Source organism: Vulpes vulpes, chromosome 10, assembly GCF_048418805.1.
Source record: "Vulpes vulpes isolate BD-2025 chromosome 10, VulVul3, whole genome shotgun sequence".
Classification (NCBI taxonomy): Eukaryota; Metazoa; Chordata; class Mammalia; order Carnivora; family Canidae; genus Vulpes; species Vulpes vulpes.
In genome coordinates, this window is record NC_132789.1 from 4214603 (window position 1) to 4286691 (window position 72089).

A 72089-nucleotide genomic window follows, 5' to 3' on the forward strand; every position below is an offset into this window, starting at 1 on the left:
GCAGCTGTGTCTCCACTGGGCCTCAGCATGCTGCGTCCCTAAGATCAGGGCTGTAGCATTGCCAGCGGAGGCCATGGCCCTGTGCTTGCCCACCGGCTGGAGGGCTGTGCTCCGGGCTGCTGCTCACTCACCTTGCTGACAGAGAGGCACCTTCCTCTGCCATCATCCTGTCTACCTGGTAGAGGGGGAGGCTGTCTTTCCTCACTCCCTGATAGAGGAGGAAGGTTCTGCCCCAGAGAAAATGAGGCTGTGGGGACTCCCGGCTTCCACTCGTGGACTCTGCTACATGGCTGTGTGGCCCCAGATGCAAGAAGACATTTCCATGAGCAGGCACTGAACATGACCAACTTCACCCCATCTCCTGGCACTGAACTCCCTCCTCCTCTAACATTCCGTCCCATCAGCACTGGCTTTCTTTTTTTTAATATTTTTTTATTTTATTTTTTTATTTATTTATGATAGTCACAGAGAGAGGGAGAGGCAGAGACATAGGCAGAGGGAGAAGCAGGCTCCATGCACCGGGAGCCCGACGTGGGATTCGATCCCGGGTCTCCAGGATCGCGCCCTGGGCCAAAGGCAGGCGCTAAACTGCTGCGCCACCCAGGGTTCCCTAGCACTGGCTTTCTTATGAAATCAGGCTCACCAAAGTTTGATGGAGGCCAAAATCATGCAATTATTTTACCCAACAGGCCAATTTTTTATTTAATGGTGCAATGTCAATATAAGATTATAGAAACTAAGGGGTATTTCAAAGGCTTACATTCTCTGAATTAATGCTTGAAGCACATGACAGTAATTTGTATGCGCTTGTGCTAGCTACATGTAATTATGCCACTTAGAAGTTGATGCACAGCCCACCGTGGAGGTCCTCGCCTGGCACTGTGCAGTGTGAAAAACACCGTTGAATTTACTGTTCATGCCCCACCGCTGAAAGTTCCAGTACAACAGTCTTAAAAACCCATCTAAGAAATGAAAAATGTAGCCACACATCCAGATGGCTGCTCCCAATGTGCCACCCCAGGGTGAGGATACTTGCAAATACCCAGATGTTTGTGCACCACCCGTGCACAGCCATGGTGCGGGTCGCTGCCCGCACACTGTCCCCAAGTCCTCCAGAGCTGCGGCAACTAATCTCCGCATGGGATTTCATCAGCAGAGTCGTTGGTTTTTTGCCTGTGTTTCTTTCTTTTCCTGTCTTTCTTTTTTTTTTTTCTGGAAACAAGATAGCAATCACTGTAGAATTAAGATAAAAATTGAGTTTCTAAGAAAGTATAAAGGACAACTTTGGGAAAATAAAAGTGAGGTCATAGCTTTAGAAAAAGGATAAAGTCGATGGAGTAAAACAATAGGAGACTTCAGAAAGCACAAATAGTGGATGTAAAATTAAGGACGGCTGGCTTGTCTTTCATGGCGGGATAGGGGGGGCGGATGGGGGTTAGCCATAGGTCAAGTGCAATGTCTCTTATTCTTTTCTTCTTCTCTTTCTCATAGACTGAACTCTGGAACAAAGTGGGCAGGGAGGGTCAGAAGGAGGGAGGAAGGAATTGAGGATGGAGGGAGAGAGGAGAGAAGGAAGGAGGAAGGGGAGGAAGAAGGAAGAGGAAATCTTCCTTCTAATGTCTGTTTTCCAATAACTTTCTAACTCATTTATTGTAAAACACATAAAAAAGCCACCATTTTGCAGACACATCATCTACCATGAGGTGAGGACTGAGTATGCACTTAAAACAGTTACTAAGAGGAAGGCAAAGGGATCATCTGAATTGTGGAGGTGACAGGATCCATGGGTTTGCCCACCAAGGCTCCTTCTGTTAGGCTGATTCTGCTTAGGAAAATGAAAATGTTTCTTAACTTTCCCTGAATAATTAATCAGCATGTGGTATGATATGCTTAGACCTCAAGATGAATTATCATTATTTGACACAAAAAATCCATCCAATGACCGTATCATTTAGAGGGAAATGCATGTTACAAGGGATCCTTTGCCCAAGTGCCACTCCACTGCAGGAGCCAGGCTGTGTGCTCCCTGATTGACATTAATTTTTATTTTTTCCAGAGTGATGGTCACAAGGCAACTCCATCTAGTAAGTCAGAGAAAAATTATATATGCATACATATATATCATATATATATAAGTATGTATAATATGTACATATATAAAATCTTTGCTTTAATGCTTGCTCTTTTTTCTTCTTTTTTCTTAGAAACCCTGGCTTGCATTCATCTCTGATCAACTTGAAAACATTAAACAAAGAACAAATGGTATTTATGTCTTTTGGTTTTCCTGATTGAAAGACACTGAAAGTTGAGAATGGGACATCATGAAATAATCGAAATGGACAACTCTTGTAAGGGGCTGAAAATGACTTTGGACTGAATTCATTCATAGGAGAAGTTTGAAATTTACCCTGCTATTAAATGCTCTTGACGCCAAGTTCCTTCGTTCAGACGGAATCTTTACGGAATCGGCCAACAGTCTGTGGAAAAGGTGGAAGGTTGACGCAGAGGGTTCCTTTCATTTCCTTCCAAATGGTTGCGGCAATCACCGTGAATCGATTTTACCTTTAAGACATAAATCACCACGGACAAAGGGAGAGAGGAGGCACAGAAACAAAAATTTTGAAAGGTAAGCTAAATCAGGCTCCAACAGGGAAAAGCTGAGCAGCAACCCAGTTTATTCCAAAGAAGCCCCCACAAGGTTCAGGAATCCACAGCACCAGGTGCCTCTAGGAGCAGCTGCAAAGGCAGAGTCCACGACAAAGCTCTGCACTAGACGTTGGGAACTGTTTAGCTCCTGCAACTGGAATGTGCCGTACCCGTTATGTGGGCAGGACCTGTGATTTCTCCCTGCAGACATCGAAACAGAAGAGGCTCAGGTACACCTGAAGGCATGACTCACACTCAGCACCAGCAGGGGCATTTCAGATCCTAATGAGACCAGGCTCACCTCCCCCGCTGGGTTCCAGAGTCAGGGGAACCAGACCAGGTCTTCCTGGCAGGTGCTCATGGGCTCCACCTCTGAGGAATTTGACAAGCCAAGGGGGAAAGGCACAAAGGTACTGACATGAGGGTTCTTCAGTGAAATAGCCCAGCCAGATCACTCCAGCCCAGGTTGCCATGAACAGTCTCCACAGTGCACTCTGTATTATCACTGTCCCTTCATCCTGGGGGGAGTGAACTGGAATCATACAGAAGGAAATCTTCCAGGCAAAAGATAGACACCAGCAAATAAGAGAAGGCAACTTAAAGAAATTAGAGGCTACGCAGGGTGAAGGAAATATCCAAAAGAAAAAGTCAAGCTCAAAACATAGGGATACAACCAAAATATATCAAGATATAGAAATTATTTTAAAACAAGGAAAACCTGAGAACTAGATAAATCCCCATAGAAAAGCACTATGCCCTCAATTTTGATTTTGTTGTTTTGTGTTGTTTTGTTTCGTTTTGTTGAAGTAGGCTCCATGCCCAGTATTGAGCCCAATCCTCGGCTCAAACTCATGAGATCAAGACCTGAGCTGAGATCAAGAGTCAGACCCTTAACTGAATGACCCACCCAGGTGCCCCATCCTCAATTTTGAATTAAAACTTCAACCCCTAAAATGTCCAGGCACCTTTAAAATAATAACCTCCCCACCCCAATTACAGTTAGTATGGGTTAAACACTATTGGCGTTCACTCTTTACCCCAACACATACCAAGCATTTATGGAGACGTCAATGTTATGCAATATGAATCACCCAATAAACTAGTTTCCAGATGCAATAGAATAAAATATTGAATGCTGTCCATCAACCAAAACCCTTATAAAACCTTATAAAAGCTCTGTCAAGAAAATGCATCAAACTCATTTTATGACCTGCTCTATTAGGTATCAAAATGTTTGCATATTTAAAGGCTTTCGTGGTAGAGGAAATTATTTCTTTTTCTTTATGGGTCATTTACTTTTCTGCATGTTAAGTTAACAGGAGAAAAAAGAAGCTGACATTTACTCTGTTACTTGATATAAATATGTATGAGTCTCAAATACATTCCTCCCAGGAATGCAGGGTATGTGAACTCAGAATGTTTGTTCCCTATAGGCACCAGGAAAGGTTATTGTAATATCTTCATAACTGACCCTTTCCCAAAAGGTCAACCCAAAAGCCCCTGCAGACACAATTTCTAGTCCAACTGTTCTCTTTCAGGTTAGCCAGGTCCTAATCTCCTACCACATTTTAGGAACCAAAGGAATATCTTAAATGGTTGAAAAAAAAAAAAGTTGAAAGGCCACACGTGTAACTGTTAATGTCATTTTCTAAGACTGGGATCCTTTACAACCCAGAACACCACTGGTTCTACTCTCCCATAATGTGTACTTGGGCTGGAAAGGGAAGTGATGGCATTTTGAACTTCTTCTATGTGATTCTAGTCGGCCTTAAGACAGGTTCATGATTAAGATCTTGGATTCTGGGGATCCCTGGGTGGCGCAGCGGTTTGGCGCCTGCCTTTGGCCCGGGGCGCGATCCTGGAGACCCGGGATCAAATCCCACGTCGGGCTCCCAGTGCATGGAGCCTGTTTCTCCCTCTGCCTGTCTCTGCCTCTCTCTCTCTCTCTCTCTGTGACTATCATGAATAAATAAATAAAATCTTAAAAAAAAAAAAAAAAAAAGATCTTGGATTCTGGGTTTGGAAAGTTGGGTGTAAATCTTGGCCTCACCACTAACTTGCTCCGTAGCTCAGGGGGACATGCACATACATATATCCCCACACTGTCTTCAGACCAAGGGTCCGACGGCCCTCCAGTCCTATGAGATACCAGGTCTTTCAAGCATTACCTGAGCATAGACTTGAGGGTACAAGCATTGTGGTGGACACAAGCATAGGTTGAGGTCAATGTTGGAAGTTCCCTGCTCTTTCTGCTTTCCTCGGCTTACCATGAACCAAATAGAGTGTAATCTTGGGATAAGTACCTAAATAAACTATTGAAATGTCTTTTAATCCGAGAACAAATTAAAAACGGCAGCCATGAGCCTTAGGGAGGGTTTGGCCAAACGCGTGTTTTTGTTCTCTCGAAGCCCCAATGTCCAGAACTTGGGAAAAAATGTAGTTTTAGAGGCTGATGTCTGTATTGCATAGAATTTGTTGATAAGCACTCAACAGGAAAATAAAATTAGAATTGTCCAAAGGATTAAATCCACATTGTGCTAATGAGCCCTGTTTATTGTGTAGTCAGCATGCACTATTCTCCATCCTCGCGGTGTGAAAAACTTTGCAGCTCCCGACCACAGCACTCCTCACTGGCCGGCACGTGGTTTAGAAAGTCAGCCCCTCCTACCCCCTGAAAGGAGCCTCCGCACCCTTCTCACGCAATGACCTCATCTCCCAGTCACAGATGCGTGGTCCAGGAGTAAACATCTGACCTCGGCCAGGCCAATCAGATTCTTTCTCCTTGGAATTCCACCCGTTAGTTTCCCGGGCTTAATTTGTACCAAGGGACCCCAAAGCAGAGAAACCTAACAGAGTAAGGAGAGTGACAGCATGGAAAAGTTGGAGAACAGTAATAGTAATGGTACAGACTCTTTAAACATATACCACATCCCAGACCCTGTGCCAAGCGCTGGTCTTCTCAACGAGCGGCGAAGTAGGTATTATGATAACCATTTTACACATGAGGGAACTGAGGCGTGGTTTAGAAAGGAAAAATCAGAGAAGGAACAAATAACAGGATGTCATTTGGCCCCAGAGAACGATTGATCAGCTGCTAACGATCCAAGGCCTCGGTAGGATGAAATCGATAAAATCGTGCTTGGCATCCAGACAGTGCTCCGTGTGGTTTGCAGGCAGCTCCTCACCCTGCCACGCAGGCTGTGCATCTAACGCACAAATGACAGGCCTCATTGCACCGGGGATGTCTCCCTTTGAGCCTTCCATGCACATTCTGTATATCTCACTAGCGTGTTAGCACCACCACCTCGCTTCCTGGAAACAGACATAATGCCATCCAGACAAAATGTCAGGAAGTTGTCACTTGAATTAACTGTGATCCCAGAGCTCTAAAGGTTGAGCAGTCTTGCTGCTGGAGGCATTTTCTTCTTCTAACAGCTCCATAAAGTGGACAGCAGGATGAATATCTGGTTGTAAAATGGTCACCTAGCGGTTGCTGGATGCAGCAAAATGATCCCTGATGGTACCCTGGGATCTTACACCATGAGGAAGGAGGCATTTCTGGAGGACCAAGTGGCTCCCCCAAAGCCCATCTTGCTGAAGAAGTATCTCTTGGCCAAAGCCCAGAGAGGGGTGCATTTTTGAGGGTGGTAGGGGCAACCCTGACCAAATCTGTCCACCAGCTGTTTACTGAGTATCCCCTCTGCACATGGCGCTGGTCTGAACACCCAGATGTAGCAGGGAGCAAAGCAGACAGACAATCCTGTCTCCATGGAGCTTACATTTGAGAGAAGACAAAAAAGTTTATAAAATAAAATATATTGTAATATATATATTGCAGTAAAATATATTGTACATCATATGAACACAAATATAGACAAATAAAGCCAGAAGGGGGATAGGGATTTTTGTGGGTGGGGATTGAAATTTTAAATGAGGTAGCTAAGAAATGCTTCCCTGAGGTGATCTTTGAACAACGTGGGGACAGAAACACAGAAAGGCCAAGTAATAAATATGATAATGAAAAAAATAATAAATATGGTAATAAAAATAGCAATAATACCAATGAACATCTATATAGTGCTTACTATGCACCAGGTACTGTCCTCACAGCTTATGTCACAGATTCTTCTTTTACAGGTGAATAAACTGAGGGGCAGAGAGTTAAACTCGTCCAAGGTCATTAGGCCAAGTCCCCGTACAGACGGGTGTTGCCCCAGCCAGTCTGGCTCTGGCGTCCGGGCTCCCAGTGCAACGGCCGGTAATCTTCCAGTCCACCTGTGGTGGTGTGGCTGGCCACATGTGACAGGGCTTCTGAGTCCTGCCCCTGCTGCCCATCGTAGCAGTGACTGGGAAAGTCATTTCCTTCTTGCCCTGCCGCGGTGATAGTGATAGGAACAGGCCCTGCTTCTCAGGGCTGGGCGAGGAGTGGTGACTACAGGTGGCAGATACAAAGCTCTTGAAGGAGTTCCTGGCACTGGCACGTGCTAACTGCTTGATTAAGAACATCGGTGTCACCATGGTCGTTATCTTGAAAGTCATGGGCAGGATGGTGGGGGGCATGGGAGAAGGAATCAAAGTCATTGCTGGTGGAGAAGAGTTCAGGAAACATGTCACATCTGGGACGGCTTCACAGGGATTTCCCACGTTTCTCGTTTTCAGCTGAAGATGTGACCAGAGACTCTGACCCTTCTGTTGCCAATCACAAGGAGGGACTGATGGGAATGTGCAAGAGGGAGGGAAAGTAAAAGAGCATGAAGTCGTGGAGCCACCCTGTGGGTCCCCTGAGAGAAGCACACTTGCTTCAGAGCATCATCCCATGGGCAGGAGAAGATGGGGTCCTGGTATTTAATACTAAGGACAGCAGTCATGTTCTTTAGCTCTCTCTGCCAGAGAGGACTCCACCTTCCTCCTCTGGCTTTAAAGTCTAGCAGGACTAATAATTTGGTAAATACCCACAGAAAGAAAATGTTTGCCTAAAACGGGGCCGTTGGGCTCAAAGAGGGGAAGCTGGTGAGACTCACCTTCCATTTGAGCCTTACAGGACCACGAGGACATCTATTACATTCCCCTGGAAAAGGCACTTTATTCCACTTTTCTTTTTTTGTCTTAAAGAGTTTATTTATTCATGAGAGATACGCTGAGAAAGGCAGAGACAGGCAGAGGGAGAAGAGGGCTCCCTGCGGGGATCCCGATGAAGGACTCAATCCCAGGACTCCAAGATCACTAACTGAGCCAAAGGCAGATGCTCAACCACTGAGCCACCCAGGTGCCCCTATTCCATCTTTCTATATGTACTTTTGAGTATCCCTGATCTCCCTAACAGCGGTATGAAAAAACAGCACACTTTATTGGCTGAGAAACCCAGGCTCCAACCACTGACAGGCCCAGTGGAAGGAAGGAGAAGCATCTGAAATGTGGAGGGGCTGGTGTGGCTGAGTGATGCCCAAGAAGCAGACTCTCTGCAATGCCTAGGTGGGGTTTCTATGAACTGCTACCTGGTTTTCTCTAATTTACACCGTCCAATTTCCATTTTTTGTGACTTCTGGAAACAGAAGATGTTATGTGAGCCAATTACCTATGTGCATTTTCCTCTTTATCTCTCTCTTGGGCAACATTCTCATTTCATTGCAACCCATAGGCCAGTTGGGTCCATCCCATCTGATTGCACGTGCTTACACAGATGTAAGGAGCTTCCTCTCAGATGCCTCCTCTGTGTGCTATTGTGGATGTGGAGAGAAACAAGATCAGTTGTAGGTTTACTGTTCAGCAAATGGCCTGCAAACGGTCCCCAGGCACACATATGGATTCAAGAACTGGCATTCCACCTTACAGCCTGCCTGAGGTTCTAACTCGGGGCCTTTGGAACCGGCCCACTGTACCTCCGTGAGCTATCTGTGCATGTGGATCCACCAGCATCCACGCATAAATCTGAGACAAGTAGGACACACAGATCCAGGGCTTCGAGACATCTGGTTTACCGGCCGCATTCCCACTGGCTCTGCTGTGACTCCCACTCCCGTTCTCTCTTGGCAGCTGTGGTTTTATTCCCACAGATGGGATGTCTCACTGTCGGAGTTAAAACACATTTGACTCCATCAATACCGTTATTGCTCTGGGGCCAAGGTTTCTCTGTCTCATAACACTGCTTTCATCTTCCGTATTAGATGTGGGGGATATTACTTTGTGGCCCTGCCCTGGGCAAATCCTCCTAGCACCGTAGGAAGTTGGAAGGAAGCAAGGACAGCCTCCTCTGAGCACTCCCCCGATGTACCTTTCCATCTCACCAGACTGACCACCACGGCCCAACACCTATTACAGGCTTCTGAGAAGTTCTACAGCAAATCCAATAAAGGGCAGGAGCCTCCCACCCTCAACCACTCTCACCTAGGATGTATCTTCTCTGATAGGCTTTTCCCCTCAGTTGGTTTCACTGTGAATCCAGTAACGTAAAAACCTTTAAGAATCAGAAATTCATTGGGAGCCATCCTTCATTTGCGGCCTAGAAATTGCTGGCTCTGGTGGTTTCCACTCTGTCAGTTTGATCTGGACATAAATACAGGTATTTGCTGCAGCAACCACTACATTTAAAACTGTAAAACTGTCCAAACAAACTTGGAAACCCTGTGCGTGGAGTGTGCTCACTGCCCTTGGTCAGCACACTCGTGCCCTGGGGCCCAGCGCCGAAGGGGCCGTGAGGCCGTCACTGCCTCTCTCCTGAAAGTTGTGGGGCAAGCCGCCCCTGCCCCAGTCTACACTGGCCCAAACCCGGGCTGACAGGCCTGTGCTCCTGGCCAGTAACAATCCGATCACAAGACCCCGGGAGGTCTTCACACGCTGCTCGCTGGCAGGGAGAACAGACCCCTGAAATAAAGGGAAATTTTCAGAAATGATCCCAGGCTGCAGAGCTGATCACTGGTCCTCCATCAGCACTGAAGGGGCGGTAGCCACCTGGCACCTGCCAGCCACCTGGCACCTCCAGTCCCCTGAGCAAGGCACCCAGGGATCTGGGAAGAAGCAGAAGCCTGTGCTCCAGGGGAGGAGGAAAAGGCTGTACGGGGAGCCAATGGGGAATGAGAAGGTGTGACTGCTGCTTTCTTTTCTTTTCTCTTCTTTTTGAAGTTTTTAGCTCCATCCCTTTCCAATATCCCACTTAGCCCCAGGCTGGGCAAGTTCTGCACGTCAACCGGGTAAAGCAGGCTTTCCAGGCAGCGCATGACGGTCAGAAGATGGTGCTCATGCTTCTGCAGAAGGCAAAAGCGAGGGGCGCCGGTGGCTCAGTTGGTGAAGCACCTGCCCTCGGCTCAAGTCACCATCCCAGGGGCCTGGGATCGAGCTCCAGGTTGGGCTCCCTGTCCAGCTTCCCCTCTCCCTCTGCCTCTCCCCCAACTCATGCTCTCCCTTTCTCACTCAAAAAGAAATAAAGCCTTTAAAAGAGAAGAAGGAGGAGGAGGGGGAGAAGAAGATGAAGGAGGAGGAGGAGAAGAAGAAGAAGAAGAAGAAGAAGAAGAAGAAGAAGAAGAAGAAGAGGAGAAGGAGGAGCAGGAGGAGGAGGAGGAGGAAAAGGTGCTCTCAAGTTTGCAGCAAGAATACAGAGACACAGCAGAAGGAAGGGCTTGTGCCGTTACAGCCCAGGACGGGACACGGACGGTTGCAAAGCAGGTGCTCACGAAATATTTTATGAATGAGCGAATAAGTAAATGAATACATGAAGTGTAGTTCCACATTTATTTTTATTGCTTCCATACCTACCTGTCTGTGCTACTTTTCCTGCTGGCAGCTCAGCCCCGCCACCATCCTCTTCCTGGCCGGGGCCCTGCTTTCCTGCATCCACTCCCGTCCAAGGCTACCACCTGGGGTGTGAAGTCAGGGGGATCCGAGAGATATGTGGTCAGCAGAAGTGGAACAGGGGCCTTTGTCACCGACAGGCCGTGCCAGGCAGATGTGGTTCCACAGTCCTCTCCAGGAGCTGTCACCTTGTGCTCACAGCACTGTGCTGGATTTCCTGAGGCTGACTTCCCCGTACCTTCAGGAGAAGCCGTGAGAGTCCCGGGGTGCTCCACTGCGTCCTCCACAAGCTTCCCTACCCCAGTTCAACCCAACCCGTGCTTGTCTAAGATCTGTTCCCCACTGTAAATTTCTTGCTCCTATAAAGCTTGTGGTTGATTCTATTTCCTCCACAAATCCAAATCCCAACTAGTGCAACAAGCTAGATCATATCTATAACATGGATATTTATCAATATTCACATTGACACAATTTATATACTTATATATATAATATAGAAGTACTAATATGTGTTTATAGTATTATATATTGTATATAAATACATATTACATATAAATCTATATGTTTTTATATAATTAAATATGTAAAACAATTTATAAATATATAAATTCTTTTAACATATATTTATAGATATAACCTTAACATTTACATATTTTTTAAAAGATTTTTATTTATTTATTTGAAAGAGGGAGAGAGAGCACAGTGGGGAGGAGCAGAGGGAGAGGCAGGCTCCCCACTGAACAGGGAGCCCAATGCAGGGCTAGATCCCAGGATCCCAGCCGGGATCATGACCTGAGCAGAAGGCAGACACTCAACCGATTGAGCACCCCTAACATTTATATTGTAATTTTTATATTTATCATTATATTTATGTATTTAAAATATAGATATGTAAAATAAATATAATCATTTTTACCAGAGTCACCTTTCCCAAAATTCTAACCCATAGAATTCTTCCCTAGATTCTGATGCTTAGAGTTAAATCTTGACCAGTTTCTAGAAGGAGAGTTGGAATTTGTATTGATTAAGGGAAGAAACACATGCTCATGATATGCACCGCAGGATGATCACTGGGGATATCCATGACTAAGAGGCTAAATGTGTTTAGCTGCAAGGAAGCAACCAAGCATTCAGCAAACAGGTCCTTTAGCTGTAGCGATATTAGGTAGTTTTTCAATAAGATGTCTGGAGGTGAACTCAGTGTTGGTTCAGCATCCTGGAGGTGCCAGCAAAGCTCTTTCTGTACTCCAGTTTTCCATCATGGGCATATGACTTACTCAGAAGATATGGACCTCATAGGGACAGTATGGCTGCCACAGCCCCAGGCATCAAGTTCCATAGCTCAGTCTTAGGCATCCAGTTCTACAGTGCATAGTGCACCCTGGGAAAAGAGGGACGCCCTCCCCTCCAAATAAGGATCTTCTTATATTACAGAGTAGGAAGAGTATTTCTCAGAAGACCTTTCGGAACAGGAATCCATGCTCCATCTTAGACCACAGAAGCAGGTCATGTGATTGTTTGAAAACAATGACAACAGACCCACTGCAGGCATCCCGCAGTATCAGAAACAAAGTGTATTGGGATGTGCATACTTTTGGGGTCTCACACGATGAGCTAGATGGTTTTCGCTGTGATAACCCCAAAGCTTAAATGACTTTTAATGGCATGGTAACAACATAGTTCCCTTCTGGTACTCGCCGGGTCATTCTAGTCACATCAGAGTCTCCATCTGCTGCTCCTGCATCTCTAACATCAGTCTGATATGTATTACCCTCCCTCACCAACTGAGCAGAAGCAGGACTCAGATCCCAAGTCTTAAGCAGACATTCGCTTTGTAAATATGACCATTTGCCTGTGTTCTATTTCATGTATAACTGTCTGCTACTTAAGCAAATGATAATGTTTCCCATTTGTAACACAGATCTCATTTCCTTTGGAAGTATAAGTATTTAAGTTAAAAAAAATGTTCTAGGATTGTGTTAAGTAACACTATTATATGTTGAGTTTGGCAAATATTTTATTACAATAAATAAAGCAAAATTCATCAGTGCAACATGAAATGTCGAACAATCAGGAAATGCCATTGTGAAGAAGAATGTGAGAAGAAGAATGGGAGCAGCAGGAGCCTCTGGAGTGAGAAGTCTAAAAACAAGGGACATCTGGCAGTGTAACTTCTCAGAGAAAATCAGTGGGAATCTGTATTTTTGTCAGGGCTGTGTTTCCCCCCCACAGTACTGTGTGAACTCAAAAAAAACATCCACAACAAAATCTCCTGTTGCGATGAGTGTGCTCATTAACTAACATTTATTATTTCATTATGCTCTAATGCCATGCTGGCATTTCTCGCTGATTGTGGTTGATTGTTGCCACAATTAGTTCTGTTTCTGAAAACAGGCTGATGATCAACAATACATTGACTCCTTGACTTGAACTTTGGTACTAAAACACCAGAAGAATCCACAAGCCTGTGCATGTACATGCACGTGCATTCTTCATAATTACTAAAATGGAAACCTACCAAAGTCACGATGGGTAAAGCAATAGTTCATGCCCTCTGAAACTTTGCTTTGACCTAAATATACCATATGCCCTTGGTATTACAAAAAAATATTAATTCTGCTCACTATACATTACAATAGTGTTTCCTAGTGTGGAGACTCCCCATGGGCAGTGTGCTGTGTGATCTTAGGTGGTCCCCACGCAGAACATTAGAACTTAGAATCACGTAGTGAGAATTTTATTTCCTTTTCAATTCTCTTTCAATCCTTTCCATTATAATAAGGGAAAAAACTTCATTTTGAGGTCAGAAATCTTTCACAACTTGAACGTTTGCTAATACCCATTTTAACCTGGAGAGACCTGGCCTTGAGCCCAGAGCCTTTGCAGGAATCGGAATCTAACCAGAAAAGTGTGTGCTTACAGCAGTTACATTTTGTTTTATTATAGCTGTCTGAGTCCCAACCGACAGTGCCATAATAAGAGAGATTTTTAATTCCTCATGTGAGGAAGAGGGACTAGACTCCGGGCTTTTTCAGCAGCTAGAAAATGTCAGAGATCTTGAGCTGGGTGTCTCTGCATTTCTATTGGCCTTCCCTGAGTGATGCGTAATGAGTGACTTTAAGCATGAAATCCTCTGACATTAGCCTTGGGAACATGAGTCAGGTGGGAAGGGTCACCCCTGGAAAGACATGTATCTGGGAGCTCTTCTCCCTGGTCTGAGCCCCTCTGACTCAGGGTCAGGGACTGTATCTCATGCTGACCTTCGTCCAATCAGAGACAAAGCGGGGAGTGGGGTCAGTGTGGCTCAGAGCAACCATGATCCTCTACCATCTGTGATCCCAGCAGGGTCAAGGCTTAGTCCCTCACGACCGCTGGGGCCAACAGAGACGTGTTTATCTTGTCCATTGTCCTATTCCCATCAAAAACAAACTCAGTCCACCCCAGAGAGCAGAGACCCTCTTCTGTCCCCGGAGCCCTACCGGGCACCACACACTAGGCCCGTCATCATCTTTGGAATGGGAAGTGCAGCAAAAATTAAGGCATTTCCCAGGACAGAATGCAGAGCTCTCTCCTCTATCAAGATAGATGATTTCTCAGTGTCCTTTTACTGCTCATGAGCCTAACATTCCTGTAAAAGAGAGTATTCCTGAAGAACTGAGCAGTGCCAGGGTGTGAGTATGAGTGAGTTCCAAGTCTCCTTCTCAAAGAGTAAGGATTCTCAAGTCCAGCTAAAACTCTTCAGTACTAACTAATTTAGGGGAATTTAGGACTGTTAAAGTTTGAATCATGAAATCTGAAAAATAAATATGATTTTACTGTCTAAGCTATTAGACAGTTATTATTACTGAATAAGCTATTAAAAAATAAATATGATTTTACTATCACTGTAGCTAAGATCACTCAAATGGGGCTGAATAACATTGAAAAACAACTCTTAAAAGATTAGGTAATCATAGTGAATCCTCATTATCTTTTGGGGTCAGAAGAATTGGGGGCTTGTTTTCATGTTTATTTTCCCTTCAGATGTTGTAATATTCCCACCTTTTGCTCTGCTGATACTGTTAATCTGGATTTGCTTCCCAAGGCATTTTAGTGAATTATAGCATGACTCTGTGAATGCTCATGAATATAATATTGGAAGCATCTTAACTGATAAGTTGATGACATCCTGAGCAACAGAGAGGCAATTATATTTTAAAAAATGTAGCCGGCTTGCAGGCTGCTATTAGAGAGCACCAACCATGCCCTGAGCTTTATGCTGAAACTTGGTCACCACAGCAACCATAGGAGGGGAACTACTATGACTCCACCTCACAGTTGAGACCTGAATGGACACTGACAGGGGCTTCTGTAAAGCTGCTCTTCCCTTAAAGATAAAAAAAAAAAAAAAATAGAAAAGGAAACAAAAAGAAAAAGAAAAAAGGGCATAAAACTATCTTCCAGCCTTTGAATGTAAACAAGTAAGGGTGGATTGATATGAGGCACTCTGGCAGCTACCTTGTGACCACGAGGAGAGGAGACAAAGGATTAATCTATGTGTAGTGTGTGCAGTAGAGAGATCCGAGTGAGCCCGGGTCCTTGGTGAACACAGAGAACAGCTGAACTAAACTTAAAACTTTCCATCATTAAACTTTTGGGGGTTTTAAACCTTTTTTGTTTGGCTAAATAATCCATTATTATTAGAAGGCACCATCAGAGGACTCACAAAGGAGCTGAACTTCTAAGTGTGAAATTCCAAAATCTTTGATTTATAAGAGGAAGATAGTCAAGGGTTGGATGCAACCTTTCTTAAGACCCCAACAAATGCAAAATGTAGAACATTGTGTAGTGGAAGCATGCAACTGGCCCAGTACGATAGTATTATCTTTCCCAGAACAATTTCCAAGTGCTGTCTCATCCCTGTGTGAGTCTTTGCGAATGCTGGTGTGTGTCCCCATGACACACTCATGAGAGTGAAAGAACAACTTGGATGCTTTGCTCACATTTCAGAACTCTGACCTGGATCTGTAGGGTGGGCCATTTCAGTGAAGAAAGGCTGCCAGAGGCAGACAAAACCAGAAGTGTGAGGAACTAAATGGAAGCAGAAAGCTGGCCAACTTCTCTCCATCCCATCTGGCAGGTACAATCACCCTATACTACCAACTGTTGGAACTTCATATAGAAAATAGGCACATGGGCACAAACAAATAGAAAAATATCCCATAGTCATAGGTGGAGTTCACAGAAGAGTTCATATTGTTAAAATGCCCACATTACCCAAAATCATCTATAGATTCAATGCAATCTCTGTCAAAATTCCAATGACATTTTCCACAAAAATAGTAAAAACAATCCTATGATTTGTATGGGACCACAGAAAGCCCTGAATGGCCAAATTACTCTTGAGAAAGAACAAAGCTGGAGGCATAATACTCTCCCCTGATTTTCAAACTATATTACAAAACTATAGTAATCAAAACAGTATGCTACTGACATAAAACCCCACATATAGAGCAATAGAATCATGAGCCCCAGAAATAAACCCATGCATATATGGTCAACTAATACTTGATGAGGGAGCCAAGAATACTCAATGGCTAAAAGTCTTCAATAAATGGTGTAGGGAAACTGGAAATTCATATACAAAAGAATGAAACTGGAATCCTTACCCACTCACAAAACTTATTTCAAAATGGATTAAAGACTTAAATGTAAAACTTGAAACCATAAAAGTCCTAGAAGCCAGCATAGGAATAAAGCTTCTGGATTTTGGATATGACACACAAAAAGGACAAGCAATAGAAGCAAAAATTAACAGGTCAGGCTATTCAAACTAAAAGCTTCTGAACAGCAAAAGAAATAATCAACAAGAAGAAAAGGCAACCTAAGAAATGGGAGAATATATTAGCAGACCACGATTATGAGTAAGGGATTGATATCCAATATATATAAGGAACTCATACAACTCAATTGCAAAATAATAATAACAATAATAATAATCCAATTTAAAAATGGCCAAAGGAGGGCACATGGGTAGCTCAGCAGCTGAGCATCTGCCTTTGGCTCAGGTCATGATCCAGGGGGCCTGGGATCGAGTTCTGCATCAAGCTACCTGCAGGGAGCCTGCTTCTCCCTCTGCCTATGTCTCTGCCTCTCTCTGTGTGTGTCTCTCATGAATAAATAAATAAAATCTTTAAAAATAAATAAAAATAAAAGTAAATAAAAATGGCCAAAGGACCTGAGTAGACGTTTTTTCAAAGAAAACACACAAATGGCCAAGTGCATGAAAAGATGCTCAACATCACTCATCGCCAGGGAAATGTGAATCAAAAGCACATGAGCTATTATCCACACCTACTGGAATGACTCTTATCAAAAAGACAAGCAGTAACAAAAACTGGCGAGGAAGTGGAGAAAGGGGATAACTTGTGCCCTTTTGGTGGGAATATAAATTGTTACAGCCACTCTAGAAAACAGTGTGGAGGTTCCTCAAAGAATTAAAAACAGTAATATCTATGACCCAGCAATTCTACTTCTGACTATGAAATCACCATCAAAGAGATATCTGCTCTCTCATGTTCACTTCAGCATCACTCACAATAGTCAAGACATGGAAGCAACCTATGTGTCTACCGACAGGTGAATGGATAAAGAAATACGGCACGTACATCCGATGGCGTATTAGTCAATGATCAAAAGAAAGAAATCTTGCCATTCGAATAGCATGAATGGAGTTTGAAGGCGTTATGCTAAGTGAGACAAGTCACGCGGAAGACAAATACTGCACGATCTCACTTATATCTGAAATCTTTTTTTTTTCTTATTTATTTATGACAGTCACACACAGAGAGAGAGAGAGAGAGGCAGAGACACCGGCAGAAGGAGAAGCAGGCTCCATGCACCGGGAGCCCGATGTGGGATTCGATCCCGGGTCTCCAGGATCGCGCCCTGGGCCAAAGGCAGGCGCCAAACCGCTGCGCCACCCAGAAATTTAAAAAAAAAAAAAAAAAAAAAAAAAACACTCATAGGAACAAAGAGTAGACTGGTGGTGGCCGGGGGCGGGGGGGGACTTGAGGGGCTGGTGGTCAAAGGGTGCAAACCTCCAGTGAAAGTTCTGGGAATCTCATGCACAGCATGGTGACAATGATTAACAATTCTGCATTTTACACTTGAAAGGTGCTCAGAGAGTAGATCTTAAACGTTCTTACCATAACAACAACAACAAAATAATCATTATGGGGTGTGAAGGACGCGCCCATGAACTCCATCACGGTAATCATTCCACAATACATGCACGTGTCAACTAATTCCATCGTACACCTGTAACTCACACGATGCCACGTGTCAGTTCACTCTCAGTAAAGCAGAGGCGAAGAAAGGACACGTAGATAGGAAACTTCTTTTGGTCACCTGCTAAATGAAAAGAAAAATGCAAGCTCCCTTACGTAACTGTAAATACAAGTAGATTTTCTTCTGGTTCAGAGACACCCATCCTTCCCGGACAAGCCCAGGAGGCTTCTGAGCTAGAGCCCCCTCGGGAGCTGAGCCCCCCAACCCCCCCAGCCCGGTGGGCTGATGCCCCATCCGAGTGCCATCCCCTTGGTCCCTCTGCCCAGTGTAAGCAGAGATTGCATTAAACGGGCGCTCGGGCCCGACTGTGGGGCTGTAAGGCCGGGGCCGGGGTGCCCGATGCCCGCGGTGTGCCCGGATGACCCGCAGCGCGACGGTCGGGGAGTGATGCTCGGACCCCAGGCCACCGGGCCGGGCGCTGGGAGTCGCCCCGCAGCGCTTCAGCCTCGCATCCCCATCCGGGCACGAGAGCTGAAGGCGACTCACTTCCCCCCGCGAGTGAGGACCCCCCGGGCATTCCGCAGCAGGGAGCCTCCTTGCTGCTCTGGGGAAGCGCAGCTATAAAATAAATGGGCTGCGCGCCTTGTTCAGATGAGATGCTCAGCAATTCAGGACGGTCCCCGAGGTCCCCGAGCCCTCCCGGAGAGGGGGAGCCAGCTCTGGGGCCTCCTTCCCCGGCTCGGGAGGCGCACCCAAGGGTGCCGAGGGATGAGCGTCCATCTGAGCCGTAGCTGTGGTGGGACCCTGGGCTTCAGGCCCGCGGGGTACAGCGGCCTCCCTCCTCCCACCCCAGGGCGCCTTCCTCCTCCTCCCTGCGGGGGCGGACCCCGGGCCCTGCACGGGCTTGGGCTGCGGCAGTCTCAACTCTGGGGAGCTTGAGGTTTTCCCTGGTTTGCACCCTTGCAGGCAGCCCAGCCTTCCTCCAGCCAAAGCACCTCAGGGTGGCACAGGGGTGGCACCTGCACCCTCCGCCCTCGGTGGCGCAGCGGTGCTGCCTCGCTCCCCATTTGGTGTCATGTTGGGGTCAGGAATGATCAGTAATGACCCAGGAGTCTGAGGATTTCAGTTCTGACCATGGATCTTCCATCAGCGCTCAGAAAGGTTGGGCGGGTTACAGGGGCTTGGTCTCCCCACCCCCAATGTATATACCAACCCTAATCCGACCTTCCCCTTGGGCCCTGGAAAGGTCACTGATGTGAAGCACTTTTAAAAGGCTGAGTAGCTGTAAGATATTTGGACTGACACAGCCTGTGGCCCTGGGATTGGGAGGTCACACAGGCCGGTCTCAGCAGCGCTGTGGCCTCCTAGGGCCGGCCCGCCTGGGACAGCATGGAGCAGAGAAGAAAGTGCAGCTCATGATTTTGACATCATTATGCTATTCATAATATATATCTCTTCACATTTCCTCCCAATTCCATGAGCATCTGACGTAATGAACGTAAATGTGCAGCATGAGACAAAACACAACTTCTGCCCTGGCTCCTTTGACGTGGGTAATTTCCTCCTGGTCCCACATGAAGAGTCTGACAGACCTCACGGACTTTATGTTCACTTTTACAGAGGAGATCAAACTTTAAGTTTAAGTTAACTTAAACTTAAAGTTTGATAAGTTAACTTATCAAAAATTTAAGTTAGATCCTGATCATTATTTCCATCCATAGCAAAGATGTCAGGGGGAAGAAGGAGTAATTCCATTGCAGCTCAGCGCCCATAGATCCCACTGAACACAGGATGGAATACAAAAGCAAAACAAACCAAATACCAGAGACCTCTGGAGAGTGGCTCATGTGCTTCAGGTCACTCTGGGGCCCAATCAGCCCCTCGCCTGGGAATCTGAGCCCGCTCCTGGATGGCATCTCAGAAACACCTGTGGTTGCTGGGCCCTCCTGCTCCTCCAATGCCTCCCTGCAGTGACCTGGGCTCTGCACCCCACGCAGATAGTGAGACCAGAAGGGAGCTCCATCCAAGGGAAAACAGGACATGGGAAGAACCTGAAGGATAAATTCCCCTCCTGCCTCTCACCCATGGGGCCCTTGGAGCCATGGTGGCTCCTGGCAGCCTCCCCAGGAAGCCCCGCATGCTGAGGGATCACAGCAGAGCAGCCCGCTTGCCTCTCACTGCTGGTGGGGCACTGTGTGGGTATTAAGAAGCAGGATGGTGTGTGTTGCACACAAAACACGGTACCTGGCACTCAGGCCAGGACCAGGGTGAGGAGCATGAAGCAAGGTGCAAAATATAAGGGGAATAAAAAAAAAAACACCACACTTCAGCAATCTAGATAAATAATATCTTAAGGCAACATTTTTTAAAATAATCAAAATTAGTCCAAATATATCTATGAAGGACAAAGTATCAAAATGTAAATAAAGGCAGAAAGAAACCCTGTCCTTGCCCTGTCCTGCCCCACTCACTTCACCCTCCCCCAGGCCATATTTCCCTCCCCACACAAGCCCTAACACACACAGCTGGGGCTGAGCTGGCGTCCGTAGGACACACACAGACACACACACACACACACACAGCATGCAAACACATCCATGAGTCAGATTCGGCTCATGAAAAGGAATGTGAACTTTCCATTAGAGCAAATAATGGGTTTGTACAGTTAATCAGCCTGAATATTATTCCATTATCCATTCATAATTAGACCTGGCTATTGATCTAATTATCCAGGTCTCTGGTTCTCACACCGAGCTCTGGAAGCCATTGGGCCGTTCCCAGCCTGCTGGGACATTCTTCCTGGCAGAAACTGGGAAGCCCTAGAACCGGAAGACCTAAATCAGCCTAAAAGACATGAGCAGGCTCTCCAGGTAACAGGGGAAATGTCTCTTTCTATCAAACCCTAAATAACTGCAGTATGTTGTCACATGCTGAACATTAGCCAGGCAAAATGAAATAGTGAGTTGATTCCCTGAACAAAGGAAAAGCCTATTTGTCATTTAAATATTGAGTTATTTACAATATTAAATTCATCATCTTTTTGAATCCTGCAGTTACAAATCTGATGTATCATTCAAAATAATTCGGATGTAAAATGGGTACATCAGCATCGCTGCGGTGTGGCCAAGGTGACCACCAATTTGTTTTCTGGTCATGAGCATCAAGAGACCACGTGGCAGGGTGGATGAAGTAAGGTGTCTCTGCCCAATGCCTGGGCTGTAACAAACAAGGGAACAGACGGGGACAGCAAAGAGTGGGAATGTTTATAGCACCATAGGTGGTGCATTTTCTAAATTTATATTCAGTGACATTTACCCTGGTGTATAGTTCTATGAGGGGTGACAATTACATAGTCTTAGATGACCACTACCCACAATCAGGAATGAAAGCACCTGTCCACCTGAGCATTGATGCACAACTGTTAACATAATATCCCCAAGTGGGAACAATCCAAAACATGTGAATGAGAAAAACTGTGGTATATTCATGCAATAGATGACTACAGAATAATTAATAGGAGTACACTGCTGATATACACATGTATGAATCTCAGATTCATTATGCAGGATGAGAACATAGGAAATTTTAAAAATATTTTATGCTACTCTGAAGTGTATATAAAATTTGAGAAAATTCAAAGTCATCTATAGTGAGAGAAAGCATATCAATGTTTGCCTGGGGATGGGGTATGGAAAGGATTGGGATGGATGATGAAACTTTTGAGGGTGTTGGGATAGAGATGTTAATTGTACTGAAGGTTTTCTGGATGTGTGTATATATACATATATATACATCAAAACATCAGATTTTACATTTTAAAATATGCAATTTATTGTGTAGCAATTATATCTCAGTGAAGCAGATAGAAGTAAGAGAACAAAGGAAGAAACCATAACAACAAACAATACAGAGACACAACCAAAAAACAGTTCTAGAATAGTCCACCCAACAGCAGCAGAAAATAAATTTATTTTCAAGGCTACATGGAACATTTATTAATTTACATCATAATCTAGGCCAAATAATAAATGTACACAAATTATTATTTCATTGAAGTCACATAAAGTGTGTTTTCTGACTATAGGAGAATTAACTAATATCAACAACAGAATATTTGGATAATCCTCAAATACAGAAATTAAACAATAAACTTCTAATTGGCCAATAGATTAAAGAATAAGTCATAAAAAAATTATAAAATGTTTTTTCTAATATTTTTAGTTGAATCTGCCCTTGTAAGGCAATCTGACAATCTCTGGGTTTCATCTGGGGAGTTCACACTATCTACATTAACAATGACTAATGATATGGTCCATTGAATCTACAATCCTGCTATCTGATCTCTCGTTGCCCCTCTTCTCTCCTTTTATGCCTTCAAAAATTGTATAACTTTTAATTTCCTTTTGGAGACTTATTACCTGTACCTCTGTTTGTTATTTTAGTTTGAGTTTTAGGGTTTACAGTATGCATGTTTAACTGAACACAGTTGGCCCTCGAGTGACAGTACACTAATTCATATGTGATATAAGAATACTAAAATGGTGTATTTCCTTTTCTTCTTCTCATTCTTGTTTGTGTTGTTGTAACTCATTTACTTCTGCATCTGTTGTGAACCCCATGACGACACACAATTTCTATATATGCTTTAAACAGTTGATATTTTTAAGTATGTAGGTAATAAGACAAATGTCTTTATATTTAGTTATGAAACCATGATTTCCAGTGGTCTTATTTTCTTTCAGTTGCTCCAGGTTTCCAGCTAGTGTCATTGTCATCTACTTACAAGACTAATTTTTTTTTTTTTTTTGTAGTGTAATTCTGGTGAAGAACATTTTCACGTTCATCCTAAAAGATGTTCTCATGGTAAAAAAAATTCTAGGTTGACAGTTGCTTTTAGTTTCTCTTTCCTTACCCAGCTGTGAAGATGCCATTCCACTCTCCTTTAGCCTTCATCATGCCCAGCGAAAAATCTGCTGTCGTCTCTGTGTCCCTCTACAAGGATGACATCTTTTTGGCTTAGGATTTCTCTGTGTCTTAGTGTGGTTTCTTCAAGTTTCTCTTGCTTGGGTCTGTTGAACTCTTTGGTTCTCTAGGTTATGGGGTGTTTTGTTTTTATTTTTGTTTTGATTTGATCTTTTTTTAAAAAGATTTTATTTATTTATTCATGCGAGACACAGACAGAGAGGCAGAGGCAGAGGCTGAGGCAGAGGGGAGAAGCAGGTTCCCTGCAGGGATCCCAATGCAGGACACAATCCCAAGACCCTGGAATCATGCCCTGAGTCAAAGGCAGATGCTCAACTGCTGAGCCACCCAGGCATCCCTTATTTTGCTCTTCTAAAATCAGATTTGAAAAACTACTACTGGCTGTAATTTCTTCAAGGTTTTTAAAAATATTCCATTTTTCTTTATCCTTTGTTGTAGGGACTCCAATTATATGTATATTTGGCCACTTGAGAATTTTTCACTGTTATCTAGTGTCTCCTTCCAAAAACGAGAAGTTCCTAGCAGAAAGGAATCTGTCCGGCATTGGCTGTGGTCTACTGGCTGCAGTAAAAGGCATCAAGACACAGAACTCCTGTCACTGTCTCCTCTTCAAATTCTAGTCCACCAGAAGTGAGTGTGAGATGGAAAGACACTTTGAGCCCTGGCTCTAACTTGGTTTCTTGGAAGGAAGTAGGGGTGTGATCAAGTTCCCACCTATGGCTTGAAAGGACAGCTCCCTGTGTATTGTTTTATCATCCACTATGTAACCCTGTTCCAAATAGTTTAGTCCTGCCTATTCTTTTTTTATGTGTTGGAATCCCCCCCTCCTTTTTTAAAGATTTAAATTTGGGACACCTGGGTGGCTCAGCAGTTAAGTGTCTGCCTTTGGCTCAGGGTGTGATCCTGGAGTCCTGGGATCGAGTCCCACATCGGGTTTCCTGCATGGAGCCTGCTTCTCCCTCTGCCTGTGCCTCTCTCTCTGTGTGTCTCTTGTAAATAAATAAATAAAAGATTTTAAAAAATAAAAGATTTAAATTCAATTAATTAACATATAATGTATTATTAGTTTCAGAGTTAGAGGTCAGTGATTCATTAGTCTTATATAACACCTAGTGCCAATAACATTCCCTCCTTAATGTCCCTCAGTTACCCCATCTCCTCAGACCTTTCCCCTCCAGTGACCCTCAGTTTGTTTCCTAGAGTTAAGAGTCTCTTATGGATGGGCAGCCCAGGTGGCTCAGCGGTTTAGTGCCACCTTCAGCCCAGGGTGTGATACTGGAGACCGAGGATTGAGTCCCACGTCGGGCTCCCTGCATGGAGCCTGCTTCTCCCTCTGCCTGTGTCTCTGCCTTTCCCTCTCTGTGTGTCTCTCATGAATAAATAAATAAAATCTTTAAAAAAAAAAGTCTCTTATGGTTTGTCTCCTTCTCTGATTCCGTCTTGTTTTTAATTTTTTTCTTCCCTTCCCCATGCTCCTCTGTTTTGTTTCTTAAATTCCACATACAAGTGAGATTATATGATAATTGTCTTTCTCTGATTGACTTATTTTGCTTAGCATAATACCCTCTACCCGTGTCATTGCAAATGGTAAGATTACATTTTTGATGGCTGAGTAATATCCCATTGTATATATACAGCACATCTTCTTTATGCAGTCATCTGTCAATAGACATCTGGGCTCTTTCCATAGTTTGGGTATTGTGGACATTGCTGTTATAAATATTGGGGTGCAAGTGCCCCTTTGGATCACCACATTTGTGTCTTTAGGGCAAATACCCAGTAGTGCAATTGCTGGGTCATAGGGTAGCTCTATTTTAACTTTTTGAGGAACTTCCATGCACAAGCTTGCATTCCCACCAACAGTGTACAGGGAAAGATTCCCCTTTCTCTGCATCCTCACCAACATCTCTCATTTTCTGACTTGTCAATTTTAGCCATTCTGACTGGTATGAGGTCATATCTCATTGTGGTTTTGATTTGTATTTCCCTGATGCCAAGAGATGTTGAGCACTTTTTCATGTGTCTGTTGGCCATTTGTTTGTTTTCCTTGGAGAAGTGTCTGTTCATGTCTTCTGCCTATTTCTTGATTAGATTATTTAGTCTTTGGGTGTTGAGTTTGATAAGTTCTTTATAGATTTTAGATACCAGCCCTTTATCTGATAAGACATTTACAAATATCTTCTCCCATTCTGTCAGCTGTCTTTCAGTTTTGTTGACTATTTCCTTTGTTGTGCAAAAGCTTTTTATCCTAATGAAGTCCCAATGATTGATTTTTGCCTTTGTTTCCTTTGCCTTTGGAGATGTGTTCAGCAAGAATTTGCTGCAACTAAGGTCACAGAGATTGCTGCCTGTGTTCTCCTCTAGGACTTTGATGGATTCCTATCTCACATTTAGGTTTTTCATCCATTTTGAGTCTCTTTTTGTGCATGGTGTGAGGAAATGGTCCCATTTCATTTTTCTGCATGTAGCTGTCCAATTTTCCCAACACCATGTTTTGAAGAGACTCTTTTTTTCCATTGGATACACTTTCCTCCTTTGTCAAAGACTAGTTTATCAAGACTCTTCTTTTCCATTGGATACACTTTCCTCCTTTGTCAAAGACTAGTTTATCAAATGGAGTCGAAGGTCCATTTCTGGGTTCTCTTTTCTGTTCCATTGATCTGTGTGTCTGTTTTTGTGCAAGTATCATATTGTCTTGATGATTATGGCTTTGTAATAGAACTTGAAGTCCAATATTGTGATGCCACCAGTTTTGGTTTCCTTTTTCAACATTCCTTTGACTATTTGGGATCTTTTCTGGTTCCATACAAATTTTAGGATTATTTGTTCCAGATCTGTGGAAAAAGTGGATCTGTATTCAGAAAACTATAGAACGTTCATAAAAGAAATTGGGGAAGACACAAAGAAATGGAAAAATGTTCCATGCTCATGGATTAGGAGAACAAATATTGTTAAAATGTCTATGCTACCTAGAGCAGTCTATAAGTCAATGCAATCCCTATCAAAATATCAACTTTTTTCATAGCCTTGTCTACTTTTGAAAAATTAGATCTCCTTCAAATCTCTTTTAATCTGCAGGATCATCCTCTATTCCCTAAATTTATCTGTTGAAGAATCAGGGCTCCATGACCTAGGATATTTCCCAGACCTGCAGTTTGCCTTTTCTCTTTTTTTATATTCCCTGAAAAATTGCAGCTGCGTAAGACTCAGGTTTAATGTATTTGGAATAATGACAGTTAGTGTTTAGCAAAATTCAAGGGTTGCAGCTTTACTTATTTATTAATCTTAGCAACCAATGGCACTTAATGGCCACATTTACTCACTCATTGGGAGCTATGGAATGTATATGTAATAAATATGTGTTAATATGTAATAATAAACATGGTATAAGAACATATTTAATGTTTGCAAATATAAATAGCATATGCTCTATAACATGACTATAATTGACATATGTTACCTGTTATACTTGATTATAAAACCAACAAGCTTATTTCAGCAAGGGTCGCATGACAAGAAGAAAATAAAGCCAGATAACAGAAGACTGTGACCAGTGGTAGCCAGCGATGCTACCTGGGAAGGCCTGAGGACCCGCGGACTTCAGGTTAAGAACAAAAGGACAATATGGAACCAGTTCTGCAAAGATCGAGGAGAAGCTGCTCTAGGCAAATAAAACAGAAAATAAAAAGACCCCAAGTTTTGGCGTGTTCCAACACAGAGCACGGAAAACAGAAACTGTACAAGGTCGGTATAGCTACAACAGAGTAAGACGGCAGGACGATCAGGTGGAATTTTGTCTTGCTGCAGGGCAACTGCCTCGCAGGTCACAGCCGCTGTTTTTCAAACACCGCAAATGCCTCAAGCCACAGAGGCAGCCTAAAGCCTGCTCCATCAGTGCACACTTTGATTTAAGGATGTTCCTCCTGCAACATGACTTCTAGTGCTCTACTATATCCCCCTGCCTTGCACTCGTGAAATGTGAAATGCTGTAATTTGCATCTTAGCACGACTTTCCACCATCCATTGAACATGCTGCTCTTTTGTAGAAAAGGTAGTGTGTACTACATGTTCCAGGGCTGATTTTATAGAAGTAGATCTGCTTACTTTAAGAATCATTTATGCTGTGTCCACAGAGAGAATCAAGAGTAGACTTATTATTTGAACTGAGACAAAAAAGTGGTCTTGATCACAAGTAGATTCCAGATGAATTCACCCACATGTGTTTGCTGCTCCTTCACTGTTGCCCTAGCATTCTGCACATAAAATTCCTAGATGCCTTTCATATTTTTGTGGATTGCTAAAGATGCTTTTTTATTTCATTCCTGAAATAAAAAACATCTAGTGTTTTCCATTTCTGCCTCTTCTCAAATTTTGTGTAGCTACCAGCTTAAACTCTGGTGCTTTGAATATGGCCATCGCTTCTCCATCTGAATATTCTGAGTATATTTCCGAAGTATCTCTTTCTACGGCGGTAGCTCTGGGCCACGGGATCTGAGCTGGAGGGCTTTCACCTTTTGGGTTGTGTGGTCTTAGGGTGGCATCAGGACCTCCCACCTTGAGCCCTCATCAGGTCAAGATCACAGGCTTGCTGTCCTCTTGAGGGAGGAAGAGTAGCACCTGCCTCTGCCTTATTCCTGGCTATTCCACCCAGTAGGAAAGACAGGGACTTGACCTACATGTTTTGCAATCAATAACCTGACAGCTCAGACACTAAAACCATGGATTAATTCAGGGAAAATGAGCTATGACCCCAGAGACCTGCAGGCAGGGACTATATATATATGTTCCTCTTCTCCCCCGCCTTGGTTTTTATGTCATAGGATATAGCACCTGTTTGTTGTCAAGGGACTTGTTGGGGAAGAAGAAGAATAGGATATGGATGCAGCTCTGGTGCCTAATTAAATTACATGGAACAATTAGAGCAGATCAGCATCTAATGAGTTTCTGTTTGACTGATTATTATCCATGCTGAATAGGAGACCAGTTCAACGATACCCTCACCTCCTGCAGACTTTCATTTGCTCTCCAGCCCTATGGTTCATTTCCTCCCCTGGGGAACAGATCGAGTTTTAACAGTAAATGTGGTGAGGGCGCTGGGGCCACGCAGCTCCAGCAACTCTCCTCCATAAGGTCCCTTCCTGAAGTTTACCTGGTGGGGGGTCAGAGGGCAGGCTTTCCGATTAGCTAGCACCCTGGGTCTCACACCTGTGAGGCCGTGCAGGCGCTGTGATCACACTCAGCATTCCCTAGCACCTGTGATTGTACCTGATTCCAAAATAGATGGTGATCCATGAACAAAAGAAAAAAGAACTTGCCTTCTGTGTGATAAAACTCAGGCTAGTTTGCAGTGTTCCCACCCGTGAAAATCTAGGATAAGTGGGTGGTGAGCTCCTCTGAATAACACTGTCACCAGCCCTGTGGGGTCACATCACTAACTCCGATGACATCCTGATGCTCCTGCCAACTCCTACTGCTTAGCATCCTTCTGCTCAGAGATGCCAGGGGCTCCACATGCTAGGCCAATACTGTTCCAACAGCTAAGCCCAGTTTAAACAATGAACGTTTTGTACCATACTCTGCATCTGGAATCCTTATTTTGCTTATAGTTATTTATGCTAATCTTTCACAGATGTTTTTCCTTAAAAGTTTTACCCAGGTCTTGACATTTCTAGTTCTTTTGCACTTGAGTTTCTTATCCTCTGTCTTTTCCACAACAGCTGCTTCTTGCACTTTAGAAACCAAAAGTTTCTAAACCAAAAGTTTTGTCTGTTTTGAAAATACTCCTGTTTTATCCGTCCGTGTACAAACTGTGAAGTTTTATTTATTTTTTTTTTTGTGAGACTGTGATCATTTTACAGATGGATTTCTAAATGCAGGGAAATAGAACCATCATTCCTTTTTTTTTCTTCCTGGTATATTGACAACTTAGATCAGAATTTATTTCTTAGGCAATATCTCTTTCATGAACATCAATGGTAATTTTCAAATTTTGTTTGGATAATAACATGTATTGATTATAAAGTGATTGCATAAATTCAGCCAGTTTAATAGGAATTTATTCTTCTCCCCTGAGTGTGCTTTGCTGTTTTCCCATAATTTTCCAACTGTCAGAGGACAAAAATTAGCCTGCCGGGGGTTCGCATCCTTCTCCCATGGAAAAAAAAAAGTTGCTAAAAAATGATACTCATTAACGATTACCAGTTAGATTAATTAGTGGTTTAAAAAGCCCGATTGAGATGTTAGAAACAGAGTCCCTAGACAGCAATCTTCTGTTTACACATGGGAGTTCGATTGGATGTGATTATCTTGTGATCACTCTACAAGCATCTTGGGACTGCGTGAAAATCATACCAGTTAATTATAAATGAGGATTCGAGGAAGCAGAGCAGAATGTTTCTATGAATCTGTACATGCTTCTGAGTTTTCTTCTTAAGTCTGTTTTGGATTAATCTTAGAATTTCTGTAAGAGACATATAAAATTACATCCCTCTTCAACCTAAAGTTGCATAGATGTGTAGAGAGAACTGTATGTGTGTCTGGGTTTGACACGGGGACTGACTTTAGACAGCATCTGGTTACACATGAAATCTGTGTATTTGGCGATGGGAAACTATGTACTCTTTTTTCAGAACTCCATTCTAGGGGTACCTGGCTGACTCAGTTGGCTAAGCATGTGACTCTTGATCTTGGGGTCATGAATTCGAGTCCCATGTTGGGTATAGAATTTACTTAAAAATAACAAAATCTTAAAAAAGAGAGAGAGAATGTTGATTCTGTCCTGATATGATGGCCAATTGTGTTTATAAGGATGAATCTTTCAAAATATCTTTGTCCAATGATAAGAGACTTTAAAGAGGAAAAGAAGGCAAGTTAGATTGAAGATAAGCTTTTTGGATACTTCCTCTAAACACTGGAGTGTAAAAAAAAAAAAAATGGAGCAAACTAAATCAAAAATGGAGCACCCTCCATGGTAGATTCTGAACAAACTATATATATAAATCAAAGAGAACTCTAAGAAAAGTCTGGACATTTCTACCTTTCTAACTTAAAAAGAGCTTGAGGGGCTTGTGGGTGGCTCAGTGGTTGAGCATCTGCCTTTGGCTCGGGTTGTGAAAAATACAGTGGCCCTGGCATCCTTTTATAATCGTTTGCTTAAGTCTTAAAAATGGTGAGAAATGTTAGAGTTGACAATTATTAAAGCAATCTGGAGCCTATTAGTTATGCCTGTTCAGGTAGGTGAAATTGCATTTTCTAATATCAAAAACACCTGCTTTGACAAAAGTGGGAAAAATCTAATCCTTCAGGCACAGTCTAGCAGCAGACTGGGCCTAGCACAGATCAGCCCACTGTAAAGCATTTAGCACATGGACTTGCGGTAGGCAGATAAGAGGAAAAAAGAGGAAGAAGGATGCACGCCATGGTGCGTGTCTCCCGGAGAGGCAAGAAGAAGCTTCAAGGATCACCAGTCCTGGCTGCAAGTGCTCTACTGATCTCCTTAGCAGGATGGAATCATCAAAAGTGATCCTGACCGATCAGTGACAAAAGGACCCTGGAATCCCAGCCACTGTGGGGCTTGGAGAACATTCTGGGAAGGTGCTGTTGAGACGATGGCTCTTTTGTTGGCTCTAGGAGGCTGCAGAGGGCAAGAAACAAGCCAGCCACCAGCTGCACGCCCAGGTCTGCAGGCTTGGAGGCCTCTCTCCTTGGCTTTGCAGATGCTGGCCACTTGCGTCCTCACTGTCTCTCCTCAGTGCTTGAGCCCCCTGGTGTCTGTGTATCCCATGTGCTCTTCTTAGAAGGCCACCAGTCAGACTGCATTCATCCCCACCCCAATGACCTGATTTTTAATTAACTCCTTAAAGGCTCTGTCTCTAAATACAGTCATATTCTAAGGTACTGGGGGTTAGAGCCCCAACTTTGAATTTGAGGGGAACACAATTAAGCTGGTAGCAGAGACAGTACAGATGGCAAGGATAATTATAAACAAAGAATGGCAGGCAGGAAAGTCAAAGAATGAGGTGTGTGGACAGAAGGAGAAAGTGAGCTCTGTGAATTCTGTTCTGAGCTCACTCAGAAGGTGATTTTGGAGAAAATGGAAAATGCTGTGCTCCTGGCCTTGAAGATGGAGGAAGGGGCCATGAGCCAGAGATGCAGGTGGTCTCTGGAAGAGAGAACAGGCAGGGAAACAGACTTTCAGAGGCAGTGCCGCCCTGCTGATACCTTGATTTCATCCCAGGAACTGCCATTTCCTACTTCCAATCTCCAGAACTATAAAAGGACACATTTTTGTTGTTTCAAGCCCTTGAATTTGTGGCAATTTGTTATGGCAACAGTAGGACACTAACACGCAGGTGCGGGTCCAGTGCCCTGATGCTGGACAGACACTAAGTAGAAACATTTGCAGGATTCTATCCTCCAAATGCAGTGATTGGTCCAAATGTGGATATGTGGCCTGGGATGAGCCAATCAGAGTTCTTCCCTGGGCTTTTTTTTTTTTTAAGATTTTATTTATTCATTCATGAGAGACACTGAGAGAGAGAGGCAAGAGACAGGCAGAGGGAGAAGCAGACTCCCCACAGGGGGCCTGATGTGGGACTCAATCCCAGGACCCCGGGGCCAGGATCTGAGCTGAAGGCAGATGCTCAATCACTGAGCCACCCAGGTGTCCCCCATCTTTACATCTTTCAACTGAGACACTTGGGTAGAATATTTCAGCTAACCCCTCCCCCAGATCCCCATCTGTAAAAGGAGGTAATAAAACCATATCACCGGAGATCATTGGGGTGATTAAGTTAGTTTACATACATAGAACATACAGAAAGAGGCACACAGCTGGCTTCTGGGGACACCAGCCTTTGTAACAACTGTTCTCCCCTCCTAAGTTCTCATTTCACGCAGCACCTCCAGAAGGCAGCGGGACCCCCCTATGGGGGCAAGTAGCCCATCACTACCACCTCCAGGATCGGCCGGATCAGAAGCCAGACTCCTCGCTCTCCACCTTCATAGTGTGAGCAGCTGCCAAGTGGAGGGATGCACAGAGCGGCCTCAGCAGCCCCCCTGCCCCCCACCCCGCGTGCCCAGCCTACGCCAGCCACGCAGGCAGTCAGAAGACACTGTTCAACACACAGCCTTGCCCGCTCAATTCACTCCGTAGCTGTGCCGCGGGAGACCCGATTCGGCCCTTCCTCCTGGTTTCTCTCCCACCTTGAGCATCCCATGTGGCTCCCGAGGCGCTCCTCCTGTCTCTCATTATGCTCCTGTGCTGGGGATCTTGTTGCTTCAAGATCCTTGATTTCCTGAGCATACAGTGATTTCCAAAACGAAGGACAAGAAAACACTTACTCGGGTTGGTGTTTGGGGAGGGCTTGCTTTTCTCACTCCTAACCTGCATACAGTGCACCTCCCTTTTGTAGGTTCTCTGATACACGGGTTATGGAACCGCTGTTATAAAAGTGAATTGTGGTTGCTGTTAGTTGTTTTACAACAACAGTAGACACCAGAGAATTAGAAACACGGTATCCGACTTGAGTATCCCCCCACTCCAGGCCTGGGGCGCCAGTCCTCTCTGAGTTGATGCCCTGTGGTGAAGGTCTAGGTTATAGCAAAGGGTGCCAGTCTTCCTGATAAGCTGTCTGGGCAAAGGGAATGCATGAGCACAGTCTCTGAATGGGACAGCCTGGGTCCCTGGCTCGAATCTTGTGTCCCACCCACACCTTGTTCCTCCTTTGCCTGACGCTGCCCCTCTGTGAGGCCCAAGCTCGCAGTTGGTGGCATCCCCTCGTTGTCCAATAAAGGTATATATCCATATCTGTGTCTGTGCCTGGCCCTCCACTAACAATGCCACCGGCTCTACGCAGCTCACTTCCCTGCTCCGGAGAACCACATTTACCTTCTGCAAAGTGGGGCTATATTTCTGGGCTCAAATCCACCCCCTATTTTCTTAAGAATTGCAGCATCATTCACAGAGTAACAGAGGAGAGGAAGGGGGAAGGGCACGCATCCTGGGTTTACTTCAAGCCCATCCCCTGCCTCTATGTCCAGCTCACTCTCTTCTCCCCGGACAGAACCCTCTTTTACTGCCAAACAGCTTCCACTGACAAGGAGCATCGTGGCTCCTGGGTGCCCCCTCTGCCTGGGTGTCCTCTCCGCAATGTGTCCATGTCCCTCTGGCTCTGCACCCTCTCCTAACTCAAACTCCCCCGCCCGCTAACCTCCACGCCTTTGGACAAATTCTCTGGAGCCTGCCTCAGCAGCAGGGATGGGCAGGGCCTTCAGCAAGCTCACTCCCAGGGTTAAAGGTGTGTCGGAAAATAAATCAGCATTTTCTACACTGCGGAGGCTATTCTTAACCAACTGTTTCTCTTCTAGAAGAGACAGACACGATGCATGTATCCTTTTGAGTAAAGGAACCATAACTTATTTGTTGGTTTATCTCTATTGGGGCATGCCACAGTGGTTTGATCTTAGCAGCAGATAAAGGATTTATTGCTGAATGAAGGAAGTGATGAATGTTGTGAAACAGAAAGATAAAGACTCTGTGACTCGGAGCACAAGCCTGGCAATCACGGGAGAAGCAACGCTGAGAGAAATCACAAAAATGTGACTCCTTTCTCTCCTAAGTGCAGGCTCAAACTGGGGTTGAGTGGAGAGCCTTTTTCTCTGTATGAAATTCAGCTACATGATAAATTGAGGACAATCCAGTAATTTTCAAATCTTTTTATCACCAGAAGAATTCCCTAAAAATCCATCATTTTTTTAAAAAGATTTTATTTACTTATTCATGAGAGAGGCAGAGACATAGGCAGAGGGGGAAGCAGGCTTCCTGCCGCGATGTGGGATTTGATCCCAGGATCACAACCTGAGCCAAAGGCAGAGACACTCAACCAACTGAGCCACCCAGATGCCCCCAAAATCCATCATTTCCAGGATCCCACTTCATATAAATGACTGTTAAATTAGACTCTAAGGAATGAGTCCATGGAATTACCATTAAAACTTTCAAGTCTTGTCAGAGCGTGGCAATGCAGAGAAAAACTCTGGTCTAGTTGGTGGAACAGAAGATTTGAAGACCGAAGACCTGTTTGGATGTTTGTTTCCATCACTGACTAGCTGTGTGACCTGAGCAAGAGAGCTCCCCCTCTGAAACAATGCCTTTCCTGTACCCTGTAAAAGGCAACAATGACTGTCCCTTGCTTCTCTCACATGCATGACAAGTGGGATCAAGTAGGTCAGTGTGTGAAGTCTTCCATATGACGTGTAGAGTACAGAAGAAGGTGGCTGTTGTACCTATGACTGGAGCAAACAACCCCTTCTGCACAGAGTTAGCCCAACCTGCCTTTATCCAGGGCCAGGGCCTCATCTCTGTGTTCCAGGAAGGTATGGACACCAGGAGCAGAGGGAGAAAACCAAAGAGGAAAGGGTGACCCTGCTGGGGAAGCACCGGTTTAGTTCCAGGTGGCCCATGTAGGTCATCTCCCCTGTGATCCAGGCCCCTGTGTCCAGTGGGCATCTGCACCTGCTTGGGACGCCCTCTGGGTTTATTCTTCCAACTCCATTGCTTTCAACTATCTCTCTGATTTTTAGCCGTAGAGTTTAGAGTGGCTGCAGGCTTCCCTATGGAAAGTTTCTTGTATGGCCCAAGCCCAAGGGCAGCAGTTCTGCTCTGCACACCTGGGCAACAGACATCAGGGCATCATGGGTTAGGTCGCTCCCCCAACAGCACCAGGCCCAGGAGCACATGACCCACAGGCTCAGGGACTCCAGGAGCTCCCATCCCCCTTGTGAAACACCTGCCACCCAGGCTTCCTTCCTCCATGTTCACATGGGCTTTGGTGGCAACCCCCGCAGCCCCGCGGGGGTGCACACCAGCCTGGACCTCATTCTTCCAGTGGTTCACACTATTTTCTTAATTTTCTAAAAAAACATCAGTTGGCTTTTCTCTCCCATCCTTGAAGAATACTTGAATGTCAAGGGGCAGGTGCACAGCTCATGGATTAGGGGGCTTCACATCTACCTATCTGTTATAATAGACATCTTGGACTCGAAACCAAAATGCAGTTCTGGAGAGCTGGAGATCTCAGGGCAAGTGACAAGTCAAGCTCAAGAGTGTGGGGTGGCAGGTAGAAGACATCCAAGGGAGCACCGGGTGCAGGAAGCCCTCTCGGTGGTGCACCTGAGAACCGAGGTTACAGAGGTGGCTGTGGGGGACGTGAAGGCTATGCTAGTGTCAGGGGGTGTGCAACCTCTGTTACAGCTGTGCAAGTGGGCATCAACACTTACCTTTCCAGCTGTCGGAAGCATCAGGTTAGGAGGACTTGTAAGTGGTGAACTCCCAAACGATTATCAGGCCACGTCCTGCTCAGAGCCACGAATGCAGCCAGCAGGCTCGATTGACAGTATTAAGTGAATTACAGTATTAAGAAATCGAGAGCCAAGTATGGTGTACCCCATCCTACACACAAGGAGCTGTGACAGAGAATGAGGGACTATCTATACAGACATGGAAAGGGCCCCAGGACATATTAAGTGAATTGAGCAAACTGTAGAAATGCATACAGTATGCTACATTTTACATAAGAACCAGGGGTTGGGGGATATAAGAATACATATTTTCCTTTCTTTGCATAAACAAACAAGAGAATATATAAATTAACAGAAGTGGCTTCTTTTCAGGTGGGAGGGCATGGGGTGGGGATAAATGGGGAGAAACAAGGTTTTGCAATGTATTTTTAAAATTTTATTTTGACCCAAAACCTTTAAATTAGGCCCTAAAGAAACTCATGGTTTTAATCTTCCCTCCTTCAGGCCACTGATCATATTCTTAAAACTTGCAGTGTCAGGGCACAGAATATATATACTTTCCTGGACTCTCTAGGATCAGACCAAATGAAGAGGGTTCTCTCCCTACTGCAGGTGGAGTGTATTAATCTATATGCATCTTGAAAGATTTCTCTTCAAGGAGAAAATGCCTCCTCGATTCAAATAATAAAAATATTTTCTGAAGTGTGTTATTAATGTACTTCTCCTAAGGCAAAGTTGCTGAATAATTCCAAGTGCTATGAATATATATCATCCTGTAATTTGTGTTTTATCTTTTTCTCCCAGACCCTGCAGTAACACACACTGACACACCTGGCCACAAGGGAAACAGCTATACTCTGTACAAGTTTGCTTTTGGCTTCCTATGTCTTGGGAGTTGGAACGTGGCTGAAAGACACCCAATGGTCTGAGCAGAAATGGCAGGGCGGTGCAACTGAAGTGCTTGAGGCTGTTCACGACAATTTAATATATCCTAACCAATAACCAGAAAGTTGGGTCCCGGCAGCCTATAGAACCTCCAGAGACCCCGGGGAGAAGTGGTCAGTTCTTGGGGACCCAACATAAGGGGGAACTTTTTTTTTTCCAAACAAGGACTACATCTTGGAGTTGCAGATGCTCATAAAGGGGATCATAAGGGAGATGGCCAGCCCTTCATCAAAATCCCTCCTCCCCTACCGTGTCCAGCAGCCAACGGGAAACTGCAGATTGGACAGGCCTTCTGTTTCCCAGCCTCTCAGCCTCCACCCCAGAAAATGGGCCAGGACTTGTGAGAGAACAAGGTATGGGCCATTGGAGAAGTACCCCATCTCCTGGGGCACCTAGCTGGCTCAGTCAGCTGAGCATCCGACTCTTCATTTTGGCTCAAGTCATGATCTTGGATCATGGGATCCCCGCTTAGGCTCAGTGTGGAGTCTGCTTGACATTCTCTCTCTCCCTCTCCCTCTGTCCCTCCGCCTGCTCTCATGCTCTCTCTCATACTCTGTCTCTCTAACATAAGTAAACAGATAAAATCTTAGGGGAAAAAAAAGAAAAGTGCTTTGCATCCTTCATGTTCTCCACTTTCTGCCAGCTGGACGCAGCAGGCAATGCTGAGATTCTACAGAAATGGCCCAGCTGGGGCTCAAGTCCGTGCATGCAGGAGAACTGCCCACAGCCCGGGGGTACTGTGTGGGAAGATTCACTGCTACTGTGTCTGAACCATGGGGCCCCTGGGTTCTATTTCCTACAGCGTGATTTTAACCAACACACTAAAATACGCAGTTCTAACTGATGCAGTAAAAATGTGTAACATTTATGCTAATGGCATGCCAGGTGTTGTTTTAAGAGTTTTATTTGCATTATTACATTGAAATTTCAGAACAACTCCACGCAGCCTCGCCAATTTGGTAGATGGGGGAAACTGAGAAACAGCGAGGTTATGTCACTTGTCCTAGGTCACAGGGCTCTAAGTGACCAATGTGACTCAAGAGCCCACACTTTAAATCTTAACACTATAATAAACATTGGTTCATATTTACAGGTCAGTATCTAACAAAGAATAATACAGGGGTGCCCAGGTGGCTCAGTTGGTTAAATATCCAACTCTTGCTTTAGCCTCAGGTCATGATCTCAGGGTCTTGAGATGGAGCCCCCACGTCGGGCTCTGCACTGGGTGTGGAGGCCGCTTGGGATTCTTTCTATTTCTCTCTCCCTCTGCCTTGCCCCCACCTCAAAACAAAACAAAACAAAAAAAGTAGTACATAGATCATAAAAAATAGGAAAGTGCAGGATGAACGATGACCTTTTAAGCCTCTGGCTGCATTTTGGGCATTGTTTCACTGAACCCTACAGCACTCCTGCGAGGCAGGCACTGTTATCATTCACATGTTAGGTGACATCATCAAGGCTCGGGGAAATCGAGCCTTTTTTTCCCATGAAACTTGCTGTCATTGGCAGCATCTGCCCCTGAGACCATGGTCTCCACGCCTGCTAAGGCTTCCCCCTCCATGTGCAGGGCAGAGCCAGACCCGTCTGAAGCCCAAGCACAGACCACTGTTACCCCCCATGGATGCCGCTGCCCCAGCTGTGGGCTCTGGATGCCCTATGCCTCCCACAGTGATCTGGGCCCGGGGGCCGGAGATCTCCCCAACCTTCTCTCTGACATCCCCTCCGTGGGCCCTTGGTTTCCGTGGGGGCCACAGAGAATACAGGTGCTCTGGGCTGAACTGTCCTCCCAAAGTTCACATGTTGGAGGCATGATGCCCAATGTGACTGCCCTGGAAGTAGGGAACCGATTGAGGTTAAATGAAGTCATGAAGGTGGAGCGTTGGCCCAAAAGATGAATGTCCTTGTGAAAAGAGACAGAGACCTCCCTCCCTTGCCACCCTCCCTCCTCCCTCGCTCGCTCTTGCTCCCTCCTCCTCCCTCCCCTATCCCCCTCCCCTCCTCCCTCCACCGTGTGAAGACACAGGGTGCAGGCAGCCGTCTGTAAGCCAGGCCAGCTCTCGCCGGAACCTGGCTCAATCTCCGTGCATCTTGGGCTTGCAGCCTGCCGGCCACCAGTGAGTGAGGAAGAGGTGTCTGTGGTTGGAGCTGCCGGTCAGTGGTGTTTTGTTGGAGCAGTGGGAGCAGCCCGAGCGGTGGAGCAGAGCAGGGAGGGAGGCTTCAAAAGCCTTGGCCAGGGAAGTGGCTCAGACTGTTTCCTGCTGGTGTCCGGGTAGGGTTACCCCCACCACCGCCCAGAGATGCAGGGGCCCGGAAAGGCAAGCCAAGGAGAGGCACCTGGGGACCATGGCCGTCAGGCCCTGTCCGGGTGCCCCTCGCCCTGTCTGGGTCCCTCACTGCTGCAGACAGAACACAGGACCCAGCCAGAGCAGGTGCCCATGTAGTCGAATACGGGAGAACGAGAGCGGTGATGACCCTTCCCTGCCTCGCTCACCAACGGTCTCCCAAAGGGTGGCTCGCCGGTTCACTCAGCGACTCAGCGATTTTTCAGCGAGCTACTGTCTTGTGACAGATGCTCTACAGAACCGTATGGAGAAAACCTCCTGCCCTCCTGGGGCTTCAGCTCCGGGGGGAAAAGATGGGCAGCAAATTGGGCAAACGCAGGAGGCAGGGCTCAGTAGGGCACCAAGGGAGTAAGTAGGCGAGCAAAGGGTACAGAATCGCCTTTGACCCCTAGTGGGTCATACACTTGTCACTCTGGATTCTCATGGACCTAAGGACACTGTATTCTTGAAAAGTAGGTATGACCCAAATTCCATGTCAAACAACACAGCATCAAGCATTTTACATTTACAAATATGCATCTATATGCCTTAAAATGTACTTGAATCTATGTTGTCATATAATGCCTCCTCTACGTCAGATAAATACACTCAATATATACTTAATGTGTTATCCCTGATACACTTAAATGTAAACATTACTGGAAATCCGTTCAAAATGAGATCCTCTGCAATCATATGCTTCCGTAAGTACAAATGTGTAGATATTTAATACTATTAGCTCCGGTCATGTGTGTGCACGGGGAGTTGCTGGGCAGGGGGTCCACAGATTTATTTTGCTTGATATTTTGATTTGCTTATACTGGGCAGTTCAAAGGTACTTGAGCCAATATTTTTCAATTGGCAACTTTCACTTAAAAATTCAAACTGCTGGCCCTCTCTTGAAAAATATGGAAATAATGGGGAACTAAATCAACAGCTCTGCGCGGTGCCAACTGGCTGGAACTGTCTGCGTTTATATATTCAGGGCCCTGGCCCTAACAGAGCTTCACCCCTGTCAGCTCTTTATCATCCTGCTTGCTCTGTGCATGTCCCCTCACGTGTGGGAAATGTCAGGGAGCCTAGGGGGATGTGATTTAGAAGAAAAAAGTAGGGCTGACACTGTGCTCTCTAAAGTAAATGATGCATCTGTGGGTTTAATATGCAAAAATAAAATAAATGCAAAATGATCCACTCACCGACTTGTGCCACCCGCCTAGCTCTGTTGGCCTCCGGCTTTGTGATCTCTGCTCAATATTTGTGCACCTGGGACAGCAGACCAGGCACCCAAGAAGGTTAGTGTCTGGCCCTCCTCCTTCAGGCATTAGTGATAAAGAGGTGTGGGAGAAGTGAGGAATAAGATCAGACGGTGAGTTACTATAATTGCAGGAGTAATGCAGGTACTACCATCTAGGCTATCGGGCACGAATATCTACCGAAATGGCCTGAAGCTTCTTGAGATTTTTAAATGATCCAATTTCAATCAGAGAGATAAACAATGACATTGAAGAAATTCTCCCAAACAAAATAATTCACATTAAGATCAGAAAGGCCTTGTCGCTTAAGCGGAGTAGTGACTGCACAGCCTCTGAGATTATTAGTCATTAAATCAGGAGGCTCTAGAATCTCTTAAGTGCTCTTATCACAGAAAAGGCTAACAGCAATTATTTAAAAAAAAAGCGTATTGGAGGAAGGTCTTGGGCATGATGGCCATTTTTATGGCATAGGTTGCAGTGATGGTTTCAAGGTACATATCTCTCCACAAACTCATTTGGCTGTATATATTCAATATGCACAGCTTTCTCTATGTTCATCATACTTCAACAAGGTGGGCTTAAAAAACAAAACAAAAAAAAACCCAACGACCTGGAGGGCACCTGGGTGGCTCAGTCGGTGAAGCATCTGCCTTCTGTTCAGATCATGATCCCAGGGTCCTGGGATGAAGCCCTGTATTGGGCTCCTCGTTTGGCGGGGGGGGGGGGGGGGGGGGGTTGCTTCTCCTTCTTGCTCTGACACTCTCTTCCACTCTCTCAAATAAATAAAATCTTTTTTAAAAAAATTAATTAAAATTAAAAAAAAAAACAGTGATCTAGACATTCAGTGGCTCCTGAGTATATTGTTAAAGGCTTTCTGAAACAGAATTCCATTCCTTCCTAAAGAAAAGGGGTATATGGGGACAACCACCAAGGTCCCTGGTAGACACAGTGCTCAGGAGGTCATGTCTTCCCAGATTTGTAGCTACACAGGTTTCCAGGGAACAATACAGAGCCTAATAAAACCTCGTCATGCCTTTTAAATGCCAAAGGCTGCAGGGTGGCAGTAGAAGAGCATTTGTAAACCTTCCATGTCCTCACCAAAACACCCTCTTGACTCTCCCATCCCTCCCTTTGATTGCTGTTATTTAAAAAGGAGGAAGACAAATGGCCAACCACGTAAATCATGTGGCTCTGAAAAGGTCACACTAACAGAGCTGGTAACTGCCTTTTAGAGCATGTTTGAAGGATTTAAAACCTCATTACTGTATCCAGGATTGTAAAGAGCACATGATAACAGGACTTGTAATAAGAACTGAAAACAGAGTAGCTGACCACATTCCTGATATATTAAAAGCATTTGATCCCGACAGCATGGAGCCCAAATGCCACAGCTTCGGGTGGGGGACTGTGGACACCCCCAGAGAGAAACCCCTTGTCCTGCAACCCAGAGTGCAGCTCCTGGAGTAGCCAGTGGTCACCGGAACCCGTCACAGGCACCAGGACTCAAAGTCCAATCTTGCTGGTAGCATGCATGCCCACCTACGAGCAAGAAGGGTTTTGAGTTGACGAAAACACTGAAGTACACTTTATCCCAGGTTTTCATGAGCTATTTCTAGAACTTTCTTCCTCCTGCCACAGACAATAATAAATTCAAATGACTTCATCTGAAGAGATTTCCAATTCTTGTTTCCCACATGTTCCATGTCTGCTCACTTCTCCACCACCCCCGCCAAATTCCTGATTCAAGACATATCTTCCAGCTTTACTGAGGTCAGAATTGACAAATGAAAAGTGTGTATGTTCAAGGTACACTATGTGATGATTTGGCACATGTATATACACATGGTGAAAGATTACCATTATTGTGGTAATACTTCACGTAGTGTGTGTGTGTGTGTGTGTGTGTGTGTGTGTGTGTGTTTGCATGCGAGCACATGCACAGTGAGAAGACTCCATATCTCCTCTCTTGGCCAAATGCAAACACCAAATGCAGTATCATTAAGTGTAGTATCATGCTGCACATCTGGTTCCTAGAACTTATCCATCGCGTAACTAAAAATTTTTCCCTTTACCAACATCTGACTACATTTTAACTACATCCCACTTTTGTTTCTTTTTCTTTCTTTCTCTTCCCCCTTCCTCCTTCCTTCTTTCCTTCCTTCCTTCCTTCCTCCCTCTTTCTTTCTTTCTTCTTTCTTTCTTTCTTTCTTTCTTTCTTCTTTCTTCTTTCTTCTCTCCTTTCTTTCTTCCTGTTTCCTTCCTTCCTTCTTTTCTGTTTTATAATCTCTACCCCCGACATGGGACTCAAACTCAACAAACCTCGAGATCAAGAATGCATGCTTTTCGGGACGCCTGGGTGGCTTAGCAGTTGAGCCTCTGCCTTTGGCCCAGGGTGTGATCCTAGAGTCCTGGGATCTAGTCCCGCATCGGGCTCCCTGCATGGAGCCTGCTTCTCCCTCTGCCTGTGTCTCTGCCTCTCTCTCTCTCTGTGTGTGTTTCTCATGAATATATAAATAAAATCTTAAAAAAAAAAAAAGAATTGCATGTTTTACCGGTTGAGCCAGTCATGGAACTCCAAACACCACCCATTTTAATCACAGGATCAGAACTAGCCCTGGAAATCTTAAGGCTCTTTTTATGCAGAAGAAATGGAAGCCTTTTTATAACATGTTGTGTTCAACTGTGTTTACTATTAAAAGGGCTGGTTAGAATCCATGACTGTCTTGTTAGGCACAGCCTGAGAAATTATCCTATCAGAACAAAATTTAAGATCCTTCATTTGAAAAGCTATGATATGGGAAAAACTGAATTTGCATGAGCAAAAAAAGCAAACCAACCAACCAAACAAACAAACAAAAAAATCTCAAGTTAATCTATCTGTAACAGAATTCAGAATTCAATTTATAAAATGTCATCTATTCATAATTTTTCCAGGGTTGCTATCTAGAAATATTTCATGAGATACTGTGGGACACATAAGCAGGAACTAAAATAAAAAAAAAATCCCTGTAGGGTCCAGACAGGTAACAGGAATCAGGGGATAAGGTCTGGGGTCAGTATTAGGGAATGCCATTACGGTGACCAGTGAGAAGGAACATACTCCCACCAGAAGGGCAGCCACTGATCAGATGGACCCAACTGTTGCAAATGGAAATGCTGACACAGTGCTTGTGAATTTTCAAAGTTTTCAAGAAATGCAAGACATTGAGAATTTCCTAATTTCTAATTATTAGTAAAAAAAATACATATTTTTAAAGCAAACAATGCAGATCTTGAGCTATGTTTGCCTTAGGAGTCACCGTTTTGTCACCCCTGATTGGCTATTCTGATTCCACCAGAAAGACACTGATGTGCATTTTTCTATTAGTTTGTTGGTCTGATTGTTTTATGTGTATAAAGCACCATGCTCCAATCCTTAATAGAAGTTCTTTCCAGTTCCATGCTCTGCCAGACAGAGGAGATAGGTTTCATCCCACTTGCCGTGTCGTAGCAGTTCCAGTGGCAGCTGGAGACAGCTCTGTCTTGGGAAGGAATGGGCTCTCACGGGAAGCAGCACTGGAACTGATTAGTTATGTCTACCATGAGCACACGCTAGGGAGTGTGTGGCCACATGTGAGTCTGATCTCTGCCATCCTGGGCTCCCAAGTAGAGTCCAAATTCCACACACATTTCAAAGTTTTTAAAGACCTCATCCACGTTTATAGCCTCATACGCTGCCAATCTCTTTCCCCCAATATGTATCTCCTACAACCTCCTACCCCTGTACACAAGTACAAAAAGATGTATCGCACCATGTTCCTACATGTCTCCAACTTTTGATAGGAGTTCCACTGTCTGAAATGCCAGCCTGCTCAATTCCCACTCAAATTTGCCATTTGATTCAGAGGCACCTCCTTTGTGTACCTTCCCTAGCTCTCCGGTCTTGATTCTTCTATGTGGTCGTGTTTACAGGGCAGTTTTTCTAAGGGTCTTACGTCTCTCCTAATACAGTATGAGCCATTCAAGGTCATGAATTGTGTTTTAATCACCTGTGTATCCCTAGCATCTAGGCAAAAATAGATCCTGCAGTTGGTGGATGGATGGGTGGGTGGAAGGGTGGGTGGATGGATGAAGCAATTACACCATACTACACAGAAATGCAAGTCAATGGCCTCCCTTGGGTCAAATTTTCCCAAACTTCGGTTATCCATGCAATACTTTTACGAGATTTTTGCTATGTCCACATTCTAGAAATTACTCATTTTTTTTTAATTTTTTTTAAGATTTTACTTATTTATTTGAGAGAGTGAGCAAGAGAGCATGAGTGGAGGGAGGAGCAGAGAGAGAGGGAGAAGCAGAGTCCCCACCGAGCAGGGAGCCCGACATGGGGCTTGGTCATGACCTGAGCTGAAGGCAGACACAACTGACTGAGCCACCCAGGGCCCCACTCACAATTTTTATGTGACACTGCAAGGAATACAGTAAAGTATGGTGCTCTAAATTTAGAAAGTGAGCAATTCTGTTGGTGATTTGTGTGACCTGATGTCTCTACTCTTCCATCTGCTGTGGTGGAAAGCAATGCTTACTGCTAAAGTTTTATATCCATGGGCACACCTGCCCACATACCTATAATTCCAGCATCCATTCCCTTAGTCATTGATTTCATGTTGTACTTGAACTAATTTCTGACACATATTCAAAAAAATATTAAATAATAAAACACAAGCATGTCCCTATACCATGAAAAACCACATTATAAACCTCCAGTGGCATATGCGCCCTGCTTGGGAAAACAATGATTTAAGTGATCTGTCCTCAAAATCACACCATTTGACACATCACATGGATGATCCATCCATCATTTTGAAGATGCCATTGACTTGAGGATATCTTCTTCATGGACAATTAAGCAGAAGCCCCAGGAATACAGCATTTCCTCCTTGGTGAGCATCACGAAGATCGCTCAAACAGATGGTGTGACACACACAATTCTTATACCCTAAATACCAGCCACTAACAGCCCATGCATAGCAGTTTTATTTTAACAAGACTGCAGCCTGCGTAATCTTCTTTTATTCCTTTACAAATGGAATTAGTTATTGATTCTCCCTTTTATCACAGAAAAGTACAATTCAAAATCACAGTAATCATTTTTAATATATGGACACCCATGTCTAATGGCCCCTGGATATCCTTGTTCAAGTAGGTCACCAGCACTGCCCACCACAAAGAAGCCGGCTGCCCCACTAAATGCTCTAGTAGGCAGGCAGGCTTGGTGACGTCAAGGCCCAGAATAGCCTGTAAAACAAACAGGGAGCCAGCTTTCTCCGGGAAATGGGTTCTGGTTATTTGCCTGACTTCGTGCTTTGAAATCCTGTGTGCCCATTCGAGTGACACCTCCTTTGTCCAGCAAGAACGCACCTCACTGTTCCAGAAAGAGACACAGGAAACTCACCCAGGTAATGCAGGCCTTCTCTGATTTTGTAGTATCTGCCTCATTCCACACCTAAATCCCAAGTTGGCTGCCTGGTACTACAATCTCAGCTGCTTTGTTTCTTTTTCTCTTCCTTTATCTTAAGAATAATTATAATTAAAATAAAAGCAAAATCCCATTATTGATACAACCGATTATGTTTTCAGGCCAGTTCATTTAACCATGGTGGTTATTCCTATTCAAGAACTTTCCCATACCCTAGTACCATTTTTAATATTACTTAATACTTCTTAAGAATTCCCTTTAAATTGACTGTTCTTTTTTATGTAATCAAATGCTAACACAGTTACCAGTGAGCGAATATATTGAAACAACTGCCCAAGTATTCTTTTCAAATAGGATCCCAGCATCCTCTAAAACCGTTTCCACCCCACTTTAGAGAACATTAAAACATCTCATTTGACTACCAGAGAGTCCTTTGAGGAGTGCATTAGCTATTACATTATTTCTCTTCATTGTCGAATTCACCATTTATTGTCTGCATTTCAAAAGTGGATATGGGTCCTTTAGATATGTTTCCACTGCTAGTAGGCACCGTGATAAGCTTTGTCTGTGTGACTAGAGAGGGATTATAAAGGGAATGCGCCCTGCTCTTGACGTAGCAGATGCCCTTCTGCATCCCTCCTGTGGAGGTCACGGGGCACAGGGAGAGCTGTGGCAAACATGAAGTGTGTTGGGACTGAGTCTTTTGTCTCTGGCCCTGGAGTCTTGTGTCTTTTGTGGGCATTCATGAAACTGTGGAAGATAAATTGCTATAGTGTCAGCAGACTGGAATCTCAGACCCTTTGTGATTCTAGACAGTGGGATGGAGAGAGTCTCGTCAGGGGAATGTTTATAGAGGAAGGTCTTTGGGGGACTTTTTGCCTGGAGTGGGTGAAGGCCAGCATGAACTTGTGATGACCACCCGGCTCCCTTTACCTTCCAACCTAATTAACCCATAAATACTTTCTCAGCCCCCACTTAAGGGTTCCCATGGATTTCTCTTCCTTAGATAGAAGAAAGAAATTTATCAAGGATTTCTTCTTTCCAGTTCACATCCTGCCAGATTTCATTTGTTTCTGGGACTTTCTTAAAATCTACCAGTTGGTCCACCTGGGTGGCTCAGTGGTTGAGCACCTGCCTTCAGCCCAGGGTGTGATTCTGGAGTCGGGGGATCAAGTCCCACATCTGGCTCCCTGCAGGGAGCCTACTTCTCTGCCTGCCTCTCTCTCTCTCTCTCTCTCTCTCTCTCTCTGTCTTTCATGAATAAATAAATAAAATATTTTTTTTAAAAAAAAACCTCCCAGTTAACATTTCCCAGTGCTTCCCCAGTGGTGACAGGATATAGTCCACCCTCCTTGCCTTGGCTGATATGACCATCCCAATCTGGCCTGGATGCTCTCCCCATCTCACCTTCTTCTTTTTTTTTTTCTCTTTATTTTATTTTATTTTTAATAAGTTAATTTTTTATTGGTGTTCAATTTACCAACATACAGAAAAACACCCAGTGCTCATCCCGTCAAGTGTCCGCCTCAGTGCCCGTCACCCATTCCCCTCCAATACCCGCCCTCCTCCCCTTCCACCACCCCTAGTTCCTTTCCCAGAGTTAGGAGTCTTTATGTTCTGTCTCCCTTTCTGATATTTCCCACACATTTCTTCTCCCTTCCTTTATATTCCATCTCACCTTCTGACCTGACCCCTATAATCTATGTACTTCTGCCAGAGAAGCAAGACTTTATTAAAGCTGTTCCTTGGGGGGCCTGGATGGCTCAGTTCATTAAGCATCTGCCTTTGGCTCAGATCATGATCCCAGGGTCCTGCAATTGAGCCCCAGCCATCAGGCTCCCTTCTCAGCAGGGAGTCTGCTTCTTCTTCTCCTTCTGTCCCTTCCCCTCCCCACTGCTTATGCTCTGTTTTCTCTCCCTCTCTCTCAAATAAATAAATAAGATTTATTAAATAAATAAATAAAGCTGTTCCTTCCAGAGGAGACTCTTTTTTCACTAACTACCTATCTTCATATAACCATTAAGACCAAATTCAACCTTTCTCCAAGTCATCAAAATAGAGTTTATTAAGAATCAATTCTAGGTTTACTTTTCTTTCACATCTGAATTCTCAGAGAAGGTTCAGGTAACTTATAGTCAATGTCCCTGTGTCTGAATTTCCCAAATCAATGGCTAAGCTTGGAAACAGCTTCACATCTTCAATTTGTTTCTCTGAAGCAAAAACCCTTGCAGAGGGGAATCTCATTTTCTGTGGCTGCCTGTCAATGCTTCCATTTTCTTCAGCCGTGGACCACCGTACAGAGGAGTGGGTGCATGAGCCAGCACCTTAACAATCCTCCCCACCAGCAACTGGCCTGGACCATGGTCTGGGAGCCCAAGCAGGGTGAGAGCTCTTCCCAAGGAAACTATAAACTGAAACTGGTAATAAAATGTCTTTTTTCTTCTTATTACAAATATGTACAAATAGGATCCTTATTGTGCATTTGGCCTCAATATCTTCTTTGTGGAAGGGTTCATCTGGGGAAACAAAACTCGTGCATAAAAGAGAAATACAAAGAACCCCGATGCAGGTCATTTTCTTCTAACTGTCATCATGAGGACCCCCATCTTTCCCTTGTCTGAATGTGGATAAATTCTTCCTCACCCATCTGTTTTGGGATATGGGCGGGACTGATCTTGCCACTTATTTCTAGGAAGACTGGATTAAGTCACTTTTCCTTCTAATTCTGAATTCCAATGCTCTGCTCTCCCTGTCGAGGAGAATAAACATTGTAAGGAATAAATGTTGGCACTACAAAGAGGGAAAGATTTTGCTTCAAGTCAACTGCTTTTCATTTACACATTGCCTGCACTGGAGCAAATGTCAAATGCATTTTGTTCATCCCCTGTTTGTCCATATTCTTGTAATCATTACAGCCTGATCTTTATAGTTAAATCTTGGAACTACAGGGCCCATTAGACTTGACTTTCTGAAATAACTCTGTTAGAGATTCATGTTTTATTCAGACTAGAAATGGGGGCCTATTGATTTAACTCTAAATATCACACTCTTTGATTAGAGCGGCTCTTGACTTTCCTATGGGTTTTTTGGGCTTTGTGTTGTCTAACAGGGGCCGGTCACTAAAGTTCTATAGATTAGTGCAAATCACTGATTTTTTTAGTGCACCAGTGAGCAATGCAGAGAACGAGTAGATTCCCATTGATCCAAACAAGAGGGATGTCTTCTTCAACAGGGAAAGACCTCTGTAGTCTTAGTCCATTTGCTTCCTTTCAGCCAACAATAAAACCCAATTGCTCTATGAAGAGAATAACTCTAATGTGTTACGGTGGGACAAGAGGAAAGTGTTTGCTCTTCCCTAGTCTTTTCTAGGGAATCAAATTCCTATTCTCAAGCCCTGATTAACTACAGCATTCGAGTACCACATCCTTTAGTCTTCACGGGAAAACTTGTTCAATCAAAATGCTGGGTACTTCCCATCATCGCCATCCCACAAAAACATAGCCTAACTGCAATGAGAAATCCTTGAGATCCATTAATTTTTTCATAAATGTTATCAAATAGATCATGGCCTGCACCATACATCCAACAGAACACATACCCCAGCGTAAGGTAAATTCAAAACCAAGATCTATTTCCATTAGACACGAAGCTTCTCTGAGCATTCATCTCCTTGACATCCAGAAAATCGAGACAATATTACTCATTATAAAGAGTTAGTGTGGCTTTCACATGAAACAACCCATCAACAGAGGGTCCTAGAGGAATGTCAAGCATCTGGAAGATATTCAGTAAATCTGAGTCTCCATTCTGTCCTACTTCGGAATTAAGGTTGGGGGGTGAAGGACACTCTGAAACGAAGGGAGAGGATTTGAAAATTATCAACAAATAATTCTTATTAAGAAAACTGACAGATTTCCATTTGGATTTAATAAGTTTCTGAATGATGTGGACCTAGATCTTTGTCACAGGTAATAAGGAAGGTGTTGGGCATGGCCCTGCTGTCCAATCGTAGGATGATGACATGATGATGCAGAGTTATAATGGTCTCTCTTTACAAGCACAGGATAGCATATATTTATTTATATGGGGAGATAAATCCCCCTTGCATTCTATAGATGGTTAGGGACCATAAGAATCTTTTTGCTGAGGTAGCTGGGCCAGATACTGCCACCATTTTTTGGAAGAAGAGTAAAGTGAAGACAGAGATGCTAAGTGGCTTGCTAACAGCAGGACCTGTAGGTGGTACCAGTAAGACAAAGCAGGAGGTGAAGCATTGTCTCTCGAAATCCTGATCTATTGTTTTTTTTTTTCTACTCTCTATCCCTTTATAAATAAAAGAAATCTGTATGAAAAAAAGTGTAATCATAGTGATGATTATTAACAGTTATTAATGGTTTACCATATGCCAGACTCTGTAGTAGGTATTCTTAATATACTATTGCAATGGTTCATTTCATGGGTCAGCTTGACTGGGCTAAGGGATGCCTGGGCAACCCTTAAACTGCTGGCAAAACATTATTTATGGGTGTGCCTTTGAGGGGGGTTCTGGATGGGATCAGCATTTGAATTGGTGGCGTTTCCTGGGCCTCTGGATTACACAGGGCAAATCACAGACCTTCTCACCCTTCATAATTTTATGAATCAATCTCTCATAATAAATCTCTTTCTATCTACCTACATATACCCTACTGGTTCTGTGTGTCCAGAGAACCCCAATGTAACTGTTTTGTTTACGGTGTCGGCAATTTCTGGTACAAACCTGATATGCTAGACCACAGTTCCTTCTGCCCCAGTAGAGGCTGCGGTAAAGAAACGAAGAACTGTAGCTAGCGAATATGCAATTTTTCATATACTGTGATCACCAGCACTCGGGGCTGTCGGTAGGGAGTATGAGAAATGCAAACGCCACAGTGAGTTCTCAGATAATGGATGTCTAGGATGTCTGTGCACAACTGTCCTCAAAAGAAAACAAATTGAGAGTGTAGCCCACATATTCATTGAACAATACACTCAAAGGATGTTGGGCGATTTTTTATTTATTTGCCATCCTGCACTGAGTAACATGTCTCCTGGGAAATTGCAAGGTTGAAACCCTTAGTTAACAAGAATGGCTGTTGGCCAGAGAAAGTGTAAGAAGTTGACTTTATGCAGCAGAACATGGGCTGGTGCTTTAATTCGGGGGAAAAATAAACCAAAAACAGTCATGTAGGGACTGGACAATTGGGCTTTAGCAAAGGTCAGTAACATAGAGACACTTGATTTGTCACCAAAGTGAGGTGACCTGGGAGAGGTGACCTTCCAGAAAGCCAATGCGAGCGGTGAGTGGGGAAGAGAAGTTACAGGTGAAGGAGCATGGGGCCCTCACCAGTGTGGCCTCCACCCTAGTGTCCATGTTACTTCAATGGCAAATCCAAACAGCAGTTTAGGAGATGTAATTAGAAAAGAATGAATAAAGGATATGGTTGGAAATGATCATTTTCTGCTGGTTACTTTCTCCACTTGATAATAACTAGAAGAGAGCATCATGTTCCTGTTTAATGGCTGAGCTATGTAAATCCGAAATCTTCTCTTGCTTTATCATTTCATGGGGTTCTCAGCTCAGCTATGATTTATACATCCTCCAGCTCCTAAAGCTAGAACTACCTTCTGAGCATTCATATGATCTAAGTGATATGCATCAATAAAAAGCCACTAAGTCACTAAATTCCCCACATATTCAAGGAGCAATAAGAGAGCTATGTCCTCTCTCATCTCTGCCTTGAGTGGTGCAAATGCTTTTTGACTAGGAAAGGTTTCAGTATCTCCTCTGCAGGGTCTTGTGTGTTCCTTAATTCTTAATATAAGCCAATATATATTCAGTTGTTTGCAACATTTTAGAAAGAGAAGGACACATGTTCATCTCTGACAAACAATAGCTTGAAACTGTCTGATCTTACTTAAAACAAGTTATTTTGTGGATAATTCAAGAGCAAGAAAATAAAATAGAAGTGCCTGTGGAAGAAGCCACATCGGCCTTCACTCTGGGTTGCTCTCAGTGGAAGGCTGGGGTGTCTGTCCATGGGTTGGGGAAGAGAACACGTTCTGGAGCTCACACCCTCACTGAGTCCCTGGCCAACTGGGTCACCTGGGGCAAACTGCCTACCTTCCCTGTGCACCAGCTCCCCGAGCTATGAAAATAGGATTCTCAATAGTTCTCTCCCCATGTGTTGTTTGAGGACTAAACAAGTTAATAAACATATGGAACACGGAGAATAGTGCCTGGCTTGTTAGCCCACACAAGTGCCCAATCAGTGTACACCATCACCAACACTGTTACATACACAGGTGGTCTCTGTGGCTAACTGGGCCCAGCCAATCACATAATATTCCTCCACAGTGAGAACTAAGCCAAGAACAGAAGTGAAGCCATACCTAACTCCAAATCCCTGCCCTCAACTCAAGACTAGGTGCATCATTTGCTGATATACATATGCTTTCCTAAATTTTTTTTTAATTTTTTATTTATTTATGATAGTCACAGAGAGAGAGAGGTAGAGACACAGGCAGAGGGAGAAGCAGGCTCCATGCACCGGGAGCCCGATGTGGGATTCGATCCCGGGTCTCCAGGATCGCGCCCTGGGCCAAAGGCAAGCGCCAAACCACTGCGCCACCCAGGGATCCCCAACATATGCTTTCCTAATGGGTCACACTGGACCCCACATCTGATATAGATCCCAAAGTCCTAGGTTTTGAGTTGATACTCTGGAAGAATAAGTTTTTGGGTCTTGGGATAAGGTAAGTATATTTTGCATAGAGGAGGAATATAAATAATCTGGGGTCAGAGGGTAGATCATGGTTACTTTAAGATATGTCCACAAATCTTCAACATTTCTTCCCTAACAGGTAGAGAACGAGTCCCCCCTCACTGAAGGTGGCTGGACTCAGTGAGTAGTTTGTCTTGAATACAATATGTCAGAAGTGATAGTGTGTATCCTTGAAATTAAGGATAGTCATGGAAGTCTCTGAAGCCCCCCTCTCTCCCTCTCTGTTTACTCTTATCTCTCTCAAACCACTCACTCTGCGGAAATCCAGCTGTCATGTCACAAGGACAAGTAAGCGGCTCTGATGAAGAGGTCCATGTGATGGTAAACTATCCTAAGCAGTGAGCCATTCCCAGGTTCCCAACCCACTAGAAGCAAAGGCTTCTGGAGATCTGCCATGGTGCCCCCACATGGTAGGCTTTCTAGCAACACCTGCTGGCTGTATTCTTCCTGAAGGAAAGGGAACCTTCACTCTTCATGGGGAGCTCAATCCACATCCATGAGTCTTGGCCTGCCCACACTGCATGCCCTACTGGCTGTTTTCTCCACGACCCCAGTATGAAGTAGTTCAGGCTGCCCTCTCCTCCCAGGCCCACGGCTGGAGTGCAACCTAAGTCTGGCCAGCCAGCACACTCTCCTGTGTCCACGAGGCTGCCGCTTTGCATGGGGCCTGAGAACAAGGGCTTCTTGGTGAAATGGCTGGGAAGCAAGGCTTTCCTCCCACTGGACTGGAAGCTACAATGATGTACACCCCGAAACTGTGGGGGCCCCAACACAGGTAGAGTCTGACAGGGACTGAGTCCAACACCGAGGAATCAGGATTGAGAAACGGATAGAGAAGCCAGACTCTAGGAAAGCCCTCCATCCAGACTTGCAATAAACCTTACTGGCCCCTTTTGGCTACGTGATCCAACCAATTTCCTTTTTAGGGTAACAAAATCTGATGTGAGTTTTCCTCACTTGTAAGAAAAAAACAAGTCCAATTAATGCCGGGAGCTGCGTGAGAGCCTGAGAGCTGCCAGGTCCAGCCTCCCACACCTGTCCACAGCTTCTCCACCAAAGTCTGCAGCGATGCCTTTGTCTCAGTTATTGTGGTTCCGAGTGTCCTCTCCAGGGCGTCCCATGCAGAAAACCTGCCCCTGCCATCTTACCCCCCACCCTCCCTCCACCCAACCTCTGGGAGCTCTTTGCCAGGGGCAGTGCCTTAACACGGGTGATGCAGATGCTATTTCAAAGCCAAAGCCTTTCTGTCTTTAGAAGCCAGGTTTCTACACATTTCTAAGCAGGTAGCAGGGCCACTGGAATTTTCCCAGGGACAGCTCATCCATCAGAAGACACTGCCTTAAGCATTCACAAACCAGACTCAAAAACAAAGGGCTTTCCTGGGGCAGGCAAGTCTTATAACTCACTAATGTCTTTTTATTAGGTCTTTAGCATCTCATTATCGCCTAGTCCAGCAGAATCCAAAGGCCTGGACACAATTATCATGGAGATAAGTTGGTGGGCACTATCTCTGTGCCAGCATGGATTTACTTCTATTTCTTTTTCAAGACGGAAAGTGTTGAGAGCCTGCTAATGAAGCGTGATGGGCTTCTGGGGTCCAGGAAGCTACAATTTATGCACAAACTGCATAATTACTAGCTCATAAAAGCAAAATCCTACCCATCACTTGATCAGAAAAAGAGGCATGAAAAGATTGCCACTCTGGAAATACCTTTTTCATCCTTACTGTGAGGATCTTCAAAAAAACTTGGCAACGAAAAGAAAACATGCCTTTAAGGGGAGGTGGCTGAAAACAACAGTGTGTTAACAAAATTCAGCAAAGCGCATCGTCATCCCACTGACCTGGCTGCCCGTGGGGGAGGGATGGGGATCCGTGCCTCTCATTCTCCGCAACCTCACAGTATGACAGAGCAGTGATGTGCAGCCTCAGAGCCAGCCACCAGGTAGGAACCCTGGCTCCACCGCCCACCAGTTGGATGACCTGGGAGAAGTCATTTATGTCCTTAGGGCCATGGATCCCTCATCTGTAAAATTTAGCTAGTAGCATTACTTACCTGTAAGTCCTGTTTGAAGCATGAATGACCGGACACTGCTAACGTGCTTATAACAGTGCTCGGCCAACAATCAAGTTTCACTACTAATATCCACTGTCTACATCCTACTACTAAGGGCAGAAACCATAAGCATTCCACTTTTATAGCCACTGGGCTCCAGAAGCATTACACGACATGGGGTGAACGTTCTGTGAATATTTGGGGAATACGTACACTCTGTAGGGCCAGAGAGAAGTTGGATCACAGTATCTAATTACCAAGATCCAAGGCCGCACCCATTGAAAGCTCCTTTGACTATAGAGGCTCCATATTTCTAAGATCCCCCTCTAGTGAAAAGGAATTCACAAGGGGATGTTCCAGGAAACATCAAGCATGGGACAACTCACACAGGTGCTCACGCCATCACTGGATCTTCCTGCTTTCCTTTCTCCCTCCTTTTCCTCTTTCCTCCCTCCATCCCTTCCCCATGGCACAATGCTAGAGCTCGTGAAGCTTCCAATCGGGTGGGGGTGAAAACACAAATAAATACCTACAGGTACATACAGCAGATCAAACATTTTTGAGGTCCTTCTTACAAATGCTGTCTTACCTGGTTCCCCCCCAGAAGAGACTGAACTACTTACACATTTAACATATGCTAAGAATAAAAGAGAGACAAAAGTAATATTTATCTGTGACTCCTCTACTCCTTGAAACTTCCTCTACCCCCTTTGACCCATCAATTAGCAACAACCAAATGCAAGGAGAAAAAAGAAGATTAACTCTTGGTGTGACGGGGTCAGGTGCTGGGCAGTCCTGGGTGACGTCTCCCACGGGGAAGGTGAGCCTCACTTAAGCTCATCAGGATAAGAAAGAATCGAGTTTTCTATCTGAAATTGCCCATTTGTGCATATGGGCTACCAAATTTCCCTCTGGTGTGAGGGGCAGTTGCCTCCAAAGGCCTCCACCCTCATTGGGAGGCTGAAATAAGAAGGACATGCCTCCTCCCAGATCTGCTGTACCCCAAGATAGCAACTTGAATTAGGCTTTCATTCTGTCCTGAAGGGTCTGGGATTGAGCGGAGTGCAAGCTGCCAGCGGTACAGGGCTAGGTCCTGCATCTGCATCAGAACTCCACACCTACCGTTACTTTCTAGATGAATGAAGGGACTGGACATAAGGGACTCTCCGAACAACTCAGAGACAAATGATACTGAAAATTTGACCTTCCCTTCCCCACATCCCCAGATGTTTCTAGGGCTCCCCTACAAAAAGAAAACTCTAATCAGTGTGTTACATACATGCAGAGGAGTGGATTTGGGGCCCAGACCCTTGCAACGAGCACCACAGAGCCAGGGGCTGGATTCTGACAGATTTGTAATCCTGGTCAAATGCGGAAAGAAACAAAACAAAAGTGACAACCAACAAACAAAAAGCAGGAAAAGTACTCTGGAAGAAGTCAGCCAAACTATGGAATTTTTAACACTAGTTATACTTGAAATTATTTTAAGTGGTACATATATGAATTTATTTTTGTTTTTGGTTTGAGATTTCGGTGTTTTTTTACTATTAATATTTTAATATGTATTTCTTTTATTTTTATAAGATTTTATTTATTTATTTAGAGAGTGAGAGTGAGCAAGGAGAAGGGCAGAGGGAGAGGGAGAGTCTCAAGTAGACCCTGCGCTGAGCGGGGGAGCCCAATGACAGGCTCCACCTCACCGTCCTGAGATCATGATCTGAGCTGAAATCAAAAGCCAGATGCTTCGTAACACACACACAAAACTCATGTTTCTGGATTGTAGACTTGGAGTGTGGCTACATTTGGTGGTTGTTTTTTTTTGCTTGTTTGTTTGTTTGTTTTTTGTTTTTTTTTTTTTTTAAGTCTAAAAGATGAATTACTTTAAGGAAAAATGTAAGTATGTAAAGGCACAGTGTTGTGTGCTGCTGGCCACGCTGTGAAGGTGGCATGTGAAGGCACTTCTGGAAGCCCCGGGGGCTTTATTTCTGGTGACGAGCAAGGTATTTATCACTGGGAGAGGGAAGATTCCCTCGGGGACCTGGGAGGGCCCCTCTCTTTCACCCACTCCTGGGGGCTGATCCTGGGACAACAGGAGGGGTTAGAGGTGCGGCGGGGAGGCCTGGACTTGGGGCCCCGAGGGAGGGGAGGGCAGAGGGGGGCACGGCCAAGGCTGAGCTTTGGGAGAGGGAGACCACCCGCGCTGCCCTGCTGCGCTCACCCCACCTGCACCACTTCCCGAAAATTCCTCCTGCACCGCTCTCCCATTCCATCCCCGCCCCTGGCCTGCCCTTGGGCTCCCTCTGCTCCGTCCCTTTGTTGTCTCAATAAATCTCACTCGGCTTGGGCTGGATTAAAATTTAATAAAACATCAGGTTGCCACAGGACTAACAAGCAAATGACAGCTGTTTAATTAAAACTTAAAACTTGATTAGACGGCACCACGGTGGGGAAACGCTCCAGAGGGAAAGCATAAAACTGTTAAAAAAAAAAATCCAGCCTGAAGTAACGACTTTATTTAACTGTGTAATAGGACCTGTCAATCAGCAGGTGCCACGTGGGATGCGGTGGCCACTAGCGGGCTGACTGCCCTAGCTCGGCCGCCTGCTGCCTGCCCTGGGAGCGCGGGCAAGGGGGAGGAGGGGTCCACGCGGATTCCGCAAGGCCACGGGGAACACAGAGGGTGCTCAGGACACAGCACCGAACGGCACAGTGGCGCCTCGAGTCTCCTGGACTTGTGGCTGAGGTTGCGGGGTCTGGTGCCCGGGGTGTGCCGGCAGGTCAGAGCACCCTGTCCCCTTCCTGGGCCCCGGACCTGCTCTGCTGACCCAAAACCCAGCATCTAAGATGCACCGCAGAAGAGTAGAAACAGTCCAGCTCCGTGGTTGAGCGTCTGCCTTTGACTCTGGTCCTGATCTTGGGGTCCTGGGATGGGAGCCTGCTTCTCTCTCTGCATGTCTCTGTATGTCTTGTGAATAAAATAAATAAATAAACAAATAAATAAATAAATAAATAAATAATCTTTAAAGACCTATTTCGGGAATATTCTATTGTTCAAAAAAAATAAAGGGGGAAAATTAGAACTTGGGAAAACTTCCCTATTCTTTAGGGAAAATACAATGGAGAATTTTGATCCCTTTTCTTCCCCCAACTCAGTTTAATCTCTCTCTTTTGGATAAGAATATACCAAAGAATTAGACTCTCTGAAAATTATATTTATGTGAATTATATATAACTCTAGGCTATAAGTTCTGGAACTGTTTCTGCCACATTGTATTCACCAAAAGGAAGCACAGGAGCTAGATGGAGCCTAAGAGAATTCACATCAGAAGAAGCCAAAGAAGGGCACCTGGTAGCTCAGTGGTTAAGCATCTGCCTTCGGCTCAGGTCATGATCCCGGGGTCCCGGGATTGAGTCCCGCATCGGGCTCCCCAAGGAACCTGCTTCTCCCTCTGCCTGTGTCTCTGCCTCTCTCCGTGTCTCTAATGAATAAATAAATAAAATCTTCAAAAGAAGAAGAAGCGGCAGGAATTCTTCTAACGCCTCATTTACAAAAAGAATTACGAGGACAATTATGACAAGTATTTTTTTTTCCATTTGATAAACTATTCACTGCCTTCTCCTTCAGAGAGAGGAGGTAAGCAGTATTAATCAACTGAAACAGCTTAATGTCTAAGTCAGATGATCTGCTAAATTGTTATAATCCAAAGAAATTCTGATGTGCTTTCTGAATGCACACCCATAATGTTCTAGGACCCAGGTTAGTTACGGAAGTGCTTCCTGCAAAGCTGTTCTCAGCTTCCCGCATCTCATCCCACCCAACAGCATTGTGTCTTCACCTGTGCACAGACCTTCGTGCAATGAGATGAAAATGCTTTATCGCCTGTGCTGACCAGGCAGCATAATGGCTACTGAGCACTGGGAAACTGAATTTTGCAATGATTTAAATTCAGACAGCCACGTGCGGCCATCATCCTGCACAGCACAGCTGTATATGCACCGATTTACTTCCTAACACCACACAAAACAACACAGAAAATAAACGGTCCTGTTCCTCTTTAGAAAAACACAAAAGGGCAGCGCAGATGGCTCAGTGGTTCAGTGCTGCCTTTGGCCCACAGCGTGATCCTGGAGACCCAGGATCGAGTCCCACGTCAGGCTCCCTGCATGGAGCCTGCTTCTCCCTCGGCCTGTGTCTCTGCCTCTCTGTCTCTCTGTCTCTCTCTCATGAATGAATAAATAAAATCTTTAAAAAAAGAAAAACACAAAAGGATTATTTACTACCTATTGAAAAGAAAGCCCAATCTTTCTCATCCTTTAACAAAAACAGGAGGAAACTGTTATGACTTTTTATTTGCTTTTCTGATTTGCAAAGGACTCGTACAATCCAGAAGGATGGACTGTCCAATGCAGGCGGCTCTGTTTCTGTTACAGGAGTCACAGTATTGGGCCATCTACCAGCCCATAGCAGTCTTAGAGGTGGCACCACTGCTTCCAAGGATCACCCCAGATTAGGACGCATGTCTACTTTTGTGAGAGAAATGGACCATTAATTGAGCCGTGTCCAACAAGTACCTGTGTCCCATTCAAAGCTGACCATCGCATGTCCTTCCCTAAAAGATGCCACCAGCTGGGATGCAGGGGTCAACAGGAATCGAAGGTTTGAAATATGTTTGCTTTATAATAACCCTGCTCCTTGCTATGCTCGAGTGGTCACTCCCTGGAAGCTTATGCTGGGGCGGACGCCAGCTGTTCCAGCCTCCACCAGAGATGGAAAATGAGAGGCATAGTTAAATCAGCACAGCTGACGATTTCTGCTAAGGGTATAGCTCATGGACACCAACTCTTATAAATTCCATCCGGAAGGGGAGACCCCGGCAGGCAATTTTAGGCACTTGTTTGAAGCTAGTCCCGTTACCGGACAGGAAAAATAATGCACGTTGTCACTTGATCCTTCAATGTGAAGGCTTGTGTTCAATCCTGGGAGGCAGGTGAAGCACACCTGGAGGGAAGAGGCTGTTGCCAGATCCGGTGACTTAGAGTGCACGGGATCTAACTGCCTTTAAGAAGAAAACAAAAACTAAACTATGTAGAGAAAGAAGAACAAACCTGGAGGTTTCACACCCCCTGGTCTTAAACTATACCACAAAGCTAGAATAATCAAAATGGCACAGCACTGGGATGAGGACAGACAGAGCAATAGAACAGAACAGACGGCCCCAAATGAATGGATGTGGTCTCGTGATCTTCCACAAGGGAGCAAGAGTGGGGGGGGGGGGGGACGGGGTCCTCAAACGAGGGTGTTGGGAAAACCCGATCCCATGTGCAGAAGAACGGAACTGGACACTATCTAACACCACACCCGACGACAGATTCAAAGAGGGTGAAAGCCATAAAGGTCAGGCCCGGAGCTGTAAGACTCCTGGAAGAGAACCTGGGGGTGGGAGAGGCGTCAGCAAGACGCAGGGCTAGGTGGTCTCAGCAACCAAACAACGAAAACGAGGGGCCAAAGCTCCAGGCCAGGAGGAAGCCGCGCAGAGAGTGCAGAGCCCCCCAAAGAGAGGACGACACAAGGCAAAGCGAAGGATGCATCACCCCATCTCCTAGTCCTCGCCGGGTGCCTGGGCTCCAGGACAGTCCCTGAGAGGGATTTCACCGTGGGGGTAGGAGGGACAGCAGGAGAGCCCTCCGCCAGCCCACCAGTGTGGACCCCTGCCCCTTTGCCCCCGGAACCCCACTGTCTTCACCAACGCTGAGCCCAGCTGCCCCGTCTTCCCTGCCTGGACCTATGGCTATGATGAGACCTATCCCAGGGGCCCCAGGGGCTGCTGTACCCCGATGTCCAGGCTCAGAAAGCCTCAGCACAGGGCCATCTGTCAGACAGGAGTTGCCACTGCTCTGCACCTGACCCCCACTGGGTCCCCAGGTCATGGCTTTCCACTGCCATTGGGTTTGGGACATGCTTGGCTGCCAGGCGCCCCCCATCTGCATCTCAAGCTGGGGCTTCTCTGAACCCTCATCTCTGGTCCCCACAATTGGCTTTACGGGGCTGAGCTGCTGCTATTGTGTGTGACCTTGACCTTAAATGTGTCTTTTGTTGTTTTTGAGGGCAAGCGGTGCTCCCCCCTTCCTTCGAATCCGAGTTAAATACATCCTCTATGTGCTCTACACACTTGCATGCCCCAGGGCAGCTGCTACTTAACAGTCCAAGGCTGAAAGCTTTGGAAGAGGGAAGTGTCTTTAAGGGAGAACAATCAAACTTGTTGGGGCATTTCAGACTGAATTTCCCCGAAGGACCTCAGAAGCCGGAGCTGTCAGATGGCAGACAGAGGAGCCTCTCGGTCCGCCCACTCGCGGCCGGTGAGAGTTTCAAAGAGTGACGATCACAGCCAAGCACGGGACGGAATCTGCATTCTCTGTGCTGCTCGCAGGAACACGAATCTGTCAGAAATCAATGGAAACGAGGACGCACACTTTTTGATCCTGCCCGTGATTTCTAGGTGTGATCAAACTATGGGGACAAGCCACAGGGACCTGGGTGAAAGGTGGTCCGTGGCAGCGCTGCGCGGGGAGGGCCAAAACCGGGCAGAGAAACCCAAACCTGGAGATAGCGTGAACAGCCAAATAAAACGGAAGGTGGAATAAATTATGCACATTGAAATTATGAAATATTATAAACTGTTTCGGGTCTCCTCTGCTGACCTCTAGTGGGAAGTGTGATCTGTAAAGAGGTGCGTAGAGAACGGAGGCATTTTTGTGAACATGTAAGAAGCCAACAGGGAGGTGCTGTAGGTGTGTGGGGGGAGCCTGCAGAGAATGCAGAGCGGGATACACTGAATGCTTTGGAGATATAAAACGTTGGGGGAGGGATCCCTGGGTGGCTCAGCGGTTTAGCACCTGCCTTTGGCCCAGGGTGTGATCCTGGGGTCCCGGGATCAAGTCCCACGTCGGGCTCCCTGCATGGAGCCTGCTTCTCCCTCTGCCTGTGTCTCTGCCTCTCTCCGTGTCTCATGAATAAATAAATAAAATCTTAAAAAAAAAAAAAAGAAAACGTTGGGGGAATAAAAACAAGAAGCGAAAAGAAACAAACCATCTGAGGGCAACTGGAGGGCTCAGTGGTTGAGCGTCTGCCTTTGGCTCAGGTCGTGGTCTCAGGGTCCCGGGATCGAGCCTCACACTGGGCTCCCTGCTCAGCAGAGGGTCTGCTCCTTCCTCTCCCTCTGTGTTCTCTCTCACTTTTGCTCTGTCTCAAATAAATAAATAAAATCTTTAAAAAAAAATTCAAATGTCGCGCAGGACACCTGCTGGAGGAGGGAGGTCTTGTCTTGGGAAGGGGCAGGTTGCTTAGCAGAGGCGTTGGGAAGGTCTGAGGAACCAGGGTGGTGCCCAAGGGAGGCCACTCCACATCCACATTGTGGGAGGACGCCCTTCTCTTTCCACCAGCATCACCGGCAGTCCTCTTCCAGGAGCCCCAAGCCATTACGTTTTGAGTATCCAAGTAGATTTAAATATTGTGTCCCCCGCAAACCTCAAGGTCCATGCGTATTGCACACATTCTGTTCCTTCAGCAGTACGCTGACGGAGGTACAAGTGGCCCCATCTTGTAAGCCCACCCTGGGTGCCCCCCATGTGAACTGTCTGAGCACATCCCCCACCGCTGTCACTTGCTCTGCTGTGAACACAGACAAATTTCCAGTTCCCCAAATACACCAAAGAGGCCCCCACCTCATGGCCTTTGCAACTCCTGTTCCCTGTCCTGGGAAGGGGTCTCTTCCAGAGGAAGACCTACTCACTCCTTCACTCCCTCTAGGTCTCTCTGGGGACACCACTTGCTTGCAGGTTTCTCTACGACCACTCCGCCCGCTCCAGGAGGTCCCCTCACCCTCTCCTTCTCCCCTGCCCCCTACTTCATTTTGACTTATAATACTTAAAAATCCTGCCATCGCATATGTTTGTTCATGAATCTTTCTATTTTGCATCTCTCCACTCAGGATTATTGATCTGAAGATGCTAGGGAGTCCAGAGATAGATTTCATCGTCTTGGGTGCAGTAAAAATGGTGTTTTTATGTTCACAAACTTCTAATGTAAAGTTAACATTTCCTTCAAAGATTCTATTACAAATACAGGCAACAAAGCATAGTAGTATTAGCAGTATCTGGGACTTTATCACCAGCGGAAATTACAGATATTTTCATATCATATTACAGTCACAGCAGATGTTTCAAAATGTCAATTACACCCAGCACAACTGCAAATTATAGTAGCTGTTGGACCTGCCACTTGATCTTGTTACTAATGCGGTAACGAAGAAGTACGTATGCTCCTATTTCACGGATTTTGATAACTGCATCTCAGTGTAATGCATTGCCTTTACAATGCTCCGTATTTTAAGTACGCATTTAAACACATGAACGTGAGCTGAGTCTGCAGGCTATGCCACGCTGTGGAAAGGATCTACAGCCAAACGAGAATAAGATACACTTGCGCTCACCACACTCTGAGTTCCATCTGCACTGTGTCTGTCACCTATTCCTTTGCCTAGAACAGTGCCTGGCATGTCCTGAGAATCCAGAATGGTTTTACTGCATCCAATTACTGAACGACTTTTGTGGATGAGGAAACGGGAGCCAGCTTGAAGAATGTGGACAGGTTCACGAAGGTCCCACAGCTGGGAGGTGGGAGAGCCAGGATTCACTCAGCAGCCCCAGGGCAAGGCTCTTCCAGCCCAAATGTCACCTTGGGTAACATGTGGGTCCCCTTTCTAACCTGCAGGGGTGGAGAAAATTTCCCTTGCTCCCTTCTAGGCTCTCCAGCTGGTCTAATCATTACACTGACATGACGAAGATTAACAGAAGGAAAACAAATTTAGTTTCTTAAGTATGGGAGCGCCAAAGATAGGAGACTCAAGGCACATCAGGCAGTTGGGGCTTATATGCAATCCTGAGTGAAGGAATGGGAGAGGGCCAGGCGCTTTGAGGGAGGGGACGGTGACTCACAGGATGAGGAAGGGAGCAGGTGTCTGCTCTGCCACACAGATCAAGCTCTCAGAGAAAATCTGTCTCTGGGGATAGCTTTCTTTCTACCTATACTCCTTATAGGTAGTTAAGGGGGAGGTAAAATTTGTTCTTGAATCTGCTGGGTCTTAATTGCCTTCGGCTCAAAAAATAATCCATATGCCAAAGTGGCACATTTTGGGGTCACATATTCTGCTCCCCTCAAATGGAACTGCAGTTTCCATAGACCCAGACTCTGAAACAGGAAGACAAAGAGGCTGCTCTGGTGTGTCCCTGAAGACTGCAGTTTGAATACCACTGGGATCAGAGCTGACCCACTTCAACCCCTCCTGCCACAGCTGTGGGCAATAAAACATGGATCTCAAAGGGTCTCCCCGACCATATGAGGGCTTGGACTCCCATCTCCCCATTCATAGCTCTCTCCACTGGATCACGATGCCCACAGCATCTTTAGCATCCAGTGCAGACCGGGCTCGCTGCCTGTTCTGAATGCAGAGCTTCCCAGGAAAGAGGATGCAGTCACCCATTCTCACTGTGCCCCATCCAGCTGAGATGGGCTGGCCAGGACCACGTGCAAACAGAACACCCAGCTCCACCAGACCCACCAAGCACAGGAAAGGCAGCTGTATTTTTCATTCCCACAGACTAGGCCCCGCTCTGGCTGTCCCTGCTTGTCAACTATCAATGCTCCAGACAACCCTATGAGATGGTGAATCCAACAGGACAGGCAGAGCGTAGAGTAAAAAAAACAAAGCCACTCACATATCAAGGCTTCAAACAAAAAAGACTAATTTCCCACTCACATACATGTCCATGCCAGGTTAGCTAAAGACTGCTGTACACACCTGCACACACAGGGTCCATGTCCCAGGAACCATGTTGGAACAACATCCATGGAAAAGTGACATGCACATACAAGAAATTCTCGGGGGTTTCTTGCAATGATGATAATGTGTTCAGCCCCAAAATGATTATGACTGGGATCACACTTGAATTGCCGGTTGCACTGCCCTGCATAAGAGGACCCATGTGCCCCAAACCTGGAAATATCTGGGAACAACACTAAAATCATGTCCCCTCTGCCCTCTGGGTTCTTGGCTGAGATCCTCATGCAATAACAGGTGAACAGGACAAAACAGGGTAGTGTGGTGGTGCAGATTTAAGTCCCTGCCTTCTGCACTGACAGGACTTTGTAGAATCTTGGAGCCCTCCCCCTCTTCTTGGTACAGACAGAAACATGCCCTTACAAGTGGAGATTTCTCTTATAAATGTGAACATTTGCCTTGAAAGGGTACTGGGGCTGGGAAGGGGAAACCCAAATTAGGACAGCCTTGCACATCACATAGAACTTGTAAGTGCGACAGTGCTCCGTCATCGGTAAGGGGCTTTCCGGGACAGCCTCGTGCAAGCTCCCGAAGCCCATCACACAGTGCCATGAGATTCATTTCAAAAGGAAACTGCTACAAAACAAAGGAAGAGCAAACCAAAGTTCTCATCGGGCCTTCCCACAGTCCTTGGACCACAGGGTTTCCTTGACGATCTCTGGCCCACGAGACTGGTCCTTGGAAATACAAATCGATTTAAACACACTAATGGGGTGACTTGGGTCTCTAATGTACTCATTCCCCACTTGAAGAACAAATAAACACATATGAAATCATTAAGAAGTCGGCTTCACATTGATCCCAAATTAAGTGCTAGGTGAACGCACAGACACAGAGCATCTCAACTGCCCATTGAAGATTTCACTTGTTCAGGCAAGGGCTTGCAGTGACAGGATTGTAACTCAGTGCTACCCAATGGGTTGATGTAAATAAGCTCTATGCTCCTTTTGAGTTCCTCCTCCAGCCAGCCTCTCGCAGGGTGAGGGACACTCGAGAAGGATCCACAGTAGCCCAAAACGACAGCTGAGTTGAGACCTGAATGAGAAACGAGCTTACTAGGAAAATACCTCAGGGTGTACGCTTTCCCAGGGAACTGCTCATGCAATGGCCTACAGCAGATCTGAGCTGAGCCGGGGTGCTCACAACAGCTGGGCAGAAAGCCAGTGCCTTCTGTCACTTGGCAGGGGACAAGGAGGCTGTATCGATGTAAGTGGGAGTAGGAGGCAGGGACCGAGCCACCCAGATGGGCTGCACAGACTGGAGAGAGTGGGGTGTGCTCTGTGACAATACACAAAAGAACATTGTAAGGGGGACAGTGCAAGAGCCCTGGGGTCGTGGGGACACTAACCACTCCTCCCTTTGTGGATTATCACACGCCCTTTGCATATTAAAGGCTCTGAGTGGTTCACCAGAGATGAACCTGCTTAAATTTATGCAATAAACAGAATAACGCCCCCCAGGATGTCCTCATCTTAATCCTCAGAACCTGTGAATATGTTGCCCAACATAATCACAAGGGTCCTTGCAAGGAAAGAGAAGGACAAAAATGCCAGCGTCCGAGTGGTGTAGCTTGACCAGCTGCAGGCTGGAAGATGGAGAAGTCCCCAGGCAACAGGTGTAGGCAGCCTCTGGAAGCTGGGAAAGGCGAGAGAACAGATTCTGCCCTGGAGCCCCCAGGGGGGACCGGTGCTGGGCCCAGGGTGGGAGACCCATGTGGGACGTGTGACACACACAGCTGTAGAAGAATACATCCCCTTCCGTTAAGCCATGGTCTGTGGTTAATTTGTTACAGCAGCGAGAGAGGACGGATACAGCCCATTACTTCGGTGGCCTTCAGTCCTACCTGACCCCAGGGCATCTTTTAAAAAGGGCTGAGAGGAAGGGGAGCTCCCAGATGGGAAGTGAACACAATGTCTGACGAGGACCAAGTTAACCGCTTTGTCAGACGCTCGAGGAAAACGTCACCGTCTCTTCCCTATGCACCCCACAGTGGAAACCACACCACGAGGTGTGTAGCAAAGCACTCGGGACCCCCGGATCGCCGTAACAGTGCAGAGCGCCTTCGTCAGCTGGACGCCTGCACCCCTCGCACCTGAGATCAAAAGCCTCCCCTTAAGCTCTGCCCTTGTGACAAGCACCACCGCAGACCACTGAACAAAACTATCCAGGAGGAATTTAAACAAACGACAGAAAGCTTTGAGCCAAACAGAATCGTTGGCCTTTTCAGTCCCAGAATGAGGCCACAATCGGTATCAGTCGCGGGCAGTCAGGCATTGCTCATCAAGGTATCCGCGAGCTCAGGGCAATTGGAGACAAAGACATCCTTCCACGAACACACGCCACATGATGGCCTTGAGTCAAAACGACTATCTTGTGGCTCCAACTGCTACAAGGCCATCGGCTCGGAGTTGCCAGATCTTCTAACATCTCAACATCAGGTAAAATTCCTAAACTCCAGTCTTGAAAAGGAGCGCACAGGACCTCACATGTTGATCGGGCAAACACAACACGCCGGCGGGCCAAGTCTGCCCGAGAACTTGAGATGCAGGACACAGGCCCAGGTGTCAGTGCCCCCTGGTCAAGGCAGAGACCTGAATGGAGATTTTCCTGGATCCAGGTACGATTCCCTGAATAGCGGTGGCACGTGCCTCTCCTGCCCCTTCTCCTCCAGCATGCCAACTCTTGGACCTCTCCTGCACAGAGGCAGATGGATGGCCAAAGTGGAGACCCAACCAGATGACTCCGAGGCGTCTGCGACGGACCCTGGCAGGAGTATCTGCTCCTAATCTGCCACCCTCTGTCAGCAGCGAGCGCACAGAGCAGCCAGTGACAGAATGACCGAGCGCCACTAGCTCACGCTGGCAACACACCTGCTTTGGATTAAGTAAAAGCTGTTGTTTCCCCTACAGACATCTCTGTTTGGGTTTGTATACATCCGTGGGCTACAGACAGAAATCATGTTTAATTAAACACGGTGAGCTGGTTCGAAGCGTACAGAACGGCTGTGAGGCAGAGTCTCCCACCCTCTCCCACTTCCTGCTGGGGCTTCCCGGGGAGGCCCTGGCCAGCGAGGACCGGGCTCGTCCTCTCCTCGGAGCAAGGGCATCTCCTCTCCCTGCTTCATCTCTCCTTCCTCTATAGAATAGGACGCAGCAGAGGCATCACTGGCTCTGGTGATCTCTCAATAAACTCTCATCACTTATTACTTAATTCCAGTTACAGCTTTTCCATGAAAAAGCCCAGTATGCTGTCTTCGGGCCTCACGGGTAAGGGTCAGTGGTCACATGGCAATCGCCCTGCTGAGTGCCTGCCACCCAGAAACGTGACTTTTGGTCATATTCAGAGTCATCTGTAGGAAAGGCTAAAAAGAGACTGGGCCTTCCCACCGAAGCAGTGGACTCAGGGCTGACATCTGGAACTTCTCTGTAGAGACCAGAAGCCTTTCCAAGATCTAGTCTAGGTCAACAGATGCTTGCTCGACACAGAGTCAAGCTCAGCCCCAAAAAGGAAGAAATGACGACAGGGCTCTCGTTCCCTCAGGACCCTCCTGCTGGTGATTCTCTGTTGTGCCCAAGATCGCGAATCCGAGAAACCACCACGGAGCCGACAACGATGCAAACACTCGAGGGTTTATGTACAAGCTCGAGCTTGGGTCCAGGTGTACCCGACACAGCGGAGCAGGGACTTGGACCCCGAGGTGGGTTTCAGCTTAGTTTTAAGGGCTGGTCTCGGGACCTCCAGAAGGGCTGGAGCAATTCCTCAAGTTCTGTTTACATTTTGATATGGGGCCTTCAAGGGCATTGAGCTCTGTTCTCATTCTACTAGGGGCTTCCTGCCACTGGCTTGGGCTCAGTTTTTATTCTAATATGGGGCTTTCTAGGGCGTTAAGCTGGAAGCTGTTTTCTTCCTGTAACTGAAGTAAGGTAAAGTTCAGCTCTTATTCACAGGGGCCTGGGATGGCTGGACGTGGGCTAACGCTGAACTTGAAGTGGAATGGCCTTAATTTTCTCGGCCTCCACATTCTCCAACTGTTCTATGCATGCAGGTGCTGGCCAGGCTGAAGGCAGACACTGCACCATCTCCTTTATAATTCCTCCCAAGCATTTATGATAAACCTCCTCAAACTGTAGAAAATCTAAAGGATGAAAATTGTTAACAGGCATTTCAGAGCCATTTTTCCCCCCCAAAGAACTTTCTCCCAAAATTTTGTCCTACGTCCACACTTTTCAGGAGAAGGTAATGGAACCAGTAAAATCTTCCCCAGAATCCAGCTTGTGTCCAGAAGAAAGGGCCTTCTTTACGGCACTCTGCAAAGCGAGTCCTTACCTGTGCTAAACTCAGAGCCAACACACAGTCCTCTTCACGCTGGGAGACGCCTAGCTAGGCTCTGCTCATCAACACTGCAGAGAAACTCAACAAAATAGTACCATTTCAGCAGTGATGGGATTTGGTTGTTCGCAAGCAATGCCCCCATGAGAGTGCGTATCTGAAGAAGCTACCAGTGACGGTGAGTACGCAGCATACAGCGAGCATCTGTCGGTGGTGTTTTGAGCATGTATGTGGATCAAGTGATCCAACGGTTGCAATCGCCATGGGAACTGGTTCCTAACACTGATTCCATTTTGCAGGTGTGAAAGCTGATACACTGGCTTTACGTAGCCTCTCCACTTAGAAACCTGACAAGTGGGCAGCCCGGGTGGCTCAGTGGTTTGGCGCTGCCTTCAGTCCAGAGGTGATCCTGGAGACTGGGGATCGAGTCCCACATCAGGCTCCCTGCATGGGGCCTGCTTCTCCCTCTGCCTAGGTCTCTGCCTCTCTCTCTCTCTCTCTCTGTCTCTCATGAATAAATAAATAAAATCTTAAAAAAAAAAAGAAAAAGAAAAAGAAACCTGACAAGTGGTAGGGCTGTTATTTGAAGTCAGTTAGTCCAGTTTCAGGGTCTGTGCTCTTAACCTCTACATGCTCAAAAAATGGCCCAGGCTTGGCTGGAGTGGCTGCATCAAGAGCCCCCAGAGCGCTGGCCAGCTGGGAGCAGACACAACCATGGAGACCAAAGCCAGGCCACCAGTGTCCACCGCCCGGGGCCAGGCTGAGCGCCGGATCTCCATGAGGACTCGTGGACACTCCAGAGGGAGAAGGTGCCCGGGCCGGTGAGGGGCCACGCAGAGCCCCATCTGTAGGCCGGAGGCCCATGGGCTCGTTCCTGCCAGCGGACATGCAAAACCATCCAAACAGTGCCCATGTCTCTCTGACCCAAGGGTTTCGTCCCATGCTTCTACTGAGTTCTGGTTAAAAACCGAAACGAACGCGAGGCAAATTGAGCAGAGTGGCTGCAAGATCCCGTGACCTTGGTATCACTGAAGCAGGCTCTCTCCACCGAGTCCCACCGATGCTCCCCTGTTGTGAAGGGGCAGTCTGAGGCCTGCAGTGGGTCCCTGGCCTGACCTCTGCGCAGCAGGTGCCAGCGGCAACAGCCCCCGCCCTCGGGGAGGGTACAAAACTGTCTCCTGGGGACAGAATCACCCAGGCTGAGGACCCGCCTAAGGCTAGAGACGGTTATCAGAGCTCTCCAGGGGGTGCCATCACTGCAGGAGCACTGTCAGGGACGCCTCTTCTCCGTTACCCATCAGTGGTCTCAGGACACTGGGTTCCTCTCCCAGTTTCCCGACGACTCTCCGCAACGGTGGGCCACACAGGGGCTGAGCAGGAAGGCTCATCAGAGCCATATGGAAGGGCCGCGGGCATACATAGTCACCAATGCTCTGCCCGCTGCCCCCCGGGGACAGCCAGCACAGTCCCCAGCAGCCCCTCACACTGCAGGCCGCACCGAGGAAAAACCACCAGCTACACGGTCCACACAGCTCTCTAAGGGGGTTATTGTTAATAACTGTCCACAAAGCTTGCAAATGTGGGTGCTCTTTACCTGTTTGCTGGTCTGTTTGAACTAATTTTTAAAATGAAAAAATTCTTAAGAAATAACAGTTGATTTTAGCTTGTTTTTGAAAAAACTGGAGGCTCTGGCCTTCCTTGCCTCCCCTTCCCACGCAGAGGCAATCAGCGCAGCCTGCCCCCGGGGCCTCTTTTACTTAAACAGGACCATGTCACCCAGCCTGCCAGCCCCACTCTTCTAATGTCTTTTACACCCCTTCTCGTTCAGTCATCTATGGGACATGCCCACTTCTCGAGAAACTATTTCAAGCCTGTTGGACAGGTGGCGTCTGCAGCTCCATGCCAAGCACCGCGTTTCACAAACGTGGAATTATGGCCAGGCCCTCGGGAGACAAAATGATCCTCACAGAAGTCAGGAGTAATAATAGCAGGCGGGCATCCTCACTGGGTGAGTTTTCCTGCCCCTTTACAGTTTGGAAGTTCAGAATGGAGAGGCCCCCCCCCCGGAGAGCGTCTCTCTTCTGAATTAATAGCAGCTTCTTTTTACAATAGATGAGTCACTACCCTGTGCCGGGGTTTGTCAGCACATCTTCTTCATACAATGTCTGATGCAGCCACACGTGGGGGCCAGTGCTCTGGGACCCTGTTTCCTTAAAACTTGGCAAGCAAAAACAAAGAAAAAAGAAAAAAGAAAGTCAAAGCCACCTTGATTTGGGCAACCAGGACAGCCTTGTCTTATTCTGTCCAGATCCACAGAAGCTATACAGGGCTGCATCCCAAACGTAGACATTACAGAAGCTCACAAGAGTCACAGGGAAACTCGGACATGGACATGTAATCACAGTGTGGAGGGATGGCCCCTCACAGGTTAGACTGTGTTCTGTCCCATTAGGCCTCCTACTGCCCGGACAGCTTATTGTGCTAATTTACTGCCTCCACCCGCCACCCCTCCGCCCCACTTGGAGAGAAAGCAGGACCTTATAATCAATCACCATTTAGAATGATTCGCTTTATCAGCCAAGAGTGAAAATCTTCCAGAGCCAGAGATAGCTCAGGGGACAGTGGCAAGGCTGACAAGTCCGTCTGACCCCACAGTGGCCTTTCTCTCTGTTTCTTGGGGGCAGCTCTAATCCTAGTGCCATTCATAATAAAAGCTCTAAGAAAAGAGGAGCAGCGTGGGACCCCCAAAATGGTAAAGGACAGTTATGTGAAACCTCAGAAACATCACAGGCAACAAAGAAAGATTTGCTCCTGGTTTCTCCCTCAGATCTGAAACAAGGCAAGGACTCCACTCTCACTACTTTTATTCAAAATTGTTCTGGACGTCTCGGAGCCCTGCAAAAAATAAATTTGGAATTAAAGAAAATAGAAAGCATAGCATCAATAAGGAAAATATATCTGGGGGTCAGAATACAATTGTTCCTACCAAACAGGTGATAGAAAATCTCAGGGAATCTACAAAACAGTTACCAAAATTTTTTCTTTTGCACGATTTTTGCCAGGTTATGGATATCAAATTCAAAATTCTCAGTTGGAAAAAAAAATAAAAATTAAAATAAAAAAAATAAAATAGTTGGATTTAAAAACAGCAGCCAGTTGGAAAATATGATCTTTAAAAAGTTACAGCAGATCCAAAATATAAAATACCTAGGGATAAATCTAACTGAAATAGTCAAGATTTGGACACTATAAAACATTGCTGAGAGAAATGCAGTAAAATTTACATGAGTAAAAACATATACCATGTTCACAGGTGGGAAACCTCACAATGATTACAAGGTTAATTCTCACCATATTGACCTAAACCCAGTGTAGCCCACATCAAGACAGCAGCAGACTTGGGTAGAAATTGACAAATTGGTCCTACAATTTGTGTGCAAATTCAAACAACCTAGAATAACCAAAGTATTGTTTTTAAGAACAAAGTTGGAGGGCTTAACATATCTGATTTCCAGATTTACTTTAAAGTTACAAATCGGATTGTGTTTGCAAAAGGTAGACATAATCAATAGCATGAGATAATATTCAGAAGTAGATCCACATACGCATGGTCTTATTTTTTTTTTAAGATTTTATTAATTTATTCATGGGAGACACAGAGAGAGAGAGAGAGGCAGAGAGGCAGAGACACAGGCAGAGGGAGAAGCTCTCCCTGCGGAGAGCCTGATGGGAGACTCAGTCCCAGGGATCATGCCCTGAGCGGAAGGCAGATGCTCAACCACCGAGCCACCCAGGTGTCCCCACATATATATGGTCTTGATGTTTGATAACCATGACAAGACAATTCAATGGGGAAAGAAAAGCTTTTTCAACAAATGGTAATGAGTCAATTGGATATTCAGATATAAAAGTGAACACCATCCTTATGCCACACATAAAAAGTAACACACACCGCATCATATAGCTAAATATAATCTTATTATAAAGTGTCTGTAAGAGGGGCAGCTTGGTGGCTCAGCGGTTGAGTGTCTGCCTTTGGCTGAGGGT